The 69,872-nt window shown below is 35.0% G+C and overlaps 1 protein-coding gene and 2 pseudogenes across 1 annotated transcript; 2 read left to right on the top strand and 1 right to left on the bottom strand.

Moving 5' to 3' along the window:
- The first annotated feature begins 1,682 nt into the window (after positions 1-1,682).
- Positions 1,683-3,318, top strand: LOC120166018 (annotated as a pseudogene).
- A 26,951-nt stretch (positions 3,319-30,269) lies between these two features.
- LOC120166111 (probable inactive receptor kinase At1g48480) lies at positions 30,270-32,875 on the top strand. Its single transcript, XM_039175473.1, has 3 exons — positions 30,270-31,675; positions 31,932-32,547; positions 32,590-32,875. The coding sequence occupies exons 1-2, from the start codon at positions 30,304-30,306 to the stop codon at positions 32,525-32,527; spliced, it is 1,968 nt and encodes a 655-aa protein (XP_039031404.1). The 5' UTR covers positions 30,270-30,303; the 3' UTR covers positions 32,528-32,547; positions 32,590-32,875.
- Positions 32,876-42,636: 9,761 nt separating this feature from the next.
- LOC120166112 lies at positions 42,637-64,444 on the bottom strand (annotated as a pseudogene).
- Between the last annotated feature and the right edge of the window lie 5,428 nt (positions 64,445-69,872).

Here is a 69,872-nt window from a genome sequence, read left to right as displayed (position 1 = left end):
CATTGGTGCTTTTGTATTCCACCCACCTCAAGTTTATTGCCAATAGAGGCCTGAATCCATCTCACTTGAATGATTTTGAGCATTCAGGGATGCTTCTCATGTTCTTCCTCTTAGGTTCCATCGTTTTGCTTTCAGAGAAAACGAGGTTAGTCATGGTGTTTTAATCAGTTCGTAGACTTTCTTTGTTATTTGATAATGATTTTTATGTTTTTTGTGTAAAAATATGAATGAAATGGGAAGAAGAAGAAGAGGGGAGAGGATCAATCATCAATGGACTTTTGCCTTTGTTTTTGTTTACTTTGGAATAACCGACACACAAGATTCCTTTTTGTTGAACATTATGTGAAAGCATAGAAAACTTGCTTTTAATTTTGAGAATCAAACATGACCTGGACATTAATCAAGACAATAATTAAAGAAATTGCTTTTAGGAACAAATCTTTCTCTTGATCTCACTTTTTGTTTTATGAATAGTTTAATAGTACCTATAATGAAGTTGCTGCCAAGTCACTTTTGTTTGCCCTCACTTTGCAGTTCCAACCCCCTCTTTTTCAGGAAAACACATGGAAAATAGCATTTTTTTTCTTTTTACTGCTTGATAAAAAAAATCTTGAACCTCCATTAAACTGATATAATCATGCTTTTGACAGAACATGTGTGAACTAGGTGGTCTCTGCCCTTGTTTACTTTACATAACAATAATAGACTTTTTCATGGCATATTTCATAATGAACTAATCCAAAATGTATCTTAGTCTGTAAAACAAGGTGTTTTTGAAAGGCATAGAGCCGTAGGGGACAGGAGGGAGGAAGTTATAAAGGTTTTACAACCCTAGATTAATGCTTCAAAAATTCAATTACATCCACATGCCTAATAATTAATAAACAAAACTGAAATAATGAAATAACTAATAGCTTAATAGCTCCGCATACTCCAAATGTGGGTAACAGTGTGATACATGTTATTTAAAAGCCCTTAATTTTATGTTTCCGCTCACTTGCTCTCTTTACTTTCTCATTTCCAGTCCAATTCGCTCTCTCATTTCCAGGCTTTATTTAAAAGCCCTTAATTTTATGTCAAACTCTATTATGATAAGAGATTTTATGTATCCGCTCACTTGCTCTCTTAATGATGTTTTTATTTTGGTGTTCATGTTATAACTATTAATATTTATGTCAACAGTGTCAATTATTAAATTGGGAATTTGTGATTTTATCTTACTCCAATGGGTTACAATTCTAATTGAAGAATCTAGGTGCAATTTTTCTTTTCTTATACTTATTTATTAGAATTGGATTGTGTTTGACTCTTTGATGAGATGTTGCCTAAAAAACATTTGTCTGGAAGTGGAAAAAAAAAGGAAGCTAGAGGAGAAGTTAAAGAAGTCACAAAAAGGTGCTCTTGATAAATTTGTGTTTAAAAAGGATGATTCTCATGAAACTTTGAATCAATCAACTGAAAATTTGCATACTGAAAATGAAAATCCTGAAAATTCTGAAAATGTGAATCATGAAGTGAATGATCCAATTGACTTTAATGATGTGCCAATTGATGAAAATGTTGAAAATTTAGGCATTGGTGAAGAAACACTTCCTCATTTGAATATATATGATCCTATAAATTGAGAGAATCTTTATAATAATGCGAGGGATATATTAGTTGAAAAAGGGCCCATAAGAGAAATGGATCTTGAATTTCCTGTTGATAGATATTATAGACATTTCTCATATGCATGTTATTCTAGAAAGTTGAGCAATGGTGAGACTAGTGATAGAAAATGGTTAGTTTATTCCAAAAATGCTGACAAAGTATATTGTTTTTGTTGCAAATTGTTCAAATTGATTAGTAATGTAAGTTTGTTAGCAAATGATGGCTTAAGTGATTGGAAACATATTAGCCAAAGGCTTAAACAACATGAAAATAGTGTTGAACATATGACTAATATGAATATTTGGAATGAATTGAGAGTAAGATTGGATAAAAATCAAACAATCGATAAAAATTTGCAAAAAGAGATTATGAAAGAGAAAGAGCGTTGGAGACAAGTGTTACAAAGAATATTCTCAATTGTGAAATGTCTTGCTAAACATAATCTTGCGTTTCGATGATCCAATGAAAAACTATATCAAGATAACAATGGTAATTTTCTGGGATTGATTGAAATGATTACAGAGTTTGATGTCATTATGCAAGATCGTGTTAGACGCATTCAGGATCGTGAAATTCATTATCATTATCTTGGACATAAAATTCAAAATGTGTTCATTTCCCTTTTATCTCAAAGTGTGAGAAATTCTATCATTAAGATCATTAAAGAGCCTAAATACTTTTCCATAATTCTTGATTGTACGCCTGATGTGAGCTATCAAGAACAAATGACTCTCATAGTTCGATGTGTTAATATATTAAATAACAAAGTTAAAATTGAGGAGTACTTTTTGGAGTTTCTAAAAGTGGATGATACATCTGGATTAGGAGTCTTTAATGAACTACAAAATGTTTTGAAGTCTCTTGATCTTAATGTTGATGATGTGAGGGGACAAGGTTATGATAACGATTCTAATATGAAAGGAAAGCACCAAGGTGTTCAAAAACGATTTCTTGAAATTAATCCAAAAGTATTATACATGTCTTGTGCTTGTCATAGTCTAAATCTCACTCTTGGTGATATGGCACATTCTTGTGTTAAAGCTATTTTTTTTAGTTGTTCAACGCATATATGCATTGTTTTCGGGTTCAAAGAGATGGAAAATTTTACTTGATAATGTTCCTGGATTAACTGTGAAATATTTATCAAATACTCGATGTAAGAGTCGAATTAAATGTGTCAAAGCTATTAGATTTCAATGTCCCCAAATAAGATTCGCTTTGTGTGAATTATATGAATCTTGTGAAAATGATGCAAAGTCAAAAAGTGAAGCTGAAAGTTTGGTGAATGCACTCTCAAGTTTTGAGTTTTTGCTTGGTGTTGTGATTTGGTATGACATTTTATTTTCTGTTAATATGGTAAGCAAGAAATTACAATCTAAGTCTATGTGCATTGATACTACCATAAGGCAATTAGAAGGTGTGATGTTCTACTTTGAAAAATATAGAGATGAAGGCTTTACAACTAGTATGAATGTAGCTAAAAGTCTAGCACTTGAAATGGATGTGGAGCCTATCTTTCCCATAAAACGTTGTGTGATTAGGAAGAAATTTTTTGGAGAGAATAATGAGGATAACGAAGTTGAATTGCCTGAAGAGTCATTTAGAGTCAATTATTTTTTGGCTGTGGTAGATATGACAATTACTTCTTTGAAGAATAGATTTGAGTAATTGAAGACATTTGAAAGTATTTTTGGATTTTTATATGATTCAAATAAGTTAAAGTCATTAGATGATAATGAGTTGAAAGAATGTTGTGCTCATTTTCATTCTACCTTTTCTCATGGCAATTCATCGGATGCTGACTTAGATGATCTTTTCTCTGAATTGAAAGTCTTGCAAATGACTTTGCCGATAGAATTGTTATCCGCCATTGAAATTCTTAAGTTTGTCAAATATGCAGATTGTTATCCGAATGCTTCAATTGCTTATAGGATTTTATTAACTGTGCCTATGACAGTAGCTTCAGTCGAAAGAAGTTTCTCAAAACTTAAATTAATAAAAACGTACTTGAGATCATCAATGTCACAAGAAAGGTTGAATGGTTTAGCAACATTAGCTATTGAGAATGAGATGATAGGAAACATTGATGTTATGTTATTATCAATGACTTTGCATCTCAAAATGTTAGAAGAAATCGTTTCTTATGAGAATTTGTGTATGTTGTTTTGTAGGTGAGAGGCATCAATTTTCGATTGAGAGAAACGATTCTAAGAGATGATTGAAGATATAATAGGAGTAAATTGAGTGAAAAATTATTATGTCTCTTTATATATTTGATAAAATAATGTTGGTTAATGTAATAGAATCTACTCGTATAAATTTTAATGAAAAAATTTGTTTGACGTTTACCGAAATTTATTCTTAAATTTTAAATTATATTTTTTAAGGGCTCTTATCTCTTATTTTGCTTAGATTCCTTAAAATGTAGACCGGCCATGTGCGAAAGACAGGAGGTCTTCAAGGACATCATCAAAAATATTACCCGAGGGGAAATATTTTGTCGGGTAATATTTTGCAGCAAGTACATGTGCAACAAGACTTCTCGGGTTTTGAAGACAACGCTAAATATTTAGCAGGGTCACCAGACCACCAATATGAACGAAGCACTGAGTCCATATCATGTATATTTCATCGAGAAATAAATAGCAACCCATCACATAAATTAGCAACGTCTAATCGACTGGTTTAATGTACACTACATGTCCCCCGTAAGAAAAGAAATATTTAGTCCAATCACGCACACGCGAGGCCACTTTGTCACGAAGGAAACCAGAAGTATTGAGTTCCATTACGACCAATTAGTAACGGCATCCCAAAATAATGCACCAGGTCGGAAACACATGAAACGCACAACCAGGAACTCAGTCGAGTTCGAACCTCCATGTGAGTGGAAAGACTGAAATAGATACTAGACTTCTCAAAGTTAACCTTTTGGCCAGAGCACCTTTCATAGAGAGTTAGAGCATCCTGAACACATTGAAACTTCGAATCCAAAGGACAAAGAAACAGAAGACAGTCATCGGCGTAGAATAAATAAGTGACGCGAAACCCTCCACGACAAGCACTGAGACCATGTAGCTGATGTTGGCATTATTCAAAGTGTAGTAGCGAAGATAACCCCTAAGCACAAAGGACAAATAAGAACAGGGATAAAGCATCCCCTTTCGAAGTATACGAGGGCGAGAAACGCTCTAAAAGGCAACCATTGATACAGACTCGGTACGAAACAGTGGAGACACGTGACATAATCAAATCAACCCAATTAGAAGCAAAACCAAGATGAAGAAGCAAAGCATGGAGAAAAGACCATTCAACCAGGTCATAAACCTTCTCCATATCCGGTTTAAGCGCACCACCACGACTACTATCAAATATCTACTTTTTTTGTCTGAGCATCTATCTTATCTTAATTAATTATCTTATTTTTATTTTGGATAAACTACATATATAGTCCCTCAGTAGTAGGATACGTTTTAGTTGGGTACCCAACTATAGAAAATTATAAATTAGTCACTCAAGTTGTAAAAATTGCAAAATGATCACCAACAGTTAATTTTTAATGAAAAATTAACATGAAGGTTAACAAAATTGACATAATAACAAACTTAACCCTTAAAATTTATATATTATTTTAATTTGATCCTAATTGTAAAAATATTAACCCTTAACATTTCAATATTATACCAGTTTAATCCCTAATAACCCATTTTACCCCACCACCCGTAAACCTTCCCCTTAATTAATTAATTTTTCTTCTTAAATTTGAAGCCAATTCAACCTTTTTTTTTTTGGAATGTATGGAAATTTGGGTTGTTAATATATTGCTTTATGAATGTAGATGAGATTGAAGTTAACTATGAATAGTTTTAGTGATGGGATTGCCTTGAGAAGTTTTAGAATCCATATAGGTGTTGGATCAAGAATTTTTGGTATAGTAATTGTGTAAGCTGAATTGATTTGAATGGGGAAAATATAGAAAGGAAAATTCAATCGTAATATGATGGTTATATTTTTAGGATTAGTAACAACAAACTTAATTAAGGAGAATTTGTTTTATGTGAAGATTGAGTAGTGGAGGGGAATGAGAATGTATTAGTAAGGATTGAATTGGTGTAATATTAAAATGTGAAGGGTTAAATTTTTAGAATTAAGGTCATATTAAAATATTATATAAATATCGAAGGTTAAATATATTATTTAATAATTTTATTACATGTCACGTTAATTTTCTATCTAAAAAATAATGACGGGTGATCATTGAGTAACTTCTAATAACCTGAGTGACCAGTTTGTAAATATTTATAGTCAAATGACCCAACTAAAAAGTACACTATAGTAGAATGACTACCTACATAGTTTATCATTTGTTTTATCACAAGAGAAGGATAGACCACCGACAGTTCGAAAAGTTTGAAGAAAAATTTTTCAACCAACCATCTGTAACAGCTAATTTATCGTATGAAATTAAATTAAATTAAAATCTGAGTTAGTTGGGGAAAAAAGATCTAATCCCGTACATGCTGTTGTCCTTCAATTATGCAATTCTCCCTCCTTTTCTTTAATTAAAACCTCTTTCATTTCCTTTGTTCCATGTGACCCGTAGGGATGATAAACAGGCGGGTCGGGTGCGGATACTCTCTTCCCCTTCTCTATATCAACCTAATATTTTTTAATCCATCACCCGCCCACCACCTATGATGGGTACAAATGTTTAAATTCACAGCCGCCCACACGGGTACATTCTCAAATCCATCCCCACACCCACTACCCACTAGCGACGTACCCGTCTAGACCCGCCTGAAAGCAAACTTAAGTTATACATAAGCAACAAACATAAAAAAACATGTTTTTTAAGAAACATAATAAAATAATCCAAGGATTATCTGAGTTAAGTGTTAATATAGATCTTAAAGTACAGAAAAATCATAATAAAAGACATAATTAAAGTTTAGAAACATAAATGATAAACACATAATGTTTTTGTTCTTTGACACAATATTCTAAATTTTCAGGCAATACTTGTGGCATTTGATACTCCAGTATTACAATCATCATTCTCTATTTCCTCTAATTGATAGCGATCCAATTTAAATTCACTACTACCTACATATATAATAGAAAGTAAAACTAATATAAGTTAGTAACTAAACTTTAATAAGATAATTAAGCACAATTTGACAACTAATATAAACTAAATAATAATATTACCTTTAATATCGGCCCAAAACCAATTCTGTGCACACATTAATGCTTCAATCGTCTCCGAAAGTAGTCGACTACGATAAGGACCAATTACTCTTCCACCTGTACGGAATACAGATTCTGATGGGACAGTGGAGATAGGAATGCTCAAAATATCCTTTGCTATTTGTTGGAGAGTTGGATAACTATTTCCATTTGTTTGCCACCAGTTAAGAATATCAAAATCATCAACAAATGGTATATTAGCAGTTTCTAAGTACCTGTCCAAATCAGATTTTTCAGAAATTGCAGTATTATTTTGCTCTACAAATTCAGCAAACTCGTTCAACATTGTTCCTTTGCCCTTGGGATTGAAAAAACCAACAGATTTGGTTTTGATCTTACTTGCTTGGTTATTACCATTTCTATATCCATACTCATCCACCAATTCATGTAGAAGATCGGCGCAGTAACGAGATTAAAGACTAAAGAAGATATCATATTAAAGACTAAATATCCCTAATATTTGGTTAAATTACATGTTATATCTTATACAATATCAGAATTTATAACTTAGTCTCTAAAATTACACCTAAATTCATAATGGTCCAAAATTTAATGGATATTTAGCTGGGCGGGCGGATGCGGGGCGGGTAATGTCTCAAACCCATTACCTGCCCACTACCCGCGACGGGTATCACTTTCTAAATCCACACCCGCCCACTACCCGCTAAAATTATACCCATCCCCGCCCCAATTAGAGCGGGTGCGGTGCGGAATCCACGAAACTATACCCGTTTGCCATCCCTAGTGGCCCGCCATGTCTTCTTAGTTCTTACCTTGTTCATATATGCTTTTTAATCAAGGGTATGTTACTATTATAAAATATTGTTTTATTGAGTATTCAATTATTAAAATCTATAAAATAGTCCTCTAATTACAATACATTGCTTTGTTGAGTCCTTTGATTATTAAAAGTTACAAAATGGTCGTCTGACTATTTATATGTTCTAAACTAGTCATTCTCCGTTAAAAATTTGACGATTGTCTGAGTTGGACATTAATATGTTAACTGTGATATGATAAACTCATATTCTAATGATGTCTATTAGCATCGTCGTTACTTTCAAGCACTGACTCGATGACATAATATTTCAAGCATCGGTTCGACAACATAATATAAATAGAAACTCGATCTACAAAATACAACTCAAACAGTTCTGTGATCAAATTTTATCATATCTCATTGAACATGTTAATGTCCAGCTCAAATGATCATCATATTTTAGTTGAAAAGGACGAGTTTGGAACATATAAATAGTCAGATGATTATTTTATAACTTTTAATAGTTAAATGACTCAACAAAGTAGCATCTAATTAATAAAATTAGTATATCAAACTTATATTTTTAAAGAATTTTCATAAGTATCATATTTATTTTTATATTTTAGAATATGAAAAAAAAATATTATGGTCTCTGGTAGATAATTATATTATTTTTCAATGTATAAAATCTATTTTTTAATAACTCAAAGTTAGATATTGTTTTAAATAATTATTTTTTACAATAATATTTTTTCACCTCATAAAAATATAAATATTTAATATATTAAATATAAAGAGTATAAAATGCTTTTAATGACTCAAATTTATTAATATTTTAGTGAATCAAATTCTTTTTATATAATTATTATGTTTATAATTTTGAGTAAAATATGAAAAATAAGATTTGAGAATGATTCATACGAAAACTATTCATTATTTCATAGATATTTTTGTTCAACGTAGCATAAATTGTACAATACCTAAGAATTTGGAGATAATGACATTCCCACCATTTTAATAAAAAAATGCATTTTTGGTAATAAGTTATTACATGGTAATAATCTTTTCTATGAACCAAATATGATAATACAATTTCAGAAAATATTATTCCATTTGGTAATGATTTTTTTCGTGAACCAAACCCCCTAAGGTAAAGGGAGCTTTGCCATCGCAAAGTTTCGATAAATTTACATTATACTTGTAACCCCCTCAGACCGATGCGAGTAGCCCGATCCGATTCGGGAAGTCACATTAGGGCCACCGGAGCGACACACCGTAAAAATAGCGGAAATTTTAAAACTTTTTATCAGAACATGTAAACTTATAAAATTATTTATCACTATTTAAAAATAAAACAGATTTCCAAACTCGTATATAAATCAAAATACAATTACATGCCCCCTAATCACAAGTACCATACTCTGCAACCACGCCGGAAGAACTCCCTTACTGAAGTCGATAGATGCACTGGTACAATTGTTTTAACATGAAAAGGTGAGTAATAGAGTGAGCTTTGGAAAGCTCAGTAATACAGAACTACCAGATGATGCTGCTACATGACATGTAGATAAATGTAAAGCCATATAATTTCCTTATTAAATCATATGTATACCAGTTTGCAGAGTAATTTGGGGTTCCCTTAGAAGTTCATCGAGTAGAAGCCATGAATCTCAGTTCATAAGAAACCTTTCAAAGTATGACATTTTCAGGAGATCGAATAGGATGTCTAGTGTGTTCCAACAGTATAATAAAATCATAATAGGTACAAATCATAGTCCAGTAAATCTCACAATTTCGTAAAAGAGTTTAACTTTTGAAAATCATAGTTTAAACCATTTTCTGGTACACCATCAGTAGTTCCCAAAAATTATTTTCCATATAGCTTACTTTATGCACATAGCAAAAAAAAAGCCGACTTAAGGATAGGCTATGAAGCTTGTATCCTTAAGCCCAAGTCAATAAGTCCATATAGCTTACCCTAAGCACACAGCAAAGGAAAGCCGACCTAATGAAACATCTTGGGGCCCTCAAGATCCACATTAGGCCCATTTAGCTTGATCAGAGCTATTCCATCGTAATTCAATTCCAAAATTCAATTGCACCGTGACATAAATTCCATAAATCCAAAAACATGGTAATCATATACCATTTCAAAACAAAAATTAGATAGCAGCCATATTCCATAAATTGTCACATAAAATTGGTGCATCCATAAAACAATAACCAATGAATTCGGTGTACCACATATTAAAACCAATAAAACAGTTCAGTAATAAGTAGAGAACACACTAGAGAATCCAAGTATTTCCAGAGGCCATTGTAGTTATCATTTTGGATAACATTAAACTTATGAAATTTGAACGAATTCCTGGAACAAGGTCCTATTGAGGAGAATCGATTACTAACCGATCTAGCCAGACATTTAATGTTGATACATTAGAATCCCACTATATTTTCGTGTGCTTTAGGAAAACGTTCAGGAACCTTTATACATAATAATTCTAAATTCAGATTTACTGCGAGTGATTCCATTACCCAAACAATCAGGGGTATTTAGGAATATACTTTAAATTCATAGGATTTCAGCCCAATTGAACCAAATGAGATATTCAGAATCTTTTCCATCTGCGTTACTTGTTTTTTTTTCAAACATGACCGAAGTAAATTTTAGATGAAATATAGAATCGGAGATTCAAGTCATTTATAATCTACGACTATCGATCATATTATCAAACAACTCGAGTTACACAACTCTCAAACTGATGCATGTCAACAAGTCAATTCATTATCCTTCCAGTGTATTCACTCTTTCATACCATAGTGCATATCCATAGATCATCCCCATAATCATCACTAAATAAATCTTCCAACGGTCTTTATTTCATTTCCACGTTTCAACAATATCAGGAAATACTGACGTACTTGATCCATGGCTCATAACCCATAATGACAATTCATCGTGTAAGTTCAACAGTGTTTCCAAACTCATCAAATCACCTATTTAATCCTTAGTCATTGATGTTACTTAGTTCGTTTGGTAAGCAAGTCTATCCCGATTACTTTAAAGTTTTCCAGAATAATTCAGACGTTTCTGAATTTCAAATACACGTTGTACTTTATTTCATTTCAATTTATTCATATAATAAAGTCATTCTGGTATTCGTGGTTGATTTGACTAACGACTACCCACTTATTAGTATTGTATGCGCTCTAGAGTTGAGTTGCGCCAAGTACTTCCAGAATTATCATCGATCCAAATTTGAGAAGATGAACAAACATTCAAGTGATACTTATATCATTCAGGTAATGATATAGTACTAATGTTGGTTAATCACTTAAGTTGTGTTCCATAACTTTTACTGGTAGCACAACATCCATGTTTATTTGGATTTCTTAATTAATCCAAGACATTTACTTATTCTAGGTCATAAGGGCATTTTGGTCATTTTGGTGCTTAACATTTTTTTTCTATTCATTTCAAAGCTTGAGTATATCCATTCATTCTTGAGCTTGGTGACATTCTTGAGTCATTTCCATTCTAGGGGTAATTTGGTCATTTTATAATTCTAGAATATTTCAATCATTTCCTTCCATCCGATCTTATTATTTAATTCAATCTTATCATTTACTTCAGTCTTTTCGAACAATTCTGTCAGCAGAATACCTCCGATAAATTACTCTTCAAGTATTTACTCCTTATTCGAATATTTTTGGGTCAAGTGTCTTCTCAGATTTTACAAACGGAATATTATAAATTTTTCTGTACAAAGACAGGATCTTAACAATTAAATTCGTACTTAATCGAGTTAAGTACAAATCCTCAAAGTACTCTCTTCAAACTATTTTATCTCTCAAGGGCATTTTCGTAATTTCTTAACCAGATAATTTTAATATTAGCTCTTAACGAAAATAATTATACTTTAGAGATCCAATGGTTAATTGCTTTCCCGAACATTCTTTGATCTCGAAATGATTTCTTAACAGACTTCTCGTATCTTGCATAAACCTTATTGGGTTAAAACCCGGTTATCCAAATTTTCTAAGCAAACTAGTATTTCTTATGCACATCTTTAGTTTCTCAGATCAATATATCCTTTCAGAGTTATTAGTCATCTTCTAGGGACAATTCTTGTCATCTTACAATATAAGGGTATTTCTATAATTTTACCCTACCAGAATATTCTCATAATTTCCCATCCAAGTACCTTTGATGAAATAATTTATATGTTACAGATCCAAGATGATTCTTTTATCACTAACCACAGAACTTGTAATTTTAATTCTAACAATCCATCAATTTCTTATAAAAGTCATCTGAACCATAATCAGTTACCGAATTTTTATCGTATTCTGATCGAGTGTAGAAATTACTTAACTACATGTATGAGACCAATGTTATCATATTCATGCATTTACCAATATTCACATGTTCCATAAAGCATAAAGAGGTAGTAAAGTATTACCTCGATTTTCCGTGCCATACTGGTCGACCATTTAATTTCCATTTGAACGCCCTCGATCTTGAAACCAACTTCCAATATTTTCCTCACGATCCAGGTCATCAAAATTACTAAATCGTATCCAAATAATTTCCTCGACATAAAGATAGCTTATTAGAATTGAAATAATAATTTGTAAACCCAATTAGTATAATTGAATACTTGTGGGGTTACTATAACAATTAATCACTAAAATTAGGGATTGAACCGAAATAATTTACACTATTGGGCCATAAACAAAAACTAGGAGACAAGGCTGAGTTCTTACCAAACCCGTAGGACTCATAAGACGATTTATCCCTTTATTCTCCTAGACACCACCCACGTGATTTTTCAGGTTGGAATCACAACCCCCATTTTCCTTCGTCTGAGCAGTTTCTTCACTTGCTGAAACTCCATTAATTAGAACCAAGATAACTTATGGGCGATTTAATAAATGTGTATTCATAACTTCACACGGGTAAATCAATGGGTATTGAAACACTTATCTCTTTCATCAAGAATCATACGCAAAGTTTGAGCTTTTCCAATTTCCTTCATTAGTTGAGTATGAGTATTCCACCTCTTCAAAATGTTTTCATTGCCGTTTTTGCTCGATTGCATTTGGTAACTTCATATAAATAAGTTCTTAGAATCTTTTCCAAGATTATGATACATGTTGGATCATTGTCAACAACAAGCACACGCAGACCAGTAGGGAACTGATCTAGGACTGAATCTACTGCTTTCCAAGCATCACTCGAGTTAGCAGTCGACCTGGATCCTTTTCCACCACTTGAAAACCAGATCCGAAACCAAAAAACAAGGGAAATTTTGCAGAAAGATGTTCGGTTTAACATGTTTAAACTTCCACTAACTCGACAAGCATCCCAAAAAGAACAAAAGATTGATACTTGATACATATAGTTGAAAATTCAAAGAAACCCCAAAATAATTAAATATTGAGCAATGATATAAGGCTACTCAACCACTGCAATCACCATCCAACACTATATTATTTTATATATATATAATTTCATTTGGACCATTCTACTGGAAATAATGGTGGATACTAGCAGAAAGTGAAAGCTGGAAACAATGGATTCCAGTAATGCCATTATAATAATTTAATCCCATCAAACCCAACAATTTGTCCACATCTACCTAATTCATCATCCTCATTTGTTTAATAAAATAATGGTCTATTAAAACAATTATTTTCCAACCAACTTCATATTTAATCTATAAGAAACATAACCCCAAATTGGGGTGTTACAATTCTCTCCTCCTTAAAAAAATTTTGTCCCCGAAATTTATTCACGTCACAGAATTGCAGGAATGAAAATTCCATCAATTCTCTCATATCTTTCATGTAGCTCTTATAGAAATACAGATCATCCACTAATCCTTAACCAGTTGAGTATACATTCTTATCAGAACTCTCCCTCATTTCAATAAAAGAATCTGAACGAAAATTTCCTTGAGTAATCAATTCAGTCTTGGTCGTGAGAATAGACTCATAGAGCAGTAGCATAACGCAATTTCATTTTCGGAGACGAGTTAGAATTTCTCATATGAGTACTTTTCACATGGCTCATGAGGTACTTTAAAGCGTTTAGACAGATGTTACTAATATTCCTTTATAAAACAATAGAGTCTTAACGGATGAAAACTTAGGTTTGCTTGTTGCAGATAGGGACTCAGCCCTGGAGTTCCGGCTCAGAGAGGTATGATTGCAGTCTAGGGGCATGTACTGATCAGACATATTTTGACATTCGACCGGCCGATCTATCTTGAAAAATTTTGACTTAAACCATGGCTCTGATACCACTAAATGTAACCCCCTCAGATCGATGCGAGTAGCCCGATCCGATTCGGGAAGTCACATTAGGGCCACCGGAGCGACCCACCGTAAAAATAGCGGAAATTTTAAAACTTTTTATCAGAACATGTAAACTTATAAAATCATTTATCACTATTTAAAATTAAAACAGATTTCCAAACTCGTATATAAATCAAAATACAATTACATGCCCCCTAATCACAAGTACCATACTCTGCAACCACGCCGGAAGAACTCCCTTACTGAAGTCGATAGATGCACTGGTACAATTGTTTTAACCTGAAAATGTGAGTAATAGAGTGAGCTTTGGAAAGCTCAGTAATACAGAACTACCAGATGATGCTGCTACATGACATGTAGATAAATGGAAAGCCATATAATTTCCTTATTGAATCATATGTATACCAGTTTGCAGAGTAATTTGGGGTTCCCTTAGAAGTTCATCGAGTAGAAGCCATGAATCTCAGTTCATAAGAAACCTTTCAAAGTATGACATTTTCAAGAGATCGAATAGGATGTCTAGTGTGTTCCAACAGTATAATAAAATCATAATAGGTACAAATCATAGTCCAGTAAATCTCACAATTTCGTAAAAGAGTTTAACTTTTGAAAATCATAGTTTAAACCATTTTCTGGTACACCATCAGTAGTTCCCAAAAATTATTTTCCATATAGCTTACTTTATGCACATAGCAAAAAAAAAAGCCGACTTAAGGATAGGCTATGAAGCTTGTATCCTTAAGCCCAAGTCAATAAGTCCATATAGCTTACCCTAAGCACACAGCAAAGGAAAGCCGACCTAATGAAACATCTTGGGGCCCTCAAGAGTCACATTAGGCCCATTTAGCTTGATCAGAGCTATTCCATCGTAATTCAATTCCAAAATTCAATTGCACCGTGACATAAATTCCATAAATCCAAAAACATGGTAATCATATACCATTTCAAAACAAAAATTAGATAGCAGCCATATTCCATAAATTGTCACATAAAATTGGTGCATCCATAAAACAATAACCAATGAATTCGGTGTACCACATATTAAAACCAATAAAACAGTTCAGTAATAAGTAGGGAACACACTAGAGAATCCAAGTATTTCCAGAGGCCATTGTAGTTATCATTTTGGATAACATGAAACTTATGAAATTTGAACGAATTCCTGGAACAAGGTCCTATTGAGGAGAATCGATTACTAACCGATCTAGCCAGACATTTAATGTTGATACATTAGAATCCCACTATATTTTCGTGTGCTTTAGGAAAACGTTCAGGAACCTTTTGTAACATCCCAAAATACGGGTTAGTGACCAAAAGTGTAAAATTTCAGAATATGGTGATTAAAGTATAATAGTTTAATAGTTTAATGATTTGTTCGGAAATATTTCCTAAAAGTTTATAGTAATTATCCAAAGAATTAAAGGGCAAAATGGTCATTAGACTTGAAAATTATAATTAAATGATATATATATATGGATAAGGATGGGAGATTTTCCAGAAAAATCTCTTCTCTCTTTTCTTCTTCATTTTCTCTTCTTCACGTGTGAAGCCAAGCAAAGGTGAGTTTTCTTTTGAGCTGATTATGTGCTGAAATTTAAGTTTAGTTTTGATTATTAGATGCTAAGTAAGATTAAGGAAGGATTAATTTGCTTTAAAACAACAAAATGAAGAGTTTATGAGGATTTAAAGATTTGGAGTTTTTGAATGAAATATCGAAATAAAGTTTATATTGAGAATTGAAAGTTGAATTTGACTTGTCATCAAGTTAATTAAGGGATAGGAAGTGTTAGAATAGGAATTTGAACATGTTGCAAAACTAGTATAATTTTTGCAATTTCATAGGAATGACTAGATTTGAAGTTAAAGAAGTGATTATGGAATAGAAATAAGTTTAAGTATGTGTATTAAAGTTAGGAGTATTAAAGGAAGTGAAATAGGAAGGTTTGAGTTGAAAATTGATGTTTTTCGAGCTTAGAATATAATTTCTGGGTAGAGGGAACCGATACCCTATGAATGGGAATCGATTCCCCCTCTTGAACGAAAAATTTCCAGTATGTTCAGGGGGTATCGATTCCCCTTGGAGGGGGTATCGATTCCCCCCTAAATGAAAATATAGAATTGATTCATTAAATCGGTTTAAATTATTAACATCAAGTTTAAAGTTTAGGCTCCTGATAGTTGTTTTGAAATGATATATTTATGTAGATATTGAGCCTAAACAAGTTCCGGAATAATCAAAGGATTATAATCGAATCAAAGCAAGGCTAAGGTGAGTGCAATTTAAATTGTACTTATGTGATTGATCAAACATTGGCTTGCGATGAGTCAATGATAGAGTTACTATGGTAAGAGGTAAATTATATAATGTTGTGTGATTACTCTGTGTGCATTAGTACATAGAAATGGATGTATGTTTATATGTTACATGATTTACATGTTTACATGAAAATGCAACATATGATATTAGATATGTGCTTACACATACATTTGATATGTGATAGAAGAGAAGGAACATGTGATTATGATATCAAGGATTACACGTACATGTGATACGTGACTGCAAAGAAAATATATGTGTTTATAAGAGAAAGAATATGAATAAGTAATGTGAACGGTCATAAATGATAATGCCCATGTTATGTGATATGAGAGCTAGGGGTATAGTTGGCATGCCAAGGGTCGAGGGTTACCTATGTTCTTCGGGACATATGGACTGTTTACCTATGTTCTTCGGGACATATGGACTGTTTACCTAGGTTCTTCGGAATCTATGGACTGGTCCTTCGGGACATTGATCGAGCTGTGGTGACAGCATATGTGTGCACAACCTCAATGTACTCACATACCTTAAGTTCTCAAAAGTATACATGGGCGAATACATGGTCCTTACAGAGAGTAAATAAATAAATTGATTTGCTACTATGTATGTTTTGTTGTGAAGTAGTATATGTGTTCCATGGTATGTAGAGAAAGGTTCGATATATGTATTTATATGATAAAAAGGTACTAAAAGTACTTGTATTATCTCATGTCATCATGTATACTGAATTATATGCGACTTGATTGAATGTTATATTTATGAGTAATGCATTATTATTATGTTTTTGCTTCACTAAGTCTATGACTTAGCGTGTAAGTGATTTACACGTAGGTACTGAGAAGCAGAAGGATCAAAGCTAAGTTCATAGTAACAACATATCTCTGCTCAAAGACCAGATCAGAAGTAAATTACACAGTATGTATTATTATGTGATAAATAGGTTGGCATGTAAATAAAGTAGGTAAATTAGGTATTGATGCTCTGATCGAGTTTTGTAATATTTTAAACATATTTATATAAGTACAACTGCAAAGAAATGAACTGTTAAATTTTTACGAGTGTTATGTACAATTTACGAAAATCACTGTAGCAGGTTACTGTATTACTGTTCATATCGTATTTCACCGTTCATAAACACGTTTTTATCTCAAAATTTTATACCAAACATAATTGAATAATACATGATTGTATTTTCTTAATATAAATTCAAATGTTCAGTTATTTTGCAAGAATAAAGGTTTTGGAAATGTCAATGTGACATCTCGGACTCGTATCCAGGTCGGGTACGGGTTGGGGTGTTACATTTAATGGTATCAGAGCTACGGTTTAGCCGATTCTCGGCATAAACAGGAGTCTAGGGTGTCTTATAATGTATACATGCCAACAAAATAGTGAAAACTTCTGATCTGGTATAGTAATGAGTATGTTGTTTTGCTAATAGAACGATATGTTTATTCTTAATAGATGTCCGGACATGATAGTTATAGAAGTCAAGCGGGAGATGATCGGCCCGCTGAGAGCAGTAATTCACCTGTCCTGGCCAGGCAAGGTGAAGAACAGACACCTTCTAGAGTGCCTGTAACTGATCAAGATGTGTTCTTTAGAACATTAGATACGGTATTGACGCGTTTTCAACCTCCTGTTACTTCAACTCCAAGAATGAATGTTGCAAAGGAGTTGAAGGGTTTAGGAGCTACAGAGTTTAAAGGTGAAGCCGAAGAAGGTCCTGTTACTGCGGACCTTTGGCTTAATGATGTAAAAATTATGTTAGATGGACTCCACTGTTCTAATGTAGAGAAGTTAGATGGAGTGGTCTCATTGCTTCGTGGGCAAGCGAGAATTTGGTGGACAAATGTCACTTTGAGAATGACCAATGATCAAGTGACATGGTCTTTGTTCTTAGAAGAGTTTAAGCATAAGTATATAGGAGACCAATTTATCAAGCAAATGAAGCAAGATTTTTGAATCTGAAACAGATGAATCGCACAGTGTATGAGTACGAGTGCGAGTTTAATAAGTTAAGTCGTTTTGCGGCTGAGTTGATCCCAACAGAGAAGGATGTGTGTGAGTGGTTTGTAGAGGGCTTGCGCCCAAGGTTGAAAGAAATGTTAATAGTATTGAACTTGTCCTCGTTTCAAGAAATAGTAAATCGTGCTAAAGCTCTAGAGAGAGCTCAGAATGAAAGGTTTGGGGATCAAAGAACCCAATCATCCAAAAGAACCGGGGCTTTATCGAGTTCTGCACCACCCAAGAGGGGTAGAGATTCTGGTACTCAGTCTCAGGCAAGGTCTGGATTGGTAGAATCCTCCGTTAGAGAATCAAATCAGAGGAAAGCTAGACAGACCCAATCAGTAGGGTTTGGTGAGGACAGAACCCAACAGAGACATTGTCAGACTTGTGGAAAATATCATGGTGGAATATGTAGGGTAGAATCCGGAGCTTGTTTCCGATGTGGTGAAATGGGACATTTTGTGAGAGATTGCCCATTGGGGAAAGGAGAACCAGTACAGTCGGAACGATCTGCTTCGATATTTTGGAGAGGGAGAGGTAGAGGAAGAGGTAGGAGCCAACCTGAATCTTCTACTCAACAAGAAATACGCTCCACTGCTCGAATGTATAATATTAATACCAATGAAGATTTTGATGATCCGGAGATAATAGCAGGTATCTTTCAAGTGTGAAATAAATATATTATGATAATGATTGATTTAGGCTTGTTTGTTCATATATTAGTAGTAAATGGGTGAAAGAATTGAGAATTCAATTAGAAATTATTCATAGTAATAGGACAGTGACAAATTTATTAGGGTACAGTGTGTGGATAAGTAGGATATATTGAAAGTGTCCCATTATTATTCAAAGAATTTGAAGTAAGATTGGAAATAAACCAGTTTTATAATTACCATAAAAATGTTAATTATAATTGAAAAAGAGTAGAGTTAACCAGTTTAGATGAATTGGAAATTATAATGTTAGAGGATTTATATCGTTCTGAAATAGAATAGTTTCTTTGCTGCATTGATAAGATAAGGTATATGGGATGATTTTTATAAGGAGAATATTAAAAGATCAAATGATGCAGAATATTGTTATAGAAAAGTTTAAGAATATGTACATCAGTGATCAGTTTATAAGACAAAGGAAAATGGAATGGTTGAATCTGAACCATTAAAAAAAATAATAATAATAAATATAGATGGATTATTGGTATGGAGTGATGAAAATAGATGTTACTGTCTATATAATGAGTTACATTATATGGATTTTAGAAAGGTTAAAGTAAAATGCATTGGAGATGTGTAGACAATATCTTATCTCCTGGTGCAATGAAAATTCGAGGACGAATTTTCTTAAGGGGGAAGATTTGTAACATCCCAAAATACGGGTTAGTGACCAAAAGTGTAAAATTTCAGAATATGGTGATTAAAGTATAATAGTTTAATAGTTTAATGATTTGTTCGGAAATATTTCCTAAAAGTTTATAGTAATTATCCAAAGAATTAAAGGGCAAAATGGTCATTAGACTTGAAAATTATAATTAAATGATATATATATATGGATAAGGATGGGAGATTTTCCAGAAAAATCTCTTCTCTCTTTTCTTCTTCATTTTCTCTTCTTCACGTGTGAAGCCAAGCAAAGGTGAGTTTTCTTTTGAGCTGATTATGTGCTGAAATTTAAGTTTAGTTTTGATTATTAGATGCTAAGTAAGATTAAGGAAGGATTAATTTGCTTTAAAACAACAAAATGAAGAGTTTATGAGGATTTAAAGATTTGGAGTTTTTGAATGAAATATCGAAATAAAGTTTATATTGAGAATTGAAAGTTGAATTTGACTTGTCATCAAGTTAATTAAGGGATAGGAAGTGTTAGAATAGGAATTTGAACATGTTGCAAAACTAGTATAATTTTTGCAATTTCATAGGAATGACTAGATTTGAAGTTAAAGAAGTGATTATGGAATAGAAATAAGTTTAAGTATGTGTATTAAAGTTAGGAGTATTAAAGGAAGTGAAATAGGAAGGTTTGAGTTGAAAATTGATGTTTTTCGAGCTTAGAATATAATTTCTGGGTAGAGGGAACCGATACCCTATGAATGGGAATCAATTCCCCCTCTTGAACGAAAAATTTCCAGTATGTTCAGGGGGTATCGATTCCCCTTGGGGGGGTATCGATTCCCCCCTAAATGAAAATATATAATTGATTCATTAAATCGGTTTAAATTATTAACATCAAGTTTAAAGTTTAGGCTCCTGATAGTTGTTTTGAAATGATATTTATGTAGATATTGAGCCTAAACAAGTTCCGGAATAATCAAAGGATTATAATCGAATCAAAGCAAGGCTAAGGTGAGTGCAATTTAAATTGTACTTATGTGATTGATCAAACATTGGCTTGCGATGAGTCAATGATAGAGTTACTATGGTAAGAGGTAAATTATATAATGTTGTGTGATTACTCTGTGTGCATTAGTACATAGAAATGGATGTATGTTTATATGTTACATGATTTACATGTTTACATGAAAATGCAACATATGATATTAGATATGTGCTTACACATACATTTGATATGTGATAGAAGAGAAGGAACATGTGATTATGATATCAAGGATTACACGTACATGTGATACGTGACTGCAAAGAAAATATATGTGTTATAAGAGAAAGAATATGAATAAGTAATGTGAACGGTCATAAATGATAATGCCCATGTTATGTGATATGAGAGCTAGGGGTATAGTTGGCATGCCAAGGGTCGAGGGTTACCTATGTTCTTCGGGACATATGGACTGTTTACCTATGTTCTTCGGGACATATGGACTGTTTACCTAGGTTCTTCGGAATCTATGGACTGGTCCTTCGGGACATTGATCGAGCTGTGGTGACAGCATATGTGTGCACAACCTCAATGTACTCACATACCTTAAGTTCTCAAAAGTATACATGGGCGAATACATGGTCCTTACAGAGAGTAAATAAATAAATTGATTTGCTACTATGTATGTTTTGTTGTGAAGTAGTATATGTGTTCCATGGTATGTAGAGAAAGGTTCGATATATGTATTTATATGATAAAAAGGTACTAAAAGTACTTGTATTATCTCATGTCATCATGTATACTGAATTATATGCGACTTGATTGAATGTTATATTTATGAGTAATGCATTATTATTATGTTTTTGCTTCACTAAGTCTATGACTTAGCGTGTAAGTGATTTACACGTAGGTACTGAGAAGCAGAAGGATCAAAGCTAAGTTCATAGTAACAACATATCTCTGCTCAAAGACCAGATCAGAAGTAAATTACACAGTATGTATTATTATGTGATAAATAGGTTGGCATGTAAATAAAGTAGGTAAATTAGGTATTGATGCTCTGATCGAGTTTTGTAATATTTTAAACATATTTATATAAGTACAACTGCAAAGAAATGAACTGTTAAATTTTTACGAGTGTTATGTACAATTTACGAAAATCACTGTAGCAGGTTACTGTATTACTGTTCATATCGTATTTCACCGTTCATAAACACGTTTTTATCTCAAAATTTTATACCAAACATAATTGAATAATACATGATTGTATTTTCTTAATATAAATTCAAATGTTCAGTTATTTTACAAGAATAAAGGTTTAGGAAATGTCAATGTGACATCTCGGACTCGTATCCAGGTCGGGTACGGGTTGGGGTATTACACATTTATATATAATAATTCTAAATTCAGATTTACTGCGAGTGATTCCATTACCCAAACAATCAGGGGTATTTAGGAATATACTTTAAATTCATAGGATTTCAGCCCAATTGAACCAAATGAGATATTCAGAATCTTTTCCATCTGCGTTACTTGTTTTTTTTTCAAACATGACCGAAGTGAATTTTAGATGAAATATAGAATCGAAGATTCAAGTCATTTACAATCTACGACTATCGATCATATTATCAAACAAATCGAGTTACACAACTCTCAAACTGATGCATGTCAACAAGTCAATTCATTATCCTTCCAGTGTATTCACTCTTTAATACCATAGTGCAGATCTATAGATCATCCCCATAATCATCACTAAATAAATCTTCCAACGGTCTTTATTTCATTTCCACGTTTCAACAATATCAGGAAATACTGACGTACTTGATCCATGGCTCATAACCCATAATGACAATTCATCATGTAAGTTCAACAGTGTTTCCAAACTCATCAAATCACCTATTTAATCCTTAGTCATTGATGTTACTTAGTTCGTTTAGTAAGCAAGTCTATCCCGATTACTTTAAAGTTTTCCAGAATAATTCAGACGTTTCTGAATTTCAAATACACGTTGTACTCCATTTCATTTCAATTTATTCATATAATAAAGTCATTCTGGTATTCGTGGTTGATTTGACTAACGACTACCCACTTATTAGTACTGTATGCGCTCTAGAGTTGAGTTGCGCCAAGTACTTCCAGAATTATCATCGATCCAAATTTGAGAAGATGAACAAACATTCAAGTGATACTTATATCATTCAGGTAATGATATAGTACTAACGTTGGTTAATCACTTAAGTTGCGTTCCATAACTTTTACTGGTAGCACAACATCCATGTTTATTTGGATTTCTTAATTAATCCAAGACATTTACTTATTCTAGGTCATAAGGGCATTTTGGTCATTTTGGTGCTTAACATTTTTTTTCTATTCATTTCAAAGCTTGAGTATATCCATTCATTCTTGAGCTTGGTGACATTCTTGAGTCATTTCCATTCCAGGGGTAATTTGGTCATTTTATAATTCTAGAATATTTCAATCATTTCCTTCCATCCGGTCTTATTATTTAATTCAATCTTATCATTTACTTCAGTCTTTTCGAACAATTCTGTCAGCAGAATACATCCGATAAATTACTCTTCAAGTATTTACTCCTTATTCGAATATTTTCGGGTCAAGTGTCTTCTCAGATTTTACAAACGGAATATTATAAATTTTTCTGTACAAAGACAGGATCTTAATAATTAAATTCGTACTTAATCGAGTTAAGTACAAATCCTCAAAGTACTCTCTCATTCAGGGTCAATTCAGACTATTTTATCTCTCAAGGGCATTTTCGTAATTTCTTAACCAGATAATTTCAATATTAGCTCTTAACGAAAATAATTATACTTTAGAGATCCAATGGTTAATTGCTTTCCCGAACATTCTTTGATCTCGAAATGATTTCTTAACAGACTTCTCGTATCTTGCATAAACCTTATTGGGTTAAAACCCGGTTATCCAAATTTTCTAAGCAAACTAGTATTTCTTATGCACATCTTTAGTTTCTCAGATCAATATATCCTTTCAGAGTTATTAGTCATCTTCTAGGGACAATTCTTGTCATCTTACAATATAAGGGTATTTCTATAATTTTACCCTACCAGAATATTCTCATAATTTCCCATCCAAGTACCTTTGATGAAATAATTTATATGTTACAGATCCAAGATGATTCTTTTATCACTAACCACAGAACTTGTAATTTTAATTCTAACAATCCATCAATTTCTTATAAAAGTCATCTGAACCATAATCAGTTACCGAATTTTTATCGTATTCTGATCGAGTGTAGAAATTACTTAACTACATGTATGAGACCAATGTTATCATATTCATGCATTTACCAATATTCACATGTTCCATAAAGCATAAAGATGTAGTAAAGTATTACCTCGATTTTCCGTGCCATACTGGTCGACCATTTAAATTCCATTTGAACGCCCTCGATCTTGAAACCAACTTCCAATATTTTCCTCACGATCCAGGTCATCAAAATTAGTAAATCGTATCCAAATAATTTCCTCGACATAAAGATAGCTTATTAGAATTGAAATAATAATTTGTAAACCCAATTAGTATAATTGAATACTTGTGGGGTTACTATAATAATTAATCACTAAAATTAGGGATTGAACCGAAATAATTTACACTATTGGGCCATAAACAAAAACTAGGAGACAAGGCTGAGTTCTTACCAAACCCGTAGGACTCATGAGACGATTTATCCCTTTATTCTCCTAGACACCACCCACGTGATTTTTCAGGTTGAAATCACAACCCCCATTTTCCTTCGTCTGAGCAGTTTCTTCACTTGCTGAAACTCCATTAATTAGAACCAAGATAACTTGTGGGCGATTTAATAAATGTGTATTCATAACTTCACACGGGTAAATCAATGGGTATTGAAACACTTATCTCTTTCATCAAGAATCATACGCAAAGTTTGAGCTTTTCCAATTTCCTTCATTAGTTGAGTATGAGTATTCCACCTCTTCAAAATGTTTTCACTGCCGTTTCTGCTCGATTGCATTTGGTAACTTCATATAAACAAGTTCTTAGAATCTTTTCCAAGATTATGATACATGTTGGATCATTGTCAACAACAAGCACACGCAGACCAGTAGGGAACTGATCTAGGACTGAATCTACTGCTTTCCAAGCATCACTCGAGTTAGCAGTCGACCTGGATCCTTTTCCACCACTTGAAAACCAGATCCGAAACCAAAAAAACAAGGGAAATTTTGCAGAAAGATGTTCGGTTTCACATGTTTAAACTTCCACTAACTCGACAAGCATCCCAAAAAGAACAAAAGATTGATACTTGATACATATAGTTGAAAATTCAAAGAAACCCCAAAATAATTAAATATTGAGCAATGATATAAGGCTACTCAACCACTGCAATCACCATCCAACACTATATTATTTTATATATATATAATTTCATTTGGACCATTCTACTGGAAATAATGGTGGATACTAGCAGAAAGTGAAAGCTGGAAACAATGGATTCCAGTAATGCCATTATAATAATTTAATCCCATCAAACCCAACAATTTGTCCACATCTACCTAATTCATCATCCTCATTTGTTTAATAAAATAATGGTCTAATAAAACAATTATTTTCCAACCAACTTCATATTTAATCTATAAGAAACATAACCCCAAATTGGGGTGTTACAATACTAATAAAATATTTTTAAAATTTTAATTAAATCCACATACTTTTTTAAAAATTTTCCCATGAAATCTTAATTTTTTTAATTTTTTTAATCAAAACTTCAAAAAGTTATTAAAAAATTATTAAGTCTTTGAATTTTTTTGGAAATTTTAATTAAACCCTTAAAGTTTAAAATTCTCACTAAATCCTTCAAAAAGAATAAAAATTGATTCTACTTTATAAATAAATATAAATGAAATTATTAAAAAAATGTAATGAATTTATTAATTTCACCTTCATACTTAAAGTTGTGAATTTTAACTATTTTATTTAAAGATTATATAAAACAATAAAAATATTATTTTAATAATACTTATTATCTTTTAAAGTTGATTTTTTTTTATTTTTTTTAATAAATAATAATGCTTTCTATTGGTGGGATTGTTTTCAGAGTGCTTTGTTGTTTATTGTAAATAAAAGGATTTCGATGTTGCTTTGTTTCGGATAATTTATGGAAATAATATTCTTTTATATTTATTTATTTCATTGACATCTAAATAGATTTATTTAGTAAAACAGTACTCTTTTAGTAAAAAAAATATCATGTGGGAAGCGTTTTTCAAAAGGGGTATCTTTGTCCATGTGGTAGGTTTTTATGGCAGATTCTCCAATACTGATATCATCTAGGATCAAAATAAAATAAATAATTTGAAAACTTTAAAAGAAAATGTACGAACTTTATTAAAAATAATAACATATACAATACATGTTGAAGACACCCATGAACATGAGCACAAGCCAGCCAAACGACAACGACAACGACAACGTAAGTGTATAAATATTGTCTTTATCACTCAATAACTATATGTTTAGAAAACTATACCTACACACTTGAAAAAAAATACATATATAAACAATGTGATATTTGAGATTCTCATGGCAAAAACTTGTTGATCTTGACCTATCAAAGACAGTTCTTAAACTTGATCATACTCATATTAGTATGGCAGTCAAAGATAATTTTGAATATTGAGATCCCAAATATTTCATAAGATAACAAGTGTATATTAACTGGCGTGCTAATACGAGTATGATCAAATTTAAGAATTGTATTTGATAGCTCAAAATCAGCAAATTTTACCTCGATAATCTCAAATCTCACATTGTTCATATATGTGTTTTTTTCAAGTACTTAAATATAATTTCTAAATATACATTCATTGGGTGATTGAAGACAATATTTATACACATACTACTAACGTCGTCTGATCGGTTTGTGTTTATATAGATATATGCCTTTAACAAATATATATTTTAATTTATTATTCTCATTTATTTCATTTATATCTTGGATAACATCAAAAAGATGTTATTATGCTTAATAGTGAATTATTCCCACAATATTACCTTTGTTTGTCCTGTCCGTACCAACATGATGATAGAGAGTCGATACAATGTCAACTTAGATCGTGGTGGAATTAGATAAAATAATTTAGAGTATTTAGAATAAATATTATTTTGTAATTATATTAACTTAATAAAAAAATAAATGAGATTTTTTTTAAATGTTAAATAGATAAATTAATTTTAAATATTTAAATGTTCTAAAAGTTTTAAAAAAACAAATTAAATGTTTAAAATATTTAAGAGACCAAATACTAATTGACTAAAATTTGGGGGCCAGGCCCCTTTGGCCATTACAGCCCACCACTGGGTTGGATAAAATCAAATAAATCATGGTGCTAGCTGCATGGCCGAATTGAACCTTGGGTGTTAGGATCACTAAAATCGTTGTGCATGCAACATTCCGAAAGTATAAATATTACTAATATCACTGGCGGATGTAAACGAAGTTCAGGCTGAGTCTATCTTGAAATTTAAGAGTTCAGAAAATAGAAAGTATTAAAGAAAACGTATTTAATTGTAAAATTAGAAAATAACTTATGAAAATAATTAAAAATATGAAAACATAAAAAAATATTTTCAATATTTTCATTTTAATTATTTTGAAAGTTTAAAAAATAGAAAAACAAGAAATCTATATTTTTAACTTACACAATCTAAATAATATAACAATAATTTTTTGAGTGAAGCTCTCAAACTTTTGCAAAAAGAAAAAAGGAATATTGTGACCCCTAAACTTTTTTATACTTCCTTAAACTAAATTTTTTTAATTAATTAAATTTTATAGTATTTTTATATTTAATATATTGTATATCTTAATAATTGTTTATATTTTTATTTTAAATTTAAATAATTTATTATTTTTCTAAAAAATAAATAAATTCTCAAATTTTCTAAAAAATCAATTCGGTCCTCTAACTTATTTAAAAATCAACTAAACTTATCTACCACATCATTGTCATCGTGTATTGTCACATTAACATTTTATATTGTAATGTAAGCGTCGTGACAATCAACGTTTGATTCAGTTGGTCAGATGATTAGATTGTTTTTTTATTTCAGTTAAGGATCACATTGAGTGTAAAGAAAGTTCAAGGGTTACACTAGTTTTTTTCTCTCAAAAGTTTGAGGGCCTTAGATACCACTAAACATTTTTTTTTAATTTTAGTATCACTTTTGTGTGCTCTTGCTTGCAACAATATATTTTTATGTTTTTTAAATTTAATTGATGTCCAATATGTATTAACATTAAATTCTTATTATAAAATAAAATAATTTGTGTTATAAAATTTCTTATCAACTTTATTGTTTTATATTTTCATAATTTATCATGTTAAATTTATATAATTGCATTTTTTAATAGTTTTATTTTAATTTAATTAATTTATAACTATTTGTTCATCTCTATTTTAAAAAATTAGATACCAAGTATATTTCCATTATTTTTATTTATGAATTTAAGTTTTCATTTATAAATTAACCAAATATATTTTTTAATTTTAAAAAAAACTAAAAATGAAAATTATTTTTTAAAAATAAAAACATAAACATAAAATATTTTCTAAAATTAAACATGGCCTAAATTTTATTATGTTAATATATTTCTTATTTTGTTAGATTATATACATATATAGTTTGAGATTTAATTTTATATGGATTGAGGATCAAAGACTAATTTAAAAAGATAGTTATATTTTAAAGGTATATGATATAATGAGAGCAGGGGAAACTCGCTTACTAAACTTTGACTGTAAGAGGGAGAGGGAGAGGGAGAGGGAGAGGTATCTTTTCTACTTAAATATCATCCTATTTTTTTAATATTTTGGATGTAACAATTTTTTTTAATATTTCCCAAACTAGCACACATTCGACTGATGTGGAAGGAATGTGCGTTCTCGGAAACGCGCTTTAACGAGATTTTTGCTGACAATGTGAAATGCGTGTTTCAGGGGACATATCTTTCATGGGTTTCTGCTGATTAGGCTGCCACATAGGAGAAGTTGCGCACCTTTGCGAGATTCTGGTGCCACGTTGGAAAGCGCGTTTTCGAGGGGCACATTCAATGTAATTGCATTTTCTACAATTTCCCAATATATGTGTATTTTCTACTTACCTCTTACTTCATGTGATTAATATTTTCATTTTAATCGAACCTTACTCTAAACCACTTTAACCTACACAACTCTTGATAACTCTAACCTTAAAAACTCTAAGGGGGTGTTTGGTTCAAGGATTGTTGGATTTTCATGGGATGGGAATCTCACATTCCCCTATTTGGTTGGCCGAGAATCTTATTCCCGGTAATGTTTTATTACCAATAGTAGATTTTTTGGGGTATATTACCGGGAATGTCATTACCTCCCTTCCCTTAGGTATTGTAACATTACTGGCGTTTTGGACTAAAATGCCCTTAAATTTTTATTTTTTTTTCAAAATATCCTTATTCTGTCATTGAATAATAAAAATTCTACGAAGGTTAAATTATAAATTTATCCTTAAATTATTTTAGATTTACAAAAAAAATCTATAATTAAAATTTTATATGAAGTTCATGGATTAAATTTTTTTACCCTTTCATTAAATCTTTTTTATATTTTTAATTTTGTAAAAGAAATTATATAAATATTATGAATTTAATTTTTTTTAAAAAATATATAAATATTTTACAATTTGTAATATTATACAAATATATAATAAGGACAATTTGGTCAAATATACATTCTAATAATCTTTTATTCTTTTAACCAAACACGGTAATTTTACATTCATGCTAAACCAACCAAACACAAAATACAACATTCTCAGTATTCCTATTCCCTAGTAATCTTTTATTCCCACTGGTAATCTTACATTCCGTGAACCAAACGACCCTAAATTAATTTTAACTACAAAATCCTTCACCGCTTTAACATTAACGAATCATATACCACTTTAACTTAAAATCACTCCAACCTAAATAAAAAATTAAAAAATACCTTCGACCATTCTTAAATCATAATCGAAACCATTTACCTAATAAATATCTAATTATAATAACCCTAAACCACTATCACCTTTCACCTTAAAACCCTAAATCAAAACCCTAATTCAAAACCAAATGAAAAACGTGTTCCGCAAAAGAACTTTCGGAAGGGGCATCTCCTGAAAAGCTATTTCCACACCACACCAGATAGAGGACACTTCCCCTGAAACGTGTCTTCCCTCCACATCAGCAAATCCGCGAAAGCACTCCCCGAAAACGCACCTTTGCTCCGCATTAGACGAATGGGTGCTAGTTTGGGAAATATTGGAAAAAGAGTGTTAAAACGAAAACATTAGATATTTAGGTAGAAAAGCCGGGAGAGGGGGAGAGGGGGAGAGAGAGAGAGAGAGAGAGAGAGAGAGAGAGAGAGATAAAAAGCAGGGGAAACTCGCTTACTAAACTTTGACCGTAAGACAGCTAGGGGTTTACCCTTCTCTCTTCTTCCTTTTTGGCATTCATTCATCACTACCCTCATCCACTCTTTACCTATCAGCACAAAAAATATGCTCTTTCGTTAACACTCTCCCTGCTCTTCTCTTTTCCTTCAATGCCGAATAGCAGTTTCAGTTTATAACCTCACCCACATTATCCTCGTCTTCACCCCGCTCAAAAATGCCAACCCGGTTTTTCTTCTTTGCCATTCTTTCTTTACTCCTACTGCACCTCGCCCAACCAGATCTCGTCACCGACAGAGCAGCCCTTTTGGCTCTCCGTTCCTCGGTCGGAGGCCGAACCCTCCTCTGGAACATCTCCAACCACAGTCCCTGCTCCTGGGCTGGGGTTAAGTGCGAGCAGAACCGAGTTACGGTGCTTAGGCTACCCGGTGTTGCTCTCTCGGGCGAAATCCCCACTGGCATTCTCGGCAACTTGACTCAGCTGCGCACCATCAGTCTCCGTCTCAACTCTTTAACCGGACAACTCCCTACCGATCTTTCTCTTTGTCAGAATATCCGGAACCTTTACTTGCAGGGCAACCGTTTGTCTGGTGAGATACCAGAGTTTCTGTTCGGTCTTCATGCATTGGTGAGGCTAAATCTTGGTGGGAATAATTTTTCAGGGGAAATCAATGTTGGGTTTAACGATTTGACGAGGTTAAGAACTTTGCTTCTTGATAGCAACAGCCTTTCGGGGTCGGTGCCTGATCTGAGTTCTTTGAAGAATCTCGCTCAGTTTAATGTGTCGAATAATTTGTTGAACGGTTCAATCCCCAAGGGGTTACAGAAATACGGGTCCGATGCGTTTCTCGGGAATTTGCTTTGTGGAAAGCCACTTGACGAGCCTTGCCCTGTTACTGCTACTGATGCGCCTGGGAATGCAAGTGAGCCAGCTAATCCATTGAGTGTGGCTAAACCAGGGGAAAAGGAGAAGAAGAGCAAGTTGTCTGGGGGTGCAATTGCAGGTATTATTATCGGATCTGTGCTGGGATTTCTACTGATTGTTATGATTTTGATGATTTTATGTAGAAAGAATAGTAGCAAGAAATCAAGGTCAATTGACATCGCATCGATTAAAAATCAAGAAATGGCGATTCCTGGGGAGAAATCTGAAATGGAGAATAGTGGATATGGGAATGGGAATTCTTATTCGGTTGCCGGTGCAGCTGCAGCTGCAGCGGCAATGGTGGGTGGCGGTGGAGCCAAAGCCGCCGAAAACAGTGGGAGCGGAGCAAAGAAGTTGGTTTTCTTTGGGAATGCGACGAGAGTGTTTGATTTGGAGGATTTGTTGAGAGCTTCTGCAGAGGTTTTAGGCAAAGGAACTTTCGGAACTGCATACAAAGCAGTGTTGGAAGGTGGAAATGCAGTGGCTGTTAAGAGGCTGAAGGATGTCACGATTTCTGAGAGGGAATTTAAGGATAAGATTGAAGAGATTGGAGCTATGGATCATCAACATTTGATCCCTCTCAGAGCTTACTATTTTAGTCGCGATGAGAAGCTTCTTGTCTATGATTACATGCCCATGGGAAGCTTATCTGCCCTTTTGCATGGTGAGAGCATTTCGATCCTGTTATTATCTGTCTTCGAATTTTGGTTCCTTTGTGAAGATGATCATAAAATGAATTCTTTTATTGTAGCACTATTTATTATAATCTAACTGAAGATCCATTTTGTATGCCTTAATCATCTCTGTGGGGATTATAGGTTGATTCTCTTTTACAGAGTGTTATTTCAAGTAATTCTTCATTTACCTCATAGTCTGTAATGGAAGTGTTCTTTCATTTCACTGTTAATTTTGGAATGCAGGGAATAAAGGAGCAGGAAGAAATCCACTGAACTGGGACATTAGATCTGGACTTGCTCTTGGAGCTGCCTGTGGAATTGAATACCTGCACTCTCAAGGCCCTAATGTCTCTCATGGGAACATAAAATCATCAAATATCCTCCTCACTAATTCCTACGAAGCTCGAGTCTCAGATTTTGGCTTGGCAAACATTGTAGGACCTTCGTCCAGTCCCAATAGAGTGCTCGGGTACAGGGCACCTGAGGTGACTGACCCCAGCAAAGTGTCGCAAAAGGCAGATGTTTATAGCTTTGGCGTGTTGCTTTTGGAGCTATTGACTGGGAAAGCTCCCACCCATTCAGTTTTGAACGAAGAAGGAATTGACCTACCAAGGTGGGTGCAGTCTGTTGTTCGTGAGGAATGGACTTCCGAAGTATTTGATGTTGAGCTCCTCAGGTATCAGAATGTGGAGGAAGAGATGGTCCAACTCTTGCAACTTGCAGTAGATTGTGCTGCACAATACCCTGACAAGCGCCCCACCATGTCTCAAGTGAGAAACCTAATTGAGGAGCTACGTCGTCCTAGTTTGCGAGACGATCTGACTGCACTGCCTGCCTGATAAGATCAATGAAGAAGATGGCTCCGGTGAGTTAAGCTGATTAGCTCAAAGCAGAGGCCACCACACACCATTTTGGGTGATGGGGGTGGTGAATGGAATTATCAAAAGCCCTTTTCATTTCTTTTTTCTTTTCAATGTCCATAATTAGCATGTTAAGTTTGGTGACCTTAGGCCTTGTTGTATGCTTGACTCTCTCTCGGTATCATATTCCTTTAATAGGCGCCCATGTTCATTGTCATTTTCTTTTTCTTCGTCGTCTTCTCCTTAACAGTTGGATTGTATTGTTTTTTCCCTTTTCATTTATACTGAGGTGGAAAAATATGATCTATTTGGTTGTTGTTGGGTGGATACTGATAGTTGTAATTATTACTTCTTTCTTTGGCCTTTGCAGCTTTTTATATATGTTCATCGCCAGGCTGTTTTATTTGCTTTAAAAAGGTTAGGTGTGATGTGATGTCTGTTAACAAATTGGGATTTTTCAGTAACTTAGTCTTAATTTTGCTGGCATTACTACTTTATTTGAAAAGGGTAAACTACAAAAGTAGCCACTAATGTATAAGTAATTTTTCATTTTCTCCATTGAAATTTTAAAAGTAATAAATTGGCCATTACGTTATCGATTTATAATAAAATGGATCACTCCACCGTCATTTCTATTAAATTGATTATATGACAACATTAACAAAAATTTAATGTTTAGTTTTTTTTTTCTTAACTATTGTAAAATATTAAATAGGTCTTTAAATAATTATTTAGAATGATCATTTTGTTATAAATTGATAACATTAGTGATCAATGTATTACTTTTAAAATTTCAGTATAGAAACTAAAATTTATTCAAACATTAGTGACCATTTATATAGTTTATCCGTTAAAAATGATAAACTACAAACATTTATCAATTATGTAGAAATCCAAAATAAAATCAAAAGATATGAATTTAAAAAGAATAATTTGATGATAAAAAAAATTACAAGAATAATTTGATTAAATGCGTTATCTAACCTGAAAATATTTTAATAAAGAATCCTTGAAAATTGCAGACAATTAATTGAAAGATTAGGAATCATGAGAGAGTAATGATGATGTTTAGATATGAAATTTTAGCAAAGTGTCTCCAAATGTATTAGTTAGCGTGAATCTGATGATGATGAAGGAAGCTTTTAGATGTGGACCAAAAACTGTCTGTGGAGAGCATATGCGAGCAATGATATAAACTCAGAAAAGGAAACCTCACATTTCTCAAAAGGTGGTCCTAATGTTCCCTATACTTTTTAATTTAAAAAATAATTATTCTGTTTTCTAAATATTTTAATTCGTAACATTTTGTTTTGAAGTAAAATAATTTTTAATTAGATAAAAGTTATTATTTAATTAATAATCAAACACTTATTGTTGATGTAAAAAAAATTGTGTTAAAAAAATAATGTAACATAGTTTACATTATCATTTTGCACGCATGATAGACGTTTTTCCTAAAAAAAATTATCTTTTTAATTTAATATTCTTACACCGGTCAGACTATATTTTCTGATATAACACTCTTATGTTGACATGGATACACGTGTGAACAGGCGATGGCATGTTGGTAAATAAGGGTATGACTACACCTTACCTGTGATTCTGACACGCGTCAGAAAGGCGCGGACCCTACCCCGCGCTATATCCTTAATTACCAAATTACCTCCGCCCGTTCACACCTATCCCTCCATATAAATATTCCTATTCTCAATCACTTTCATCACATCAAATCCTCTCAACTTCTCTCAGATACTCTTATATTCTATTATTAAGGTATATTTTATTATATTTAGTATTTTTTAGTAATTTATTTAATTATTTTAATTGTTTAATATTTTTTTTGCAGATATAAAATGAAAGGCAGTCTACTTTGGTTGGATGGAAATCATATATCTCGACACTTTGCTGATACGGTAACATTTTAACGTTCTAATTTAATTAATTAATTAATTTAATGCATGATTATTAGTTTAAAAACTAATTTGTGTAATTATTTATTTTTTAGGAGAGAGACCGTATATTAGATCCTTTTATTAGGAACCTTAAGTTAGTTATACCAACTCGTATAATGTCGTATTTAGTAGAGGCTGGATTCAGTCACCTAGGTAGATATCAGGGCCACTGTAAGATAGAACCAGACCTTATTTATGCCTTAGTAGAGCGGTGGAGGCCGGAGACTCACACATTCCATCTTCCGTGCGGAGAGTGCACGATCACGCTTGAGGATGTTTCTATGCACCTGGGGCTTCCGGTGGATGGAGGTGTGATATCAGGGATAGCTTCCGGTTCTTGGACTACTTTGTGTCAGGTTAGTCTAGGACGTGTCCCGAAAAATTTTAACGGTTGATGAATACCGTTAAATTGGTTAGATGCCAATTTTTTGGAGTTGAGCGAGGACGCGTCTGACGATGAAGTTAAACAGTATGCACGGGCATGCATACTGCAGCTGATAGGAGGGTTGTTGATGCCGGACAAATCGTGCAACCAAGTTCACTGTATGTGGTTGCAACATCTTGGCGACTTTCATCTGGCCGGATCACTCAGTTGGGGCCGGATCACTCAGTTGGGGCTTGCCTGTACAGGGAGATGTGTCGAGCCATTGACTACAGGCGTAATGCTATCGGCGGATGTCTCATGCTGCTGCAGTCTTGGGCATGGTATCGATTGCCCTTTTTATGTCCCGTTGTCAAGAACCCATTCGTATTTCCGCTACTCCTGAGGTAATTATAAAACTGATTTTGTATATTAATAAATTTATACAGTGAATAAGAATTTATTTTTCTTAAATATGTGGTCTACTGATAGGAAAAATCATCAGGAGCTACCTGATGATTAGAAAAAAATAGGGTGTTAATCGATTAGAAGGTTGGCACACAGATATGAATTTTAATGTTTAAAATTCGATTTTAGATTATAGTTATATAATTAGATTATTATTTTGATAAAAATATATATATATATATATATATATATATATATATATATATATATATATATATATATATATATATATATATATATATGTTTTAGTTTGAATGGGTGCCATATTCTACTAATGATGTGAGGGTGGTGATCCCACATGAGTTGATGGGCCCATCAGATGTTTGGATGGCGATGGTCCCCTTGATCTGTTATGTGACCGTCGAGTGACACTCCACTGATCGCGTGATCTGGCAATTTGGTTGTTTTCAACCAATTCCGGAAGCACCTCGCAATATGGACGAGTTGCATAGCACAGATAGACGCGGTAAGACAGATATAGATTGGTTGGTGAGGCATCATGCGTGGGTCGTGTTGTGGGTGGATCGACATCGGTGCCTTCCCCGTAGAGAGCCCATTTTACTTGACCTCTTGATGGTTGCTGACAGTTATTACGAGTGGTTCAACAGTAACGACAAACCGTTTTCCCTTCCAGATGATTCACGAGGGCAGACCTTTCCGCGACGTCGATAGAGACATTCACCGACACAGCACCATCGTTCCCCGACTCATGGACGGAGAGTAGGTGCATCCGATTCATCCTCAGCTGCACCAGCAGGACCTTCACAGCAGCCACCGTATCCAGTGACTTACATACCGGAGCCATATATGATGCCGCCACCGCCTTTCCATTACCAGATGCCTCCGCCGCTGCCTTCACCTGCTTTTATGACCCCGCCACCGCCGCCGTCACAGATGACCCCTCCTGGAGGTTATTATGGATCTATGTTTGCAGATCCAACTTGGGGTTCATATGCTGGATATTTGACGGGTTCAGCCTCATCACCCATGGTCGCAGCACAAACACCTCATGTACAGTTTTCATACTCAGCGATGTCTGGGTTTTATGAGTTTTCCCAGTTTTCGCAGGCCGGTGGGATAGCCAGTCATACACCTCCAGGGTCCTTATTCTATGGAGGTGCTTCATTTTCATTAGCTCCTCATCAACCTAATGTACCTACTCAGGATGACGACGACGAAGACGACGATGGTGGTGATGATGATGACAGCGAGGAGTCACAACCAGTGATACGAAAAAATCCTCCTCGAGACCGACAGCCACAGCCCTGAGGAGCACATTCTTGTCGCAGGCATCGATAGATTTTGTTTTTTTATTATATTTGTATTTAGTTTATTGGACTTTTTAAATGTAATTTTTTATTATTTCTCATTTAATACTTACTTTATTTTGTTAAATTTGTTTGACTTTTTTTTAATGTATTTCAGTTAATTTTGTTTATTACCATTTAATATCAGTTATTGTAATTTGGTTATCATTTACCATTTAATACTTATTGTAAGTTTGTTGTATTTAAAACTATTTTGAAATACCAAATTGTTCGATAATTTTCTTAAGTTTGTCACTTATTATCTCTTTTATTATAATCACATATAACCAAACGTCCAATCTCGTATTATTGTATCATTTTTTTAATCTTCATCAGCGATTATCAAATTACATTAACTTGAAGTAAATGCAAATCAAAGTGCAAGAATTATTATTTGATAAACAAATACATCATTTCCTCATCAATTGTTATTTGATGGCAACAGAAGTGGACATGTTTTTCTAGTGTGTCCTGGGTTTCTACAATTCCCACATCTTCTGTCTTGTCTAGATCTTTCTCGAATATCCATATCGCAATGAATTCGATTGGATTTTGGATGACCACGCTCCCTCAATAAACTCGGATTTGGTAAAATTGGAAGCCAATCTTGAACCTCATCAAGGTCTTTATCATTACCTATGGGGGAAACTCAAATTCGTATACCTTAAAAACTTCAGATAATAGGTATACGGGATCCACAAAATGGTTATAGTCTTGACGTGTATGCGAGCAAACTGCTATCACATGAGAGCATGGATACTTAAGAGCTTGAAAAAACCCGTAGTCGCACGTTCTGTCCCTTAGATTTACTCTTAACGACACAGCTTCAATCCCTTGAAGAGGTCGCGGCAACTCTGTGACACGAAACATTTCATGCCTTCTAGAGAAGCTTGTTACAGACATTCCATTTGATGCATAAATTTGTTTCTGTAGATCTGCAACTAATCTAGGGTGATAGACATAACCGCCTTACATACAGGTTTGAGCTTGTCCCCCGAGCTTCGCAAAAAGCGCCCCCAAACGAAAATATGTAGTTTTTACCAAAGCCGCTACTGGTAAGTGACGTGCACCCTTTAAAGTTGAATTGATTGCCTCTGCCAAGTTGGTCGTCATGTGTCCATATCGATATCTATCATCATATGCATTTGTCCATATTTCTTTATCAATGAGGCTGATGTAATCGTAACCTTCCTCGTTCTTCGCCCACAAATCTTGAAGCATTGATTCAAACGTTCGAGGAAGTAGTTCGTAACCCGATTAAAAAATGTATAACTTACTAACTTGCTTTCTTTGCAAAATTAAAACGATCGAAAGAAAACAAACTACATCAGTTTCACTTACTCATGCACATAATTAATTGACGCTCATCATTCTTCTTGTACCTTCCATGGTAGTTCGCAGCAATGTATCAGAGACAATACCTATGTTGGACAAAGGGTGGTTGCCACATTGGACCCAAAGACTCCATTGCTACTTTGATCCCAGCTCCGCGATCTGAAATGACACATATGTTTTCCCTCGAGATAACACGTGCACGTAAATTTTGGAGGAAAAAAGTCCAAGAATTTGTATCTTCTCCTTCGACAAGAGCAAAAGCAACTAGAAAAATCTCTCGATTGTCGTCTTGGACAACTGCCAATAATAAAACTTTCTTGTATTTTCCATACAAGAAAGTCCCGTCGATCTGGACCACAGGCTTGCAGTATTTGACAACATTAACGCACTGTGGGTAAGTCCAAAAAACCCGATATAATTGGCATCGATCGCGGAGAACTTGATCATTATGGTATGCATAAGAGGTTTCAAAGTCCACAATTGTCCAGGATTCAACCTCTGCACCAGCCTAGAAGTTCGTTGTAAGATGCATCTCATTCGCCATGAAGTTTTACAATGGCATTTTGTTTTGCCAACCAAGCTTTTTTATAGGAGACAGTGTACCCATATTGCAATTGTATAGTTGAAATCAACACAACAACAACTATATGAGAGCTTGATTTTACCATGGGCATGATGGCTTGACATATCACTTCAGAGTCCAAGTTGGGATGATCTTGGTTAACCCCTCCAGCACAACATGTGTGAGGACCGTTGTATACTGTTAGTTCTCATCTGTTGTTTTTTCTCTTCCTCTTCGATACACGAACCATCCAACTGCATCCATTTTCGCGTCGGGCACAGTAGTATACATATTTTTCGGTCATGGAGCGATCGACTCTAGACTGAACAGAATTATGGATATTATAATTTTTTATAGTCATCATCGCTTCTTCCTTGCTTGAAAACTCCATGCCTAAAGATAACTCACCATTATTTATTGATGAGTAATATCCATAGTCACCGAGATGAGGCATATCCGCAAATTATGGCCCGTACATTGCATCATAATCAACTTCATACATGTGTGTTGGAGGGTCAGTTTGTGCCATATTTGATGGAACTTCATCTACATCATCATCACAATCGGAGTTGAATTGTGGTGATTCTGGGTGAATGAATAGTCTAGTCTCAGCACCATCCGCACCAGGCTCACGAAGCGATTCTTCTGGTGGAGATGATGGTTCCTCCATGCTCTCCACATTTAGGTCGAAAAACCTACTATTGGCACGCCTTCCCCTTGAACTAGAAGGCATATGTGGATTGAGATCGAAAAAGCTCGTAGTCGAATGCCTCCCCTTGGAGCTTGAAGCCATCGTGTCAAATGGAAACTGCACAGATTGTTGCGTCGATGGCATCTCCATATTAAGCTCAAAAAAATTTGCAGATGAATGCCTTCCCCTCGAACTGGACGCGATGTTACCATACGGATTGTTCGTGGACCTACCTCGGTACATATCGTAAGGAGTTGCGGATGAATGTCTCCCCATTGAAGTTGATGTGCCGGCACCATGATGTGGATTTCCCACTATGGCATTAAAATCATTACACATTACTATAGTCGAGTTGTCAACTTGATCAACTTGTTCAGCCATCCCATAGTGTGAGCTTAATGGCTGACCCCCGAACAACACGCACTTGAACAAACTTTGCATACATCTCAATATCGTTGTCTGAATAATTATTTTGAGAATCAGCCATCATTTCAACATCATCATTGTTCGATAGTTCGAACGCTGTATAAATTAATGGCAACAATGATGTTGGAAATCTGTACTACAACGACGACATTCTTCTACTACTTCCAACATGAACCTTCCTCGAAATCTTCGTTATCAGCTCCTCAAGAGTTATGTTTCTCTTGAATGATATTTTAACACACTCATTTGATACGAATACAACGCCGGTTTCATCTTCTCGAGTTTCTCCATCATAATAAACAATAGATGAAAGTCGTGTCATTCTTAGAGTTTAAAAGTGCAATAATATTATATCTGCAAAAAAACAACTGAAACAAACCTAATTAAATAAATAATATATGACAAAAAATATAACAGAATAAATTTTTTACACGTAAACATAAATAATTTAAATAATATAATTTTATATTATTACGTACACCGCAACAATATTTCGACGTATGCTCCCACTTTCTAATTCTACAAACACATAAATTAATTGAAAACAAATAGTATAATATTTTTTCAAATAATCATATATAAACTATAAAATAAATATTATAACAAAATTACCTTATAACGAAAGATCCAACAAACTTATGAATCAAATATAAGATGATTGTCGGATGTTATTTACTTATTCAAAGGATTGTTGGTGAGAGAGTTTACGGGAGACGACTATTTGTAGCCAAGAGAGGATGTCTTAAAGCCGAGAAGTTTGGGAAAATAATGCAAGGCGCGGTCCTTGCACCGTGCCTTGCATTATGCATGTTTGATAATTGAGATAATTGAATAGCGCGACCCCTATCCCGCGCCATACACACTTGTATCTATGTCAGTATAAAGGCGCGCCTCAGGAGTCATGCCTTACTCCACGTGGCGCCAAATCAGCGTATAACGCGCTGCAGGGGACGCCTTACTGCAAAGAGTGTTAGATCGAGAAATATAATCTGATCGGTACCTGATAGAGAATATTAATTAAAAATATGATTTTTCGAAGAAAAAAAACACTCACATAACATGTATTGCGTCAATATTCCGAATACATAAGATTTATTACGTCAATAGTTTAAGGAAACATGGGATGGACCACTGGCATTGGGTTGTCTTATTGGGTGTCTTTCTTTAAGGAGTTGGTTTGAATTTGGATTTTGTTCACCACAAATGGTTTTTGATCCAATAATGCAAAAAATGTGCACTATCAACATACTGACAACGGTCTCTTTTTCTTCTCAATTTGTCAATTTTTTTAGTGATTGGTGGGTATCATATTTGCATGTAGGATGTAAATGGATGGATTGTCTTGACTTTAAGTTATTTGAGGTTCACATTCATTTGAGTTTGAATTATCTTGGATTTAGATAACTCTTGGATTCAAATTATTTTTAAAAAGTGTAGGGAAGTTAAATCGGCTTAGTAATAGGATAATTTATTTGAATTTTGTATTCTTTTGGGGGATAAAATTTAGAGTTTAAAATGAATTTTATAAATTTCTTAAAACTTAAATAAAATAAATTTAGTAATAGATTTAAAGTTAAAATTTTTATTTGAGAATTTCAAAATTTATATTTAAAGTATTTTAATTAAATTGTATTTTTAAAAATTAATTTAGATGAATTTAATTAGAAACTGCTTGTAATTTTAAAGTATGGGTGTTCATTTTTCAGTTTTAACGAATTAACCGAACGAATCGAATTAGTTTGGTTAATTCGGGCGGCCACCGAATTAGTTCGGTCGGAGAACGATTAACATTTTTTTTAATATTCGGTTAACGGTTAATTAAGTTCAAAATCGGTTAATTAACTGAATTAACCGAAATTAATAAATTTGACCCACACTAAACTCATTAAGAATTAAGACTCAATTATTTTTTAACCACGCTAAACTCACTAAATTATCAATACTTAATTAAAATTTTAACCCAAATAAAAAAATACTTATGTTATATTCAAATTAATCTAATTAAAAAACTACAAAAAAAAATTTCGGTTAATCCGGTTAACCACCTGAAATAACCAAACTTTGTTCGGTTCGGTTAATATTTTCAAAAAACAAAATGTTTGGTTCGGTTAACGGTTAAAGAAAAAAATTCGATTAATTCGATTAATTGAAATTCGGTTCGGTCGGTGGTTGAATTAACCGCTTGAACACCCCTATTTGAAAGAAAAGATCTAACTGAAGAATTGATAAAACTTCAGTCTCTAAAGATAATTTATCCAAAAAAATTTGAAAGTTTTCTCTTGAGTTTTTTTTTTTTGTCCTCCCGGTTTCAAAGTTTTATTTTAACTAATATGAACTGACTCGCGTCGCATACCTGGTTTGGGTGGGTGAGTCTCCCATTAGGGATTTTTTGCGGACATAAGGACTTAAACTCGAGACCTTGCTTAAGCGACATCAAACTGCTTATAACTTTAACCATTTTTCTATAACTCTCATCTCACTTCATTTTTCAGCACAGTAACCATTAGATCAGTGCAGCGCTTTCGGATATCAATCCTTTCTGTAGTTTCATGCAAAATTGGGCTAGAACATACATAATTAGCTCACCAATTTGACTCCTAATTGTTTCTAATGTTAATATTCATACATGTTTATGATTAAAACATCAAAATCATACAAATACACAATCAAAACATGCTTCTTAACAACCAATTAACAATCAATCATGCTTCTAAATCTAGAATTACAGATTTGGTCATTTGAATACCATTGTTTACTTGGGCAAATTTGGTTAAAACGCCTATGGGGGATGTGTTGTTTCATCAATAATTGATTTTAGCAGCTATTGAGCAGTCCTCATTATTGGCAGAAACTCATTGGATTTCAATGTACAATGCTACATCAACGGTGGGAAACCAATTCCCAAGTGTTACCGGAAGAAAATACTACTCCTAATCGATGGAGTTGGAAAAAAAAACATATAGATATATATTGTATTATTTTTCTATATATGAACTGAACCAAAATTTGACATCAAAGAATTGTGCTTATAGAACTACGAACAAAAACAAACTTATGTACATCGTCTATGGCAGCGACTCGGTCCAAACGCATGGCATTAAGAGGATTTGATCCGGCATAAGTCAACGAAACTTGCACCATCTGATCCAAGAGCCACAGAATCATGCGATTTCTTGCTCATGCCGTATGGTGACGTGTTTGTTACCCTGTATAAAGAGTGAGAAGCTCATATTTAGAATGTACCACAATGTTCATGGAGTTAGAGACCATGTAGTATTTCTACAGGCATTCAAATAAGTGTGTCACAATTGAAAAAATCTTGAAAATACCTTTCTTTGCGCTTCTTTAGAAAGCGAGCAAAGGATGCTTTACGAGCCTGCGGCACAGCAACTACAAGAACACAATAGTATTATTTTCTTAAGACTCGGAAACTTAAAGCACAGCATAGAATGCATGAAATCAAACAATAAAAAGCGTTTAGAGAAGAATAACAGTATCTACCGGAGAATCCTACACAAAAAACAGGAGTGCAATACCTGCTGGAATCAGAGTTGTCATAGCAGATCCTACTGAATTAACAAATTTTGGAGGCTCTAGTTGGTTACTAGCAGATGCTACAGCTCCTATTCTTGTGGCAGCTGTTAGTTCATTGCTGCCACTAGATCCTCCATCTGGCTGTAAACTGACATGGGAGGTTACAGAAATATGGCACGGAAGGCTTGATAATGGTGCCATGGTACAGCGATTGTTGCCAACAAATGCATCAGAAGTAGAGGGTCGTGATACAGATGTCTGAGCTTGAGTCCTAAGAGCCGTTTTAGTCTGAGCTGCGGAAGATCCATTTCCGGCCAATAGCATAATAGCCTGGGCCTGAATACAGAAATAAAGAACTAAGTACCACCTAAAGTTTATGGTGTCAAGCATATAAACCACACAAGCTGAAGCAATATGTTACCTTCTCGGGAGACACATCATCATACACGCATACAGAACCGGCATAAAAGACAGTCAGCTGAGACGGTGCCCCAAAAGATTTGGTAGCATTCCTACAAAAAGAATTCAGCTTCACCTTTATCATTCCAACTAGCCATTTGGCTGATAGTTTTATCATTTATATAATCAAGATTCAAGAGGTTCACAAAAAGTGACATGTAGCAAAATGATGGATTAGATACCTTAGATCAGTGGTACCAATAACAGAACTTGATGGAGGAACAACAGATACAGGGGGAGCAATGATCAGGACTCCGGTAAAAGGTTGTGGGTTTCCCGTATTACAAATTATATTCTGTCCAGTGGAAATCAGATGGGACTGGAGAAGAGGAGTGCTCATAGAAACTGCAATTCTTTGATTTGGCTGGCTGGAGACTGGAAATATCCTCGCTTCCTGGGAATTGTGGGGTTGGTGTCCATCAAATTGTTGCAGGACATAAGGTGCCAACGTGTAGTTGTTTCCCCCTTGTTTCTGTCAATCATAGGAGGACAAAAAAAAACTCGGTAAACCTGCACTGAAACTATAAGACACCCAGGTTCAAAATCCCTGTCTGCTGAATTTTGGGGGCTTAAAACAACAAAACATAGGCATGATAAAATCACAAAACTCCTCTTAAAATAAAATCGAAATTATCGAACATAAACAAATTAGAAACCAAGAAGTTCATGATGGCAACTAACAAACCTTGGTGAAGCTAGAATATGGTTTCTGGCTAGAATCTGCAGGTGGTATTGCCATAAACCCAGATGAGATTATAGGATCATGAGCAGCCTTCCTTGGATCATGTTCTTGAGCTGCATCCTTTAAAGACAGGAACTGAGGAACAGCAGACACCTTGTTTGAGAAAGACAACTGCATACTTGAACCCCTTAATAATACTGCATAGCGAAAAGAAATGGAATATCATATCATGCCAGATTACTTGCATAAATATCTCTGAATTAGGTTGAGAATCACTCAAATTCAAAGCGAAGCAAGAAAAGATAACATTAGATAGAGACACCATGTATGTAATTTGCTTGATACCTCCAAACTTTTAAAAAAAACGTGATTGGTTGATCGAGATCAAAATACTTAAACCATACCGGAAAAATATGTACATCTTTATTTGTATAATATAGAACAATATTAGAAAAATATTATAAAAGAAATGAGGTCCTGACAACTATTAGAAGTGGGAAGAAAGCATTTATTGATATTTAAAAATAGAAGTACATCAAAGATACAAGATAGCCATAAACCAACATACATCTTACCATGAAGCATCCAATTCATGTTGATTATTTCTCATATAAATATAAAAAGAAAACCATACTCTTAACTATTAAGTAATAAAAAATCCATCGTCATAACATCATTGGCACATGCAGTAATCATTAATTTTAGAATATATATTATCATCATATTATAAACAAATGCTTCATTTTGAGTATTCCCATGAAAAATGTACGAAGCATATGTCACTTGGCGCTAGCTTTTAAAATGACACATTTAAAAACAATCTTGTATTAGCCACCCTCATTACTTTTTTTTCTTCTAAAATATTCACAAATGACCCTGCACATACAATAGATAAGCTAGAAAAGTATTATCCTCCCAAATAAAAAATTTAAAAATAAAAACTAAATAACCCCATGTTAGACACGTATGCATATTGGGGTAACATAAATAATTATTTAAGTCACTGATCAGAGGATTATTTATTCACATTGTACTTGTCCATGTTATTTTATTTTAAAATAATAATAATAAAAGTTAAAAGGAAGAAAATGTGTCTAATAAAAAGGAATCACGACAACTCAACATGGCACATTTAACTTATTCAACAACTAAATTTTAATGTATTAGCCAGGCAACTAAATAAATATTAATTAATAAGGCATTAATTCTAACATCCTAATAATCGGCAAAAGTGGTTGAATAATGCAATGGAAAAAAAATTCTTCACATAGTGTAATAAAACAATTATTTACTTAAGTAGGGTAGTAGGGTGATTGCTATAGCGACCATCATAGGTCTCCAGGAGCACACGGCGACCTATGGAGCATTTAACGACCTATGAAGCTACAACAGCGAGGAAAGAGAGAAGAGTTGCTGCAACAGAGGAAATTTTGTCGCAAGGAGCACTTGACGACCTATGAAGCACTTGACGACTAATGATGTCACTGTAACAAACACCCTAACTCAAGAAATAATTTAATTAGAGCCTATATGGGAATTTTTTTTTCTAACGCCCATTCTTAACCGTTCATGTTGTTGTCAACTTTATTATTGTCGTGACCGTCATCGATTGGGCTTCGACTTGGATTAAACGAATTGGAGCCGCCACCGACCACTTTAAAACGAATTTAGGTGGGTCAGACACCATCTTACCTGATCTGCGTTGTACCATAAACGTGTCGGGTTCGGGAGTCGGTTACGGTCAAGGAAGGATTAGCACCCTTGAACCACCCTTTCGGTACTACGTAATTTCCAGTTGTCTTTATCAAGAAAGTTGTAATTTTAAATTAAAAGGTAAAATTTGATCTTAAATTACTTACCACTGATTAATTGAATGAAGACCATTAAGAAGAAAACGTTACGTTCGGAGTGGTGAAAATAAATAAGATATAAACAACCACAAAACCAATGATACAAATAAAAGGAGACAATACAAATAAACTAATGATAAATAAGATAAATAAAGGAAAAGAAATAATAAAAAAATATACTAAATAAATGTATATATACATATATGCATGAATGGCAAAAAAAACATACAAACAAAGAAATGAAAATTATATAAAAACAAAGGAATACAAATAAAACATGTATTAAATAAAAAAAAGGAAACGCAATAGAATAAAAATAAATAAAGTAAATGAAATAAATATAAAGAATATACATATAATAATAAAAAGAAAAAAAATATATATATGTTTATATACGCTACCAATAATACTTAAAATAATAAAAATAATGATGGTTATGTATATATATATAAATATAAATATAATAAAATAAAATAAAAATGTATATAAGATATATATATATATATATAAGGGAATAAAGTATAAAAATATAATAATAATGAAATAAATATATAATAATAGTAGGGATTAAATTGAAAACGAAATAAATTCAAGGGTCAATTTACAAGGATTTCGGGTTCAATAATCGATTCAGAGGACCAAATTAAATGTTTTTGAAGCTGGAGAACCAAAACGCGAATCTCTCCCTTCTTGTAAAAACACGCGGGTCTGAGGAGTTCATCGGGTCGGGTCGTAAGGCTGGAACGGGTTTAATATATGACTGAAACATTTTTTTTAGTTTCATTTCTCTCCTCACAAATCAAAAGCTCTCCTCCCCTCTCTGAAAACACTCTCAAGTGTTCTTCAAAAAATAAGAACACGGACGGATTCTTCAAGAATCCAGAAATCGACCACCCTACGCCGCCTCGCCACCGCCGCCGTTGAATGGCGACGGCCGCCGTTCATCGGCGACAAAATCAAAAGATTTTTTACTTTTCCGAATGCTTTTCTTCTCCTCGTTTTGAAAATCAAGTTTTTTTTTCAAAAAAAAGCCTCGGGTTTTCGTAGATCTATACAAACGATCTCGAACGAAAACATCTTTTCATCGGCCAAAAGATTTTTTTTTACTTTCAACTCAAAACAACACGATATGGACGATAAATTTGACATGCAAAGGATCAAGCGAACGAAAAGGTAAACAACAATATACCTCTCTTTTATTTCTTGTTTCGAAATGTTGTACAAGTGTTCTGACTTTCTTTGTGCTTGCTATGGTGACTTTTTGTGTGTGTTCGCAGTAATCTCCCTGTCCCTAAACTTGTGTGCTTTACATAATATTTATAGCCCAAAAATGGCTATTTTTAGAGTTTAAATTAGAGTAAAACACTGATGTTGGTTGTTCTTGCTTGTTTCTTTGCGTGGTCGAGAGTCCCGGTCGTTGGAGGCGAGACGTACGGAGATGGGGGTCTTGCCGTGAAACTCAGTGTTGGCCGCGTGAAGAGGTAGCTGAAGCGGCGCTGACGAGGCTAGGGTTTGAGACAACCCTAGGCATCTTTTGTTGTGGACCGTTGGATCCCATCTAGATCCAACGGTCACAGTTATTGGCGGTTGGGAGCGTAGGTTTAGGGTTTCTGGAAACCCTACACGTTTGGACTCACGTGTTTGGGTTGTGTACAGCTGGGCCTCGTGTAACAGGCCTGCAAATGTAACAGATTTGTGTGTAAATACGTATGCACCATATGTAAAAAAATATATTATATAATATAAATTATAATGTAAATATGTTAAAGGATAAAATTTGGTGTCTTCAGCTGCCCCTCTTTGCTCATTATCGTGTAACGAAAATAGAGCAAAGATTAAAAGACACAAATTTTGTCTATATCGAACATCCTCTATCGTAGAGTTGAAATTGTCGAAATGACTCCCTCTCTGTGAGGTTAAGTTTAAACTGGAAAACGCTGAGCACGAAATCCCTCGTTGTGAAGTTGAAAACGAGCTCAAAGCTTTTGACAATTAGCCTCTGAATCGTCTTCTGGCTCAAGATACTTCATCGTGAAGGTGGAACTTGACCTGAAAACTTCGGTATTGATGTGTTGCAGATGACTCCTTCGTCTTGAAATTGAGTCAATCTGTTTGTGAAGTTGGAATTGGCTATGGAATTGAGAAATTGTTCGTTGACAGTCAGTCGTCCCTTCGCTGTGAAGTCGAGCTTGTGCTGTCTTGAGTCCAATATCCTTCGCTGTGAAGTTGAAATTGGCTCTGACATTGAGAAGTTGTTTGTTGACAGTCAGCGGTCCCTTCGTCGTGAAGTTGAACTTGTGCTGTCTTGAGTCCAATATCCTTCGCTGTGAAGTTGAAATTGGCTCTGAAATTGGGAAATTGTTTATTGACAACCAGCGGTCCCTTCGTCGTGAAGTTGAACTTGTGTTGTATGGAGTCCAATATCCTTCGTCGTGAAGTTGAAATTGGCTCTGAAATTGGGAAATTGTTTATTGACAATTAGCGGTCCCTTCGTTGTGAAGTTGAACTTGCGTTGTCTTGAGTTCAATATCCTTCACTGTGAAGTTGAAATTGGCTCTGAAATTGAGAAGTTGTTTGTTGACAGGCAGCGGTCCCTTCGTCGTGAAGTTGAACTTGTACTGTCTGGAGTCCAATATCCTTCGTTGTGAAGTTGAAATTGGCTCTGAATTTGAGAAATGTTTGTTGACAACCAGCGGTCCCTTCGTCGTGAAGTTGAACTTGCGTTGTCTGGAGTCCAATATCCTTCGTTGTGAAGTTGAAATTGGCTCTGAAATCGGGAAATATTTGTTGACAACCAGCGGTCCCTTCGTCGTGAAGTTGAACTTGCGTTGTCTGGAGTCCAATATCCTTCGTTGTGAAGTTGAAATTGGCTCTGAAATTGGGAAGTGTTTGTTGACAACCAGCGGTCCCTTCGTCGTGAAGTTGAACTTGCGTTGTCTGGAGTCTAATATCCTTCGTTGTGAAGTTGAAATTGGCTCTGAAATCGGGAAATGTTTGTTGACAACCAGCGGTCCCTTCGTCGTGAAGTTGAACTTGCGTTGTCTGGAGTCCAATATCATTCGTTGTGAAGTTGAAATTGACTCTGGGTAAAACCTGCAAATATATGCATATATGCGATGTTAGGGATGTCATGCTCTTAGGTCTGCCTAAAATGTATAGGCAACATATGTTATTCTGGGCTCTGGAGAGAAATCTTGATCTCCGGTGGCCTGTCGTTGTTGACTCTTGATTTTGAAAGCTTGAAGTTCCGATCTCTGATCTTGGATTCTTCAAATGTTTAAATCTGATGTGCACATTCTGTTTTTTTCTTGATTTGGGAGATACTCCTCAACTATCTCAAGTATGTGCATGAGCCTTGATCGGCTTTTGGGTACCTGTACTTTTCAATGAATTTTTGTACAGTAATATGCGATTATCTTTCATAAAAATAAATAAATCATTAGGTTTAAATCTAATTCAAGATGCTCAAAGGGAATTAGAGGAAAGATGGTCTTTATTCATAAGGGAGGAGAAGAACAAACAATACATGACAAACATTCTAGAAAACGAATACACAGTGATGTGTAAATGAATGTCTTAGATCTCGATAATGTGGGCACTTCCGAGCTGAAAAGCCGTTTGATGACCTTGAATGCAACCTTTGCCAAAGGATCCTTGAAAATGTGATAACGTTTGGGAGAGTGCAACATTTCTCCGATTTGTTGAGTTCGTAAAATATTCATGTGCCGGGATGTTTCCACTGTTAATATCCAAATCGCCCTTTCCGGGTTTTCAACTTGGACCCATCCTTGGTTGCAAGACGCCCTTTGCGGGTTTTCATCTTGAACCCACCTTATTTTCTCTTCTTTTGTTTGTTTTTCTATTTTTTTTTCAATTTAGGGCGCCCTTTCGGGTTTTCACCCTAAACATTTTTTTTTTCAAACTTAGGACGCCCTCTCGGGTTTTCATCCTAAGCGAAATATTTCTTGACTGCGTCCGAGTTGATGGGATGTGGCAGTTCAGGTCCGTCCATTTCAGCCAGGACGAGGGCTCCTCCGGAGAAAGCCTTTTTCACGACATAAGGTCCTTCCCAATTTGGCGTCCATTTTCCTCGGAAATCCTTCTGGACTGGCCAAATTCTTTTTAACACTAGATCCCCTTCGCGGAATATTCTCGGGCGCACCTTTTTGTCATGTGCCTGAATCATTCGTTTCTGATAGATTTGACCATGATGAATGGCTTTCAGTCTTTTTTCCTCTATCAGATTAAGCTGATCATATCTGGATTGTACCCACTCTGCATCGTCTAGTTTGACTTCTGTCAAGACCCGAAGAGACGGAATCTCGACTTCAATGGGTAGGACTGCTTCCATTCCATAGGCTAGTGAGAACGGAGTTGCCTCAGTCGAGGTTCGTACCGAGGTTCGATAAGCGAACAAAGCAAAAGGTAATTTATTATGTCAATCTTTGTAAGTTTCAGTCGTTTTCTCCACTATCTTCTTAATATTTTTGTTTGCTGCTTCTACCGCTCCGTTCATCTTTGGTCTGTAAGCAGTGGAATTATGATGTTTTATGTTGAACTGTTCACAAGCAGCATTCATCATCTTGTTGTTCAAGTTGGTTGCGTTATCGGTAATAATCCTTTCAGGTAGACCATACCGACATATAATTTCTTTCTTCAGAAACTTACAAATAGTGGATTGTGTGACACTGGCATACGACGCAGCCTCTACCCATTTCGTGAAATAGTCAATCGCCACGAGAATGAAACGGTGACCATTCGAAGCCTTCGGATGGATTTGCCCGATAACGTCCATGCCCCACACAGAGAAAGGCCATGGTGACGTCATTACATGAAGTGGATGGGGTGGAACATTTATCTTGTCTCCATAAATCTGACATCTTCTAGCATAGTTGATGCAATTGCTTTCCAGTATAGACCAAAAATATCTGCATCTCATTATTTGTCTTGACATCATATGTCCATTTGCATGTGTTCCACAAACTCCGTCATGTACTTCTTCCACTATCATCTTTGCCTCTTCAGCATCAACGTACCTTAACAGGACTTGATTATGGCTTTTCTTGTATAAAACCTCTCCGTCAAGGATGTATCCAGCTGCCAACCTTCTAAGTGTTCTCTTATCGGTTTCGGTGGCTTTTTCTGGATAACTCCAATGCTTGATATATTGCAGAATGTCGTAGTACCAGGGTTTAATGTCTTTCACTTCTTCAATTTGGTAACAATGAGCTGGGTACTCATACGACTGCATGTTAATTGGCATCATTTCAGACTCCCCACCAGCTTTGAATGCGGCTGCCAAGGTAGCTAAAGCGTCAGCCATTTGATTTTCTTCTCTAGGCACGTAGTGGAAGGTGACTTCATCGAACTCTTCGAGCAGATCCAGTACTAGTTTCCAATACTCTAACAGCTTTATATCTTTGGTTTCCCACTCTCCACGGAGCTGATAGATTACTAAGGCTGAGTCTCCATACACCCGCAAAGTCTTTATATTTTGCCCCAGTGCAGCTCGAATTCCCAAGACACAGGCTTCATACTCTGCCATGTTATTGGTGCAATCAAAGTTTAGTCTGCTGGTAAATGGGTAATGACTCCCTTCTGGAGAGATCAGGATTGCCCCGATGCCGTGTCCTAATGCATTTGATGCTCCATCGAAATGCATTTTCCAGGAGCTGTATGTTGAAGTCTCTGCTTCTTCTAAATATATGGCCATCAAGTCTTCATCTGGGAAATCAAAGTCCAGCGGCTCATAGCTCTCAGTATTTCTGCTTGCCAAAAAATCGGATATGGCACTGCCTTTTACCGCTTTTTGGCTCACATATTCGATGTCGAACTCAGACAAAAGCATCTGCCAACGAGCTAACCTTCCGGATAGAGCAGGTACACCCATCATGTATTTTAATGGATCTAACTTGGAAATCAGCCAAATAGTATGATACAGCATGTATTGCCGGAGTCTTTTTGTAGCCCATACCAGAGCACAACAAACCTTCTCAACAGGAGGATATCGGACCTCGCAATCGGTGAACTTCTTGCTTAAATAGTAGATGGCTCTTTCCTTCTTCCCAGACTCGTCATGTTGACCCAGGACACACCCCATGGAGTTCTCGAATATGAAAAGATACAAGAACAGAGGTTTGCCTGGGGTAGGGGACATCAGGACAGGAGTGCGAGACAAGTACTCTTTTACCTTCTCAAATGCAATCTGACAGTTTTTATCCCATGCTCCAGAGCTATTTTTTCGGAGAAGGCGAAAGATTGGATCACACTTGTCAGTTAACTGAGATATAAACTGGGCTATGTAATTCAATCTTCCTAAAAAACCTCGGACCTCCTTTTGTGTTCGTGGAGGAGGTAGACTCTGGATAGCCTTAACCTTATCAGGATCAACCTCAATGCCTTTTTTGCTGACTATAAAGTCTAATAGTTTCCCGGATGTCACCCCGAAGGTACACTTGCTAGGGTTCAGTCGTAACCGGAATTTCCTCAATCTCTGGAAGAGCTTTCTCAGATTCTCGACATGTTCATTCTCGGTCTGTGCCTTGACAATCATGTCGTCGACATAAACCTCGATCTTTTTGTGCATCATATCGTGGAACAGGGTCACCATAGCTCTATGATATGTTGCCCCAGCATTCTTTAATCCGAAAGGCATCACTTTGTAACAGAAAGTTCCCCATATTGTGAAGAAAGTGGTCTTCTCCATGTCTTTGGGATGCATCTTGATCTGATTGTACCCCGAAAATCCATCCATGAATGAAAAGTAGGCGTTCCCGGCCGTATTGTCCACCAGAGTGTCTATGTGTGGCAGAGGAAAGTTGTCCTTGGGACTTGCCTTGTTAAGGTCCCAGTAATCGACACACATGCGTACTTTCCCGTCCTTCTTCGGCACAGGCACTATGTTGGCCACCCACTCCGGGTATTTGGCTACTTGGAGAAAACCGGCATCAAATTGCTTCTTGACTTCTTCCTTGATCTTAAGGAGCATTTCTGGTCGCATTCTTCTCAGTTTTTGCTGCACAGGTTTGAATTCTGGTTTGATTGGCAGTTTGTGAACTACCATATCTGTGTCTAGTCCCGGCATGTCTTGATACGACCAAGCGAACACATCTCCGTACTCCTGAAGTAAGACTGTCAGGTTTTTTCTTGCTTCAGTCGAAAGAGTTGTGCCGATTTTAACCTCCTTTCGATCTCCCTCAGTGCCCAAATTTAAGATTTCGATCGCCTCCTCATGTGGCAGTATTTGATTTTCTTCTCTTTCTATCATTCTCAACAATTCGGTAGGCAAGTTGTACTCCTCTTCATTATCGCATTCATCAAATTCCCCAAGACAAATGGTTGATTCAAAATCCACCTCCGGATCAGGATCATCAGTGCCCACATTATCGTTATCTGGGAACCTGAAAGGAGGAAAATGTGCATGTGTGAGAGGATAATATCCCACACGGAACGGTCGAGAACTAACTTTGAGAGTAACTGGAAATGAAGTACTGGAATGAAGGAGACAGATAATGAATTCAAAAATAAAAGAAAAATTTGTTTGCCATGGAAAAGAAAAATGCATCTTTTATTAAACTTAAACAAAATGTTTATTCACCCTTACAAAATATCACCTATTGCCCCGGGTATAGGCAAATAGGGATAGTTCGAATATTACTCTGAAAGATTCTTGTAAACCACAGGAAGTTCTTCCACCGACCAACTGCTAGGCACGAACCCATGTGGCAGAGGGCATATCCCGGATCTATCTCCGTTGTCAACATCTTCTGTGGTCACGGCATTGATGTTCAGATCTTCCAGAGCCGTTTCTAACTCGGATATGGTGGTCTCAAACACATAACCACCTGACTTGAATGTTCTGAAAAGCGGCGGGAATGTCATAGGCCTCCATTGGAGTTCGTTTCCAGTCAATCTGGCCAATCTTCTCTCCCGGTTCTTTTGGATCTCCTTTCTCTTTTCATGATAACTGGGCTGAAAACCGAGCCCAAATTGGTCTAATTTTGAGATAGGAAGGACATGATTGATCATTCCTTACAAATATTTCCCAAAACCTCTCCCGGTTCTGGCGCCTCGGCCCAGGGTTTGCTTGATCTCCATCCTTGTGCATTTGGAGAGTCGAGGTCTTGGGATTCTCTTTCCTTCCGCCACGAATATGGCATTCACAAACTCCAAGGAGTGGAACGAACATTCTACCGCTTCCTCGTCTACTTCGATGTATGGAGCCTCCGTGGTCACGCTTGCCACGATATCTTCTTCAGCGTTGATAATTACTAAGGCCCCGTCAATAACAAATTTAACTTTTTGGTGCAACGTGGAGGGTACTGCACCAGCTTGATGAATCCACGGCCTTCCCAAAAGACAGCTATAGGACGACATGATATCCATCACAAGGAACTCAACATCATAGGTGGTTGGTCCGATGGTCAATGGAACCTCGATCTTTCCGATTACCTCTCTTTTGGTCCCATCAAATGCTCGGACCACATTCTGACAAGCTCTCATATGAGAGGTATCTATTGATAGCCTCTTTAATGTAATCGAAGGCATCACGTTCAGGGCCGAACCATTATCGATTAAGACACTTGGTAAAGCGTGCCACTTACAGTAGGTAATAATGTGTAACGCCTTTGTTCGGCCTCTTCCTCCAGATGGAATCTCATCATCTGAAAACGAGATGAGATTATCAGCTTGAATATTGCTCACCAGTTGATCCATCTTGCTGACTGGTATGTCTTGTGGCACGAACGTTTGATTAAGGACATTCAACATCGCTTCTCGGTGTGCTTCCGAGCTTAAAAATAGTGCTAGCATTGAAGTACGTGTAGGTAAGTTGTGGAGCTGCTCTACAATGTTGTACTCGCTATGCTTCAAGATCTTGAGGAATTCTTTAGCTTCTTCCTCCTTTATAGGTTCATTGACAACTAGCACATCTTCCTTGAACGATTCAAGTGGTATTTGCCCCACTTTACTATTACATCCTCCGGAAGTACTCACCTGACATTCGTACTTCCATGGCACTTGCCGATTGTCCTTATATTGAAAAGGCCGAGGTGCTGAGATTACCACCTTGGCTGGTGTTGTTACTGTCCTGCTTGCCTTAGGGGTAATTATCAAAGGACTACCCCTACCAAATCTTCTGTCTGATGATTCTCCAGTGGCACAAACATCTGCTTCCAAGGACTCTTGAATTTCTTCGTAAAACTCCAGCTCCTTCCGATCCATCATGAGCTGGACTAACAATCTGAACTCTGGGCAATCTTGTACTTTATTCCCTTCTTTGTTGTGGTAACAATAATGGTTACCATATTCATTTTCTGTCGTATCTGGATATGGTGCAAGAAATCCTGCCTTTACCATTTGGCTCCATACCCAAGCCAAAGGAGATTTAATTTCCGAAACACTTGATTTAATTCTCCTGCCCCCTTCAGTAGTAATGGCATTGATTCTTGTCTCTTGATGATTGGGCAAGGGATTCTGGGCGACGTTTGGTGCTCCGGAGTTGAAAGTGATCCAATTCTTGTTCCGCATTCGTTGCACAAGTCTCTTGAATGCGAGACAACTTTCAATTGAATGCCCCTGCACACCGCCATAGTATTCACAGTGAGCGCTCTCGTCATACCATTTCGGGTAAGGGGGACTTATTGGATTCATAGGATAAGGCGACACTGCATGAGTGTCGAAGAGTTGTTGGTATAATTCTTTATATGTCATGAGAATGGGTTCGAACTGCTCCCTTTCCCTTTCCCTTCTTGGTTCTCTCTGATTCTGTCTAGAAATACCGGATGGCACAGCTGCTGTGGAATTTGAGCTTGAGATCGTAACCCCTTTACTGACGTTGTAGGTGTTTACATTGTTGGTCTCTCGCTCTTTGTTTTTCACGGGAGGTTTTTTACTGGAGTCTCCTCCCTCAATCTTTCCTTGTTTAATGGCCAACTCGATCATTTCACCGGCCATGACTAAATCTGAGAAACTTCCCGACGTGATTGCTACCAAGTGCCCGAAGTAAGGTGCCTTCAAAGTCTGTACAAACAACTTTCTAGTTTCCTTTTCATCCAAGGGTGGATGAACTTGCACAGATAAATCCCTCCATCTCTGTGCGTACTGTCGGAAACTCTCATTATGTTTCTTCTCTAGGCTTTGTAACATGACCCGGTCTGGTCTCATATCGTTGATATGCTTATACTGCTCCAAGAAAGACTTGGCTAAGTCTTTCCACGTCTTGATATGAGTCCGTCTAAGCTGGTTGTACCACCGAGTAGTTGAACTGGATAGGCTCTCCTGAAAGCAATGGATCAGGAGTTGGTCATTTCCCCCGTACCCTGTCATCTTCCGACAGAACATAGTGATATGGGCCGAAGGGCAGTTGTTCCCGTCGAACTTCTCAAACTCAGGAACCTTAAATTTTGGTGGAAGCACCAAATCGGGAACCAAGCTTAGTTCCATTGCATCAACACCATAATAATCATGGTCTCCCTGGACCATCTTCATTTGGTCTTCTAACATCCTGATCTTTTCTTCCATCTTCTTCGCCTTATCTTCCTCGTCAAAATCCGGGATAGGGCAGTCGTCCAGATGACTGTCAGGCTTTGCCGAAGAAGTCTGTAAATTTGCCGTTGATACAGCTTTCCCTCTAGCGGCAGATGAGTCACCTTGCAGTCCGGGTAAGGTCCCGGATGAGGCAACCACTTGTGGGGTCGGTGGTATGGTTATCCCCTTAGATGCAGCTTCTCCGGATGCACTTGTCTGTTGTTGTAAACCAGATAACTTAGCCACGATCTGGTCGACTAGGGACTCCGTGCTTTTCTTTATGGACTCCATGGTACGTTGACTGTTCTGAGTCATCTTGTCCTCCAATTCCTTTTGAAGTCTTGCCATGTTCTCCTCGAGTTTTTCCATTTTGACATCCATTTGTTTTTTTTTGCACGAGTGTTGTGAGGGTGATGCGTATCTATTGCTTGCGGTGGTAAGCTTGGTGTCTGAGACATGTTCTGTTAGTTAATACGAATGTAAAAACATGGGGAATAAAAAAATAAAAACATGAAATATAAAAATGCAAAATATGCAATGTATGATGTATGCAATTTGGAGGCATTGATCCAGAAAAGTGTTCATTATTATAAATAACCCTTATTCAGACAAAAATGTTTTATCTTTTAAGAGACATAAAAACAAATTAAAGGTATATTCGGACTAAATCCTCTAGACCCCGAACAGCTTCCAGTAGGTTGACAAGTCTTCTGCCTTCATCTGTCACTGGTTGAATGCCTTGTCGAACCACTCCAGCTTCCCTTGCTAGGCCGTGAAGATGACGGGCTGCTTTTTGCACTTGATCCAGGAAATCTCGGATGGTTGCATCTCGGGCCCTCACCCTTCGCTGTGCTTGTTCCCAACGGAAACGCCATTGTAATCCTCCGTCGAAGGGCACCATCTGAAGCTCGTTTGCTTGCCTCTTGAACCCATCTACAATAGCTTCCAACTCAGCTATTGTCTTGCCATTTTTCTCATGCTGTTTTTCTAAGTCAGCTACCCAAACCCTCAAGCGCTGGTTCTGATATTGACTATCTGCTAAGCGTCTTTGGGCAGTCTTCATTTGTTCCTTCCAAGCTTTCTCATCAGGCCCCTCAAACTTCCTTTTCAGGCTATGAGCTTCGTCTTTCCAGTATTCGGAAGCCACTTTCAACTTGGAGTTATCTTTGACTTTATCTTGATACCCCTTTCTCAGGTCTTCGAGCTCAAAACGGACTCTTTTCTGTTCTCTTTCCAGTTTATCTGCTCGATCTTTCTGAGAGTCGGCCTCTAGCTTCCACTGATAACGCTCAGCTTCAAGTTCCTTTATCCTCTGATTTAGCTCACTATTCATAGCTTCAAACTCGGTCTTGGCTATCTCAAGCTCAGAAGGGACAGGCCTGAGATGTTCTTCCATGGTACGGGTGTCCTCACAGTCTGGCACCGGAATATTGTCATTTTTCCTCGACCTTCGCCACTCCACATAATCAGGAGTAAGCATGCTTCTGGCAGCTACAACATCCATCCGGAATACTTTCCTCCATGAATCGGATGCTTCTTTGATCATCTTCTTATAACTGTCACCGTGATACTCAAACTCTGACCTAGCCAATCCGCATGTCGTTGGGACAAACTGACGTGCCCCAAATTGTCTAAGTGCTAATAACGGAGTATACCCGACTGCTCCCCAAAGTCCAAGTAAGGTCACAGTGTCGGAGTCACCACATCGGAAAAGAACATCACTGAGGAATAACCAGGGGGCTCTCCATACAATATCCCGGTCATGAAGATGTGTAAAGACCTTCATCCATTTTTCCTTCGAAGCGCCTTCATGCCATTTCAAGGTGATGAATTCACCTAGAGGTGAATAGGTGGTGCTGAAGCGGCGGTAGGCAACCCCGTTAGTCTTCCAGAAGTGGCTGTGAATCCAGACCTGAAGGAGCTGAATACACCCAGTGAATCTTCATCCGCCAGTTCTTCGGCAATGGTTGAGAGATCGAAAGGTCTCGGCCAAGATGGCTGGTGCTGGGTTAACTCGTTTCGAGAGTTGCTCAAACAGTTCTACCACGACAACGTCAATGCACCCCAAAGCCTTCGGAAAGATAATCAAACCATATAGACCTAGTGCAAAAAGGTATATAGTCTTCCACTCATCATGGTGGTTTTTCATTAGTTGCTTTATATGGATCCACTCGATTCCTTCCCCGCTACCTTTGTGCCGGAGTCGATCAGTCACCCACTTTTCATCAACCCCTGCAATCCTGGCCAGTCCGCTTTTGAAAGGCTGACTCTTGATATGTTTGATATATGCCCTCTCTAGTTTGAGGCTTTCGCAGTGCAGTAGAGTAGTATACTCTTCGATAGTAGGCACCATATCTTCCCGGTTAAAGGTGAAGCAACTATACCCCGGGTTCCAGAATTGAATTAATGCTCGAAGCAGGGGCTCATCAGTCTTGGCATGGAGCAAGAGGGCGATATCACCATATCGTTGGCTGAACTTCTGCTTTCTGTCATTCTTCCAACTGTCCCAAATGTTTCGCAGCTCTTGGACATCATTCTGTTTCAGGCTGAAAGAGGCGTAACTAACCAGCTCTGACACATAGTTCCCCTGAAGACTGTCTCCCTTCTCTTTCTGAGTCTTCTCAGACCATAGTCGTGCCTCAGCGTTTTCAATCTCTTGTATTACAACAACTTTGTCCATTAATTCAAATTATTTTGTGTATAACAAACGCTTTTTAGGGATCAATAGCCTCTTGTAATGATGCAAATGCTAGAAAACAAACACAAAGGCAAAAACGTTAGTAAAATAAAAATGCAAATAAACAAAAGTGACGAAAGGAAAAAAACAAAAAAAACATGGTTATGGTAAAAATATCTTAGGTTTTGAAACGTGGTTTCGGGGTAGGCTCTAATTCTTCATGGTCTCCCGGTTTAGGTTTTAAAAACGGTACCCGAGTTCTCCTTGCCGGTGCCCCCTTCGGCTTGCCAGACCCTTAGTCCTAAACCCATCACAATGTCGGAGTCACCACATCGGAAAAGAACATCACTGAGGAATAACCAGGGGGCTCTCCATACAATATCCCGGTCATGAAGATGTGTAAAGACCTTCATCCATTTTTCCTTCGAAGCGCCTTCATGCCATTTCAAGGTGATGAATTCACCTAGAGGTGAATAGGTGGTGCTGAAGCGGCGGTAGGCAACCCCGTTAGTCTTCCAGAAGTGGCTGTGAATCCAGACCTGAAGGAGCTGAATACACCCAGTGAATCTTCCTCCGCCAGTTCTTCGGCAATGGTTGAGAGATCGAAAGGTCTCGGCCAAGATGGCTGGTGCTGGGTTAACTCGTTTCGAGAGTTGCTCAAACAGTTCTACCACGGCAACGTCAATGCACCCCAAAGCCTTCGGAAAGATAATCAAACCATATAGACCTAGTGCAAAAAGGTCTATAGTCTTCCACTCATCAGGGTGGTTTTTCATTAGTTTCTTTATATGGATCCACTCGATTCCTTCCCCGCTACCTTTGTGCCGGAGTCGATCAGTCACCCACTTTTCATCAACCCCTGCAATCCTGGCCAGTCCGCTTTTGAAAGGCTGACTCTTGATATGTTTGATATATGCCCTCTCTAGTTTGAGGCTTTCGCAGTGCAGTAGAGTAGTATACTCTTCGATAGTAGGCACCATATCTTCCCGGTTAAAGGTGAAGCAACTATACCCCGGGTTCCAGAATTGAATTAATGATCGAAGCAGGGGCTCATCAGTCTTGGCATGGAGCAAGAGGGCGATATCACCATATCGTTGGCTGAACTTCTGCTTTCTGTCATTCTTCCAACTGTCCCAAATGTTTCGCAGCTCTTGGACATCATTCTGTTTCAGGCTGAAAGCGGCGTAACTAACCAGCTCTGACACATAGTTCCCCTGAAGACTGTCTCCCTTCTCTTTCCGAGTCTTCTCAGACCATAGTCGTGCCTCAGCGTTTTCAATCTCTTGTATTACAACAACTTTGTCCATTAATTCAAATTATTTTGTGTATAACAAACGCTTTTTAGGGATCAATAGCCTCTTGTAATGATGCAAATGCTAGAAAACAAACACAAAGGCAAAAACGTTAGTAAAATAAAAATGCAAATAAACAAAAGTGACGAAAGGAAAAAAAACAAAAAAACATGGTTATGGTAAAAATATCTTAGGTTTTGAAACGTGGTTTCGGGGTAGGCTCTAATTCTTCATGGTCTCCCGGTTTAGGTTTTAAAAACGGTACCCGAGTTCTCCTTGCCGGTGCCCCCTTCGGCTTGCCAGACCCTTAGTCCTAAACCCATCACAGGCTTGTGTGGACTAAGTTAAACTCGAGAGGATTCATTCCCTTATGCCCGCACGGTGAATAAATTCACACGAAGACATAAGGTATATGAATCCCGAAGGCTACTTGCTAGGCCCGCACGGTGAATAAATTCACACAAAGGCGTCGCTTTCACCCCCACTTAAAGGGTTGGGAGCTCGAGTATAGAGCCTTTGGATGAAAAAGTTTGGAAAGCTGAAATCATTAGAAAACAATCAGTCCAACTATTTATTCGAAAAAATATAACCAAAAGTAAGTAATAAGGATCGAAATGTTACCTTAAAATTCAAACTTACCATTTCCATTAAAAAGACAACTGGAAATTACCTTAGCCTGACTCACTTACCTGTGTCCCCAGTGGAGTCGCCAAGCTGTCGTGACCGTCATCGATTGGGCCCCGAAATTGGGCTTCGACTTGGATTAAACGAATTGGAGTCGCCACCGACCACTTTAAAACGAATTTAGGTGGGTCAGACACCATCTTACCTGATCTGCGTTGTACCAGAAACGTGTCGGGTTCGGGAGTCGGTTACGGTCAAGGAATGATTAGCACCCTTGAACCACCTTTTCGGTACTACGTAATTTCCAGTTGTCTTTATCAAGAAAGTTGTAATTTTAAATTAAAAGGTAAAATTTGATCTTAAATTACTTACCACTGATTAATTGAATGAAGATCATTAAGAAGAAAACGTTACGTTCGGAGTGGTGAAAATAAATAAGATATAAACAACCACAAAACCAATGATACAAATAAAAGGAGACAATACAAATAAACTAATGATAAATAAGATAAATAAAGGAAAAGAAATAATAATAAAAAATATACTAAATAAATGTATATACATATATGCATGAATGGCAAAAAAAAACATACAAACAAAGAAATGAAAATTATATAAAAACAAAGGAATACAAATAAAACATGTATTAAATAAAAAAAAAAGGAAACACAATAGAATAAAAATAAATAAAGTAAATGAAATAAATATAAAGAATATACATATAATAATAAAAAGAAAAAAAAATATATGTTTATATACGCTACCAATAATACTTAAAATAATAAAAATAATGATGGTTATGTATATATATATAAATATAAATAAAATAAAATAAAAATGTACATAAGATATATATATATATAAGGGAATAAAGTATAAAAATATAATAATAATGAAAATATAATATATAATAATAGTAGGGATTAAATTGAAAACGAAATAAATTCAAGGGTCAATTTACAAGGATTTCGGGTTCAATAATCGATTCAGAGGACCAAATTAAATGTTTTTGAAGCTAGAGAACCAAAACGTGAATCTCTCCCTTCTTGTAAAAACACGCGGGTCTGAGGAGTTCATCGGGTCGGGTCGTAAGGCTGGAACGGGTTTAATATATGACTCAAACATTTTTTTTTAGTTTCATTTCTCTCCTCACAAATCAAAAGCTCTCCTCCCCTCTCTGAAAACACTCTCAAGTGTTCTTCAAAAAATAAGAACACGGCCGGATTCTTCAAGAATCCAGAAATCGACCGCCCTACGCCGCCTCGCTGTCGCCGTTGAACGGCGACGGCCGCCGTTCATCGACGGCAAAATCAAAAGATTTTTTACTTTTCCGAATGCTTTTCTTCTCCTCTTTTTGAAAATCAAGTTGTTTTTTCAAAAAAAAGCCTCGGATTTTCGTAGATCTATACAAACGATCTCGAACGAAAACATCTTTTCATCGGCCAAAAGATTTGTTTTTTACTTTCAACTCAAAACAACACGATGGACGATAAATTTGACATGCAAAGGATCAATCGAACGAAAAGGTAAACAACAATATACCTCGCTTTTATTTCTTGTTTCGAAATGTTGTACAAGTGTTCTGACTTTCTTTGTGCTTGCTATGGTGACTTTATGTGTGTGTTCGCAGTAATCTCCCTGTCCCTAAACTTGTGTGCTTTACATAATATTTATAGCCCAAAAATGGCTATTTTTAGAGTTTAAATTAGAGTAAAACACTAATGTTGGTTGTTCTTGCTTGTTTCTTTGCGTGGCCGAGAGTCCCGGTCGTTGGAGGCGAGACGTGCGGAGATGGGGGTCTTGCCGTGAAACTCGGTGTTGGCCGCGTGAAGAGGTAGCTGAAGCGGCGCTGACGAGGCTAGGGTTTGAGACAACCCTAGGCATCTTTTGTTGTGGACCGTTGGATCCCATCTAGATCCAACGATCACAGTTATTGGCGGTTGGAAGCGTAGGTTTAGGGTTTCTGAAAACCCTACACGTTTGGACTCACGTGTTTGGGTTGTGTACAGCTGGGCCTCGTGTAACAGGCCTGCAAATGTAACAGATTTATGTGTAAATACGTATGCACCATATGTAAAAAAATATATTATATAATATAAATTATAATGTAAATATGTTAAAGGATAAAATTTGGTGTCTTCAATTATATATCCGAGTACTGATGTAAAGTGATTGTACCTTGTGCTTACAAACGCTATACCACGAGTGTACTTTTCTTTTGGATAAAGTATGTATTTAGTCATCCAATTATTCGTGTGATTCGTTTTAGTTACCCAATTATTTTTTTTAAAATCATATCTAAAATTACGTTTTGATTTTATTTTAATCACTTACTATTGATGTGTTACCATAATATAATATCACATCATCATTGAAAAAAATAAAAAAAAATATCAAGTCAGCAGTTTTGGTAATTTTTTTAATAGTGGATGACAAAATGAAATTAAAACGTAACATTAAGTATAATTTAAAAAATATAAAATTTAGTGTTAAAAACAGAATCAGAAAATAGTAGAGTGACTACATAAGTAGTTTACCCTTTTCCTTTTAACAATCAAACGAAAGGGACGTTTTGCTCGTGGGGTTTCTTGTTGGAGCAAACTTTCCCTACTCCCTCCCTTCCCCTTGTTTGGTTACCGAGAAAACTGAGCAAATCAAGAAATTGATTTGATCACTCAAACGAATTGAAAAGAACTATAACTAAATGTACGGAGCCTAATGCCACTATACAGTTTCGTATATCTAAACGACGGTATAACTTGAAAAAGGAAAAAAAAAATCTAGCCGAGAAAATTTTGTGGAGTTTCAATCAGAAACACCAACTTCTATCACATATTCACTTTTATTATCGATTAGTAAGGAAAAACATAATCAATTATATATAAACAAATTAAAAACAAAAGAAAACAATACCTGAATACTTAGACCCATCAAAATCCTCTTCTTTGATTGTAATTGGAGCACTTTTTGAACCCAAACCCATAAAATATCTCTCCAGAATTCCTGCTTGGAAAAAATACTTGAAATATGCAAGTCAAAAACAAAATAGCAAATTTGAAGGCCGATTACTGCACTTGAAACCACCCAGAAGCATTCAAAGCACAATGCTTAGCTTCTAAGAGCAGAGAAGGAAAGACAAGGATGGGAAAAAGGAGGGAATATTTATTATGAAAATAGGAAATGAAAAGGAGAGAGGCCTGGTTTTTAACTTTAAAAACCACATGTGAGATGTGGACCGTAGATATTATTCTTTTACAAATATTAACAGAATCAAAGATATATAAAAAGAAAGATTCCATCATCGTTTTTTATATTTAAATTTAGTTATATGTTTTAAATTTTTAGACACTCAGTTTTTATATATTTTTTATTTGAATTTGTTAATGATTTATATACTAAAAGAAAATATATCACATATAAGAGATAAGATTTAACATAATTTAACATTATCTATCTCTACAAGGTAGATAAATATATAATACACAATGAACGTAAAAATCACAACAAACATAAAATACATGAATTTTGTTGTATCCTAAAACTTAATATATATCTTAAACCCGATATATATCCTAAAACTTGTATTCCAAAAACATTCTTCCAACATTTTACAAAATCAACCCCAAAAAGTACACATATCATAAATATATAATTACATCTCTTTATAATAATTTTCTCATCATTCTAAAAGTTAATATATATTTTATATTTATAGAGAAAATAAACTCGATCACCAAGAATCTTTATCCCATAAGATTTCTTATCTAAATAAAATTAATCATCATGTAATCTTTGATCACTAAAATTTAATAAAATTCAACTCAATTATCAATCAAAACTTGAGTCCATATGTATTCTCTCTAAACACGGATTCCATTTGAAAAAGTCCATTAAGTCTTCAACAATTTTAATTTTTATGTAAGTTAAATGTTTGTTGAAATATCAACACAGTCTTCAAAGGCTTCAATTCTTACGTAACATTCGTTAAAACATCACTGCTTCGATTGAGAATTATTTACCCTTCAAGTGAAAATTTATTATAATAAAATTCCTCCTATATATCTCCAATATTGCTAATAAAATTTACAATGACAAATTTCTTCAAAAACTCTACTAACTCGAATAATATATTTGATACCGTTCGTTAGGAATTGATAAGCAAAAAATAATCAATGTAATTCAACAATAAATATATCACAAACAAAGATGGGATTTGTCGTGCTTCAACTTTGCCTACCTTAACGAATGAGATAAATACATAGTCCACTAAAAAATATAGATCACAAATAGCATAAATATATGTAATTTATTATATACTAAAATCTGATATATATCTCAAAATTCGATATATCTAAAAACACTCCTCAAACATCTCTATAAAATCATATCTACAATAAAAAAAACTCAAAAGTTATAGAGATAACAAAAATGATTACATATCTCAAAAATAATTTTTTCTCATAATTCTAAAGGTGAAAATATACTTTATATACAAAATAAACTTGGTCACCAACGAATTCTCATTTCACCATGTATTAGTTCTATGTATGTTCAAATATTTGAGTGTCTAATTTTGTTGTTATTATTTTTCATTTTTTAAAATATATTTATTTGCATTATTGGAGATTATTGGATAACGCAAATAAAAGAAATTTTATAATATTTTAAATTAAATTTTATTCCTATCTTAAGAATATTTTGGGAACGATTGAGATTTTATGATAATCACTTTCAATTTTATTTATTAATTTACCCTTATTTTTACCCTTTTAAATACTAAACTCTAACTCATTATTTTACATACAAAAAATTACTTATTTTTTTACAATTTCTCTTTTTTCTATTTTCGAAAAGTTTAATATTAAGTGAGTTTTATTTCCTCACTTTGAGTTTATAATGTTTGAAAGACTGTGTTAATTTTAAGACAACGTCTGTAACACCCCTAATCCGTACCCGACCCGGATACAAGTCCGAGATGTCACATTGATTGTTTAAAACTATATTCTTACAAAATAATAAAACATTTGTACTTATATTAAGAAAATACGATCATGTACTGTGAAATTATGTTTCATTATAAGAATTTTAAAAAAAACATACGTCTTTATGAACAATACCATGAACAATAATGAACAGTACCATGAACAGTGATACAGTGTACCGATGCACAAAAACATCGAATATAAATTGTGCATCGATGCACTGCTACAGTGTAGCGATGCACTGCTACAGTAACTTCAGCTCAAATTATATAAAACTCATAAAAATTAAACTTTCATTAGTATAAAGTTACCATTTACATAAACACTTTTAAACCTTTACAAAACTCAATAATATGATTTTACAAAACCGATTAGAACATATCATATCCAAACCTTTATTTACATGCCAACCACTATAAGTATTACAAAATACATACTATTAACTTCTTTTCTGATATGATCTTTGGAAAGGAGAAACTGACCTGTCTTGCATAACTTTTATCAATTTTCCTCTTCTCGGAACCTACGTGTGAAACAATCACACGCTAAGTCGTTGACTTAGTAAGGCATATAAAACATATAATAAACCATAGAACATTTCATATAACAAAAATGCACACATGCATATATATATATATATATATATACAATCATTATCATCATTTATGTTTCTATCATATTCATACACTATTATCATTCATATTTCTTATCTCTTGTTCATATAATCTCTTATGTTCTTATCATATATCTTATATCTCATTCTTATAACAGATGCAATAAATCATAACATACATATATCATTTCATACAATTCATATCACACATCATATATATATTACATACATTATATTCAGGATTATCTATTTATTAGCCCATGTACATTATTAAGAACTTAAGGTATTCGAGTACATTGAGGTTGTGCACTATTGCTGTCGCCACAGCTAGTATAAGTCCCACTGAGTGGCATATGAAATTTGTCCCGAAGGACCGCGTAGACCCTCGACTCTTGGCATGCCAACTATACCTATAGCTCTCGTATCATATAACATGGGTATTATCATTTATAACAGTTCATATCATTGCTCTTATGATCACATATTTCTTTTCTTCTGTCACATACTACACGTATGTGTAACCGTCTATCTCTTATCATATAACATGTATCACGTATTGCATACTCATATGTCACATAGTTCATATCACTTTGCATGGAATCACGTAGGTTGTTTCATATGGCTTATATCATTTCTCCTTTGTTCATATACATATGTCATATATTGTTCACATATATTCATATATACATCACATAGCACATACAATAACATATCATGCATTTCACATAGTTGATATCATATTTTTCATATATTCATGTAGTTTAATATCACATATCGCATATAATAACATATAACACCTATACACATTTTCATTTACTCATGCACACATAAAGATCACATAACATTTTAGAAATTACTTCTTACCATAATAACTCCGTCACTGATTCATCGCAAGCCAATATTTGATCGATAACATAAGTACAATTAAATTGCACTCACCTTAGCCTTGCTTTGATTCGATCCTAATTCTTTGATTGTTCCGGAACTTGTTTAAGCTCAATATCTAAATAAACATAATTTCCGAGACGATTATCAGAAGCCTAAACCTTATAACTTGGTATTAATAACTTAGGCTAATTTAATAAACCAAACTTCAACTTTTCCTTTAGGAGTGTACCGATGCACTATGTATGCATCGGTACCCAAATTTCCATGCATCGATGCACCCCTTAATGCATCGATGCACCTTCAAAATTGGTCTTAGTACATCGGTGCCCATTTATAGTGTACCGATGCACCTGTCAATTATAAACTGATTTCACCCAAAAATTCCATAACTTTTCATTAAATTTCCTCATATAAAACTCCTTTCATACCACTAAACTCAACTACAACCTTTTTAACTAACTTTTATCATTCCAACATCTTATTATCTCCCATATATCATTTAGATTCTTAAAACTAAGAATCTTACCAAGTTTTCCAAGTTATCCAAACTTAATTCTAATACTTATAACTTCTTAATTAGATTGATGACAAGTCAAATTTAGTTTCAAACTCAACTTATCAACTCTTTTCCAAAAATTCACTTAAAACACATTTTCTTTAATCTTTCATAACTTCTTCATCTTTTCATTTTAAGACAACTTAAGCTTTCCTTAAGCTTAAGTATCACCTAAGGATCAAAACCCAACCTTTAATTCAAAAAATAATCAACTAATTAAGAAACTCACATTTGCTTGTATGCTCCACGGTTGAAGAAGAAGAAAGGAAGAAGAAGAAGATGAAAGAATTGTATGGAAACTCATTTGATTAAAATGGATTCCACGAGTGTTTCCCTTATCATATAAGGGAAATAAAAATCTTTCATGTCAAATGACCATTTTGCCCTTTAATTCTTTTAATAATTACTAACAACTTTCAAGAAATATCTCACATAAATCATTGAACTATTCAACTATTCTACTTTTATCACTCAATTCTAAAATTTTACAATTTAGTCACTAACCCGGTATTGAGGATGTTACAACGTCTACTTCTAAGATTATACTACATATAAATTATTTCTTAGGCAAAATTTTATCATAATACAATAAATTATATCAATTTTCTTCTATTATTATTATTCTCATCATTATTTTTTATATCGATATTAATATTTTTATTTTGCGGTAGTTATTTTACAAACATCTTTTACCGTCTGAAAACTATATTATTTGAATGTCAAATTGTCAATGTACTTCAAAACATTTCCAAAATCATCCTTTTACATGTTAATATTATTTTATATAGGTTTTTTTCACTCAAATTGCTAGAGAAGTATAAAAATACCAAAACATAAAATAAAAATACATAAAGTGATATTAATAATTTCTCTCTAAAAAATAAATTTACGTTCATTTTTTAATTTATTTTTAATTTCACAATCCTAAAAACATTTACGCAGTTGTTGCACTGTTTTTTTTCCTCACTTCTTTATCTTTTAGTTATTTTATTTTATACATTATATATATATTTTAATTAAACTAAAAGTGATTACAAAGTAATATATATTCTAAATATTCTTAATCATTTGACAATGAACGCTCAATCACCCGAACAATCGCTGATGCTCGAACCAGTGATCTCTATAACCAATTAATTATAAGACTAATAAGAATTATTAGCGACAAAAGCGATTGTTAATTACCACTGCAAGATATGATAAAATAATATTATGAAATATTAATTTTGTGTAAATTTCGAATCATCGCTAGAAGATTTATAATTGTGTTACCGAACACGTTATGTCAGACGACGTCGTAAAGATAACATAATAAAGAGTAAAATATACTAAATGTCATTAAAATGTATAAAATAATTATTTTGATCATTAATTTTTTAAAAATTATAAAATGATCATTAAATATATTAAATTATTATAATTATTTTATTGTAATATTATAATAAATCATAAAAACTTGCTAAATTTAATAACTATTTTGTAATATTTTAATACTAAAATTTAGTAACTGTGTAATGTATTTAATAATTATTTTATAA

This window comes from Hibiscus syriacus, unplaced genomic scaffold, assembly GCF_006381635.1.
Source record: "Hibiscus syriacus cultivar Baekdansim isolate YM2019G1 unplaced genomic scaffold, ASM638163v2 tig00111621_pilon, whole genome shotgun sequence".
NCBI classification, from domain to species: domain Eukaryota; kingdom Viridiplantae; phylum Streptophyta; class Magnoliopsida; order Malvales; family Malvaceae; genus Hibiscus; species Hibiscus syriacus.
The sequence above is the reverse complement of the archived record's forward strand: the minus strand, read 5'-3'. Positions and strand labels throughout refer to the sequence as shown.

Excerpts from the sequence above, each read along its gene's own strand:
- LOC120166111 (XM_039175473.1), top strand. The coding sequence starts at position 30,304 with ATGCCAACCCGGTTTTTCTTCTTTGCCATTCTTTCTTTACTCCTACTG. Across the intron at positions 31,676-31,931 it reads CTTATCTGCCCTTTTGCATG|GGAATAAAGGAGCAGGAAGA; the intron begins GTGAGAGCATTT and ends TTTGGAATGCAG.